This window comes from Larimichthys crocea, chromosome I (genome assembly GCF_000972845.2).
Source record: "Larimichthys crocea isolate SSNF chromosome I, L_crocea_2.0, whole genome shotgun sequence".
In the NCBI taxonomy this organism is placed as follows: Eukaryota; Metazoa; Chordata; class Actinopteri; family Sciaenidae; genus Larimichthys; species Larimichthys crocea.
This window is the reverse complement of record NC_040011.1, coordinates 42,610,151-42,671,487: the sequence shown is the minus strand read 5'-3', so window position 1 is coordinate 42,671,487 and position 61,337 is coordinate 42,610,151. Positions and strand designations below refer to the sequence as shown.

At 41.0% G+C, this 61,337-nt stretch overlaps 1 protein-coding gene across 2 annotated transcripts; it reads right to left on the bottom strand.

Annotated features, from left to right (window-relative positions):
- Window positions 1–850: 850 nt before the first annotated feature.
- si:zfos-2326c3.2 (misshapen-like kinase 1) lies at window positions 851–55,776 on the bottom strand. Of its 2 annotated transcripts, XM_019255937.2 has the most exons (33): window positions 55,527–55,776; window positions 54,613–54,678; window positions 45,237–45,293; window positions 41,216–41,341; window positions 40,928–41,038; window positions 39,212–39,302; window positions 38,887–39,017; window positions 37,131–37,185; window positions 36,907–36,985; window positions 35,685–35,857; window positions 32,361–32,433; window positions 31,851–31,974; window positions 31,047–31,163; window positions 30,319–30,453; window positions 27,386–27,451; window positions 23,868–24,230; window positions 22,528–22,662; window positions 22,222–22,359; window positions 20,650–20,720; window positions 19,138–19,217; window positions 16,429–16,517; window positions 16,160–16,254; window positions 15,527–15,611; window positions 15,119–15,289; window positions 14,578–14,686; window positions 14,265–14,420; window positions 13,811–13,954; window positions 13,524–13,658; window positions 13,300–13,400; window positions 12,088–12,237; window positions 7,211–7,370; window positions 6,717–6,856; window positions 851–6,163 (listed from the first exon to the last, which is right to left on the bottom strand). In XM_019255937.2, the coding sequence occupies exons 1-33, from the start codon at window positions 55,581–55,583 to the stop codon at window positions 6,080–6,082; spliced, it is 3,867 nt and encodes a 1,288-aa protein (XP_019111482.1). In that variant the 5' UTR covers window positions 55,584–55,776; the 3' UTR covers window positions 851–6,079. The 2 variants fall into 2 exon arrangements, with proteins under 2 accessions (XP_019111482.1, XP_010745757.2); XM_010747455.3 differs by lacking the exon at window positions 23,868–24,230.
- Window positions 55,777–61,337: the final 5,561 nt, after the last annotated feature.

Below are 61,337 nucleotides of genomic sequence, written 5' to 3'. Positions count from 1 at the left end.
CATGTGAGATCTGGGAAGTTGGTGACTGTGAAACGTTTGAAAAACTTGTAGGAGGAGACAGGAAGAAAGGAGGAATCACAGATTGAAGATAGAAAGAATATTTACAGTTTTATTTATGTACAGAAACACTCACACCATGTACAACCCTCTTTGTCTGTATTAGAAAACACAGCTGTGAGTAATTGTGCTAACATAATATCATAACTTACTGATGAAAAATCATAAAGACTCTCTGAGGAGGACCGGAGAGAGAGGTCATTCAATATAATCTGGATTATCAGGATTTATTTTACTCCAGATAGACTGAATAAGAAAAATCCAAATATTTTTGTATCTGTGTTAAATATGATGTAACCTGTGGAGTGTTGTATGCTTTGTTTAATGTATTAAAATTGTATTTTGTAAACTCTAAAACTCAATATAAAATAAATATAAAATACAACAAATATAACAACAAATAAAAAATAAAATAAAAGATTGAAAGAAGGGATGTACAAATCCAAGATTGGAACTAGGAAGTAAAGAAAAGGAAAGAACTGTAAACTTGTGTTACCTTTTGGAGTAAAGAAAAGGAAAGAACTGTAAACTTGTGTTACCTTTTGGAACTTTATTTTGAAAATCCAGGATACTCCAGGTCCCTGTTACAGGCTTTTCTCACCATCTGAGGCTTTTATTTTGAAATCCAGCCTAGATTAAGGCCCCCTTAATTGATTGATCATATGACTTAAAAAGACAAAGGTCGATCTTCATCATAAGAAAATGAAAATAACTGGATTAAAAGTTTCTGATGAGTCGGTGTTGAAATAAAGCTGTGGGTAAACAAACAACAACAACAACAACAACACACGTCTTAATTCAACATATTTATTGTCTCACTGTCTTTTTGCCTCGTTACATAGAAACACGAGTGTGTGTTCACCTCAAAGCAGGAGGGGCGTACAGTATATGATGCATCAAACATAGGTCCAGTGCAAAAAAAAATAAAACAAAGGATAAACTTTATAATGGCACAGAAATTAAACGGTTAAGGGGGAATATATATTCTTAAATATATATATATATATATCTATATAATATTTGGTATTTTATAATCTTCTCTTTAGAATTTACATTATTAGAAGAACAACCGTCCCATGTGTCACATCAAAAACTCCACATTGCAAGAGGAAGATAGTCCAAAATTTACTGGCAGTAACTGTAAACGTTTGGCTAAATCTGAACTTTTGGGAAATATTACTCATCAACAGCTGATAACAGTCTAGTATATATCACTATCGGCCTATTGGTGCCTTATACTGAGATTCATTTGGATGAGTAACACAACAAGAGAAGAAATATAACCCTACGAAAAGCTCCTAATTATAATTCTTCTTCATAACCATCCACGTCTATAAATTTCACATGTGCAGTTCGGCGCCCTCTGTTGAAACGCCGGCAAGTTTTCTTCAACTTCTTTTGATACCAACAGTTATTTTACGACTACAGCAAAAAAGCAACATCCACATTCCTTCTATTAGCGGACACTTGACTCGAGCCACCGACTACCTAACCTCTAACTCAATCCTTCCTTCCTTCTTTCCCTGACAGACTGAATTCCTGCTTCCACCTGTTCTCCATCAATCCACATCACACCTTCCTCCCCACGCAAACTTACACTTTCTTTAGGATCGCGTTCGCAGACTTTGACGCCGGCTGGAAAGTAACGAGCTACGCAACTTAAGAAAAGAAAGTAAATCAAAATAAATTAAAGAAAATTGAATTAATAAGCAATAACACACACCCTCAGGTGTTTTGTCTCTTTTGACCTGTGCTGCTGTTACACCAGGTTTTAGCTTTACTTGTAGCAAAGTTTAGTGCTTCAACGGAACATAGCAACGCTTTAAGTCGAGCTGCTGTGCTCGAGCATTTCTCTGCATCGTTCTTCATCCTACTTCAGCAATCGGGCCAATTCTGTGGACTCTAAAATATATAAAAAAGTATTTATTGTGATACACAGTAGATGGGTTATGTTATATTTTTAAAAAGGAGAATCAGATCAGCAGCGGTTCAGGAATATGAAAGAAACATGGAGCGATATGCTTTGATCAGGTTTGTTGTGGAGCTAAACGTTTCTTTGAGTGAGTGCCGTGATGATGTAACTCCATAACTCGCCTTTGATATGACGTAAAGACAAGCAAGGGAGCAAGACGTGTAGATTGGTAGAGGAGGAGGAGTGAGCGAGCAGAGGAGAATGAAAAGGTGAGAAGACACGTGTTGACAAAGTGAGAGGGAAAGAGTCGGTGGGTGAGTTCAGAGACGTGAGTCACGGCGGGCCTGAAACAGAATCTATCATCTTAACCGGTGGAAGGTGTGGGTGGAAGTGCACTGATCTCTCTCTCTCTCGTTAGCGATCCAGCACAAGCAGAAGTTTGTTTCTAATAACCTGCAAAAAAAAATGTCAGCTGTAGCTGTAGCTCTAGATGACAAACGGATCGTCTCATGAAGCAGGACGGAGAACGATGCAGAGAACACACGATGTTAAAATGAACATCGAACGTACAAGATGGGAAATTGGCACATTTAGAGAAAAGATGCTGAACTTGTTACGTATCACTCAAATCAAGACCAGATTACAGCTCATCTGATGAAGTCAGTCACGGTAACGTAACTGCATAACGACGACGAATCAAACATGCATTATTGCTTTAAAAAGTGTGGACATGAAACCAAACTTTAACGACAATCCTACAGATTCTGACACTGTTTCATGAGATAATTCAAATCTAACGGCTGATTAACGAAACTCATTTCTTAACTTGTGCTGAGCGTGTTGGATAGTCGAGTGCAGCAATCACAGGCCAGCTCCTGGATGTTGTCACCGTGCATCGTCCGTGTAAATGTAAGGTTGAAGTTGGAACACGTGCTGGAGCCGCGCTGTGCTAGTTCAGGACTAGTTTAGATCTGGTTTCTTGTCCTGTCTGGACTCTGATGACCAGGGTCTTGCTCAGGAACCTGGCCAAACCTGTACCCGGTGCTGTAACCGGCCTCGATTTAACAGCTGACCAGACCAGACCGAAGCTAACCACAAGCTTGCACAGTTCTGAATACGTTGTGACATCGACTCAAAATGTATTTCGAGTTGCTTAAAATCTATTTTGTGACTTTACTGCTGTTGTTGTCAGCTGCACATAGGAATAATTGTTTTTCCAGTGTCGAAAATGTTAAGCCAATTTTATATATTAACGCACAGTAAGTATGTGAAATCTAGCTGTGCCTTGTTTTCAAGTGACACATTGTGAAGCCTCTCTACTATCTTAGTCGTATCCTAGCCCCGCTTGGTTGTAAAATCTTGAGCACACGTAAGCCAGCAAGTCTACGCCTGTTATAGTTTACAATCCTGTATTTCCATGCACTGCAGCCATGTTAAGAAGCTAACACACATCCCGATGACACACACACACACACACACAAATACTGTAAGAAATCTGGTAGCGTCTTAGCAATGAGACAGTAATTATCGGAAAGTTAAAACTCTCCGCTTTAAAATATTCTCACAGAACCAGCTGCATTATTTCTATCCATTATTTCAAGTCCATAACAAAAAAAACTAAAACTCAAAGTATCACTGAATATAAAACATTTGGCGCAGTTTTTTTTTTTTTTGATAGCCTGAACATTCAAGAGTAAATGTAAATATAGAGGATAACGTATAACACAAAACAGGTCGATCGTGGAAATGGATCAGAAACAGACAAATCGTAAATTCACATTTGAAGGTAGGAACCAATTATTTATGTCTAAAGCATACACGTGAGCTATTAAACACTAGCAACATTAAAAATTGCATATATCTCGTTGCGGTTTCACCAAAACACGTCATGCGTCTGGCATCTTCTGTATAGAATATAATAATATAACTTTTACAAATAGAGATGATTTCTTTTCTTTTTTTTAAATCATCGTTCCAAATCAAAGAGTCAGTTTGTGATCTTACACAGTCAGATTCAAAGAAGCCAATATATCGACGCCTTTGTCTTTGGTTTTCTTGCTTTGAAGCTCATTGTGTGAATGAGAAAAAAACAGAAGAACTATTACACAACAGAGCATTTTTCACTTTTTACAGCCCAGCTCGTTGCATCTCGCGTCCCGCGTTGGGTAGTGTAAGAAATACTGATCTATCCGTCATATCTTCAATACTGACTACTGGATGGCTTTAAATGTTCCCACTTTGAACCATTTCAAAGGAGAATATATTACAGAGAACGTGTACAAGTTGGCCGCTGTGCAAAGATCCTGACTCATACACGTTAAGCAGAAAGTCGACCGCAAAACAGAACTCACGCGACACGTTATTTGATCTCGGACACGGGAGCCTTCAAGTTCGCGGTCAGTCGCTCGTGTTCGCAAACTCGTCAAAGATCGCGTGAAGCAACACGTGTGAACTCTGTTCTGGGATGGAATTTCACATTCATAAGCATTTCATTCTGTACATATACATAAAGATGGCTTGTCAATTATAAAATATTTAGAAAACAGTGCATCTTACAAGATTATATACATCCTAAGCTGTACAAAACAGATGCAGAAGAGCGTTCTTAGCCTGTTACTGTGGAGTTGGTTCATATCTCTACTTGCTGTAATCCCTACAGTAAAGTACAAGGCTCTTAAGGTCCTTACTATGGAATAATGAGACTAAAACTACACCAGGATCTGTGGCGCGGTGAACGCTAAGAGGCAGCAATCATTTGCCTGATTGGCGACTGAGAGCAAAGTTGACTTCAAGCTCATAATTAGGGATAGATCGACCAAACGGGCAGTCTTAAAGTTAATGAACTGTATCTGCGTGGCAGTAATTCGATTCTGACGTTTGGCCTCATTTTAAGGTTCACATAGACAGTACGTGATTAAATCTATGATCTGTAGGGTGTTACGCTGACTTACTTTCACCCTAAAAAAGAAAAACTCTTCGTTCAATAATATATTTGATAGTGCGTAATATAATGCTATATGTAAATCAACAAAATAAAGATTCGGTACAGTAATTCACCAGATTTTCTAGGGGGGTCCTTGATGCGAAAAGCAGTGAGGAAAACAACTAAACAGTACTAAAGGTCTTCATAAATAACACTGCTGAGGTATCGGAGGCAGACAACACTGGTGGTACGTGGATCTGGAGTAAGGAAAGCGATAGAGACAAAATATGGAATGACTGTTGTCTTACTTAGTCCACATTTTGGCCCCAACCCAGTCTTTGAAATGCCCGCATGTTGTCCATGGAGCCAGTGTGCTTTGATGAAGGACTCCTGTTCTTCTAGTTTCACACCTTTAACACGAGGAAGCATCGCTCCCCGAGTCTATAAAGACTTCATTGATCCAGTAAATCGCCGCAGCCAGGCTTCGTTAAAGCAAATATGAGCGAATAACTGATAATTAGCCGAGTAACTGATGCGAGAGAATCCTTTAGAGAGAGACAGAAACAGGTGATCCAGGAGAGACTGATGTGGTCTCCAGCACTGCCAGATGAGACGAGGAACGAGACGTCGAGGCCGGATGTTGACCGATGATCTGGTGTTCGTTAGGAATCACCACACAATCAAGTGAATCAAGCCATCGTATTTTGTTTCCAGGTGGATTTGGATACAACAGGAAGTCTTGATTTCTGCCACACTGCTGCAGTTACACTGGTTTGCAGGGTGAATCCAACTGGTCTCCAGGTAACTATGGAGATCTGACATGAGAAAATGCTTGGTGTGCTTTTCACAGTACAGATGCTGACACTGCTAGTTGTACCTTTTTTTTAACACTTTCATGGACAGGTGAGGGTGGCAGTAAACTAAAGCTGTTTTTTTTTCCAGGTGCAGATGAAGCAGGGATGATTCAGGCGTCAGTATTTAAGGGAGGGAGTGGTGGATTCAAGCTTGTTTGCTGCAGCCGGAGTTACGTAATAGTAATGGATCCAGGAATAACTAGTTGATCTTTGTATGGTGTCCGCTATCCACGAACATGAACGTCAGTCAACACAAAAATCAAAAAGGCAAGTCAGACCCAGAAAGATGAAGGCAGACACCGCCAGCTGATCCCAGAGTAACAGGTCCAGTTGTTACCAGTTGAACAGTGAGTTCTGTCCAAGAGTCATGAAGTAAATCTGACTGCTGCCTCCTGACTGCACCGAGGCAAAGAAGACCTGCGAGAAGAGAGGAACGCATGTTTAGGAATAATAATAAGCTCACAACATCACATAAAGGCAAGTCTATAAACGTGTTTTAAGAAGTGATTTTAAAGATGTCACTGATCCTGCGAGGTCAAGGGCTCCTCACCAGTCACCACCTGAGCACCTGAAGCTGCTTACTGGCTCATAAGGGGTCAACATGTCTGCTATGTAACATGGAGCCAGAGCATGGCGTGCTTTGAAAGTGATAGTGAAAAGTGAAAGCTAAAATCATTTAAGATCATTTAAAAAACAATAAGAAGCCGAGCTGCTGCATTCTGGACTAGTTGGAGGCGAGAGTGACTTTTGGTTCATGCCGGAGAGGACGGAGTGGTCGAGTCTAGAGAAGATGAGAGCATGGATGACTTTTTCCAGGTCAGAGTGTCCGAGGATTGGTTTGATTCAGGAGATGGTTCTAAACTGAAGGAAACGTGACTGAACACGTTTTTAAAAATATGTTTTAAAGTTGAGAGTCCAATATTACATGTTGCAGATTTAAGCAAAGATTCAAAGTAAGTTCGGCTCTTACCTTGTCATTTCTTTCGCACAGGAACTTGAGTTTCTGAGCCTTTTTGTGCATGAACACTCCCTCCAGGTTCCCTGTGTTGGCTGATCTCAGCTCTATGGCCTTTTCTCCCCAACCCATCACCTGGTTCGACTGAAGGTAGGCTGGAAAGAGAGAGAGACACAATGGATGAGGAGACAGAAATAAAATAAAGACTAACTATGTACTGCAGAAAAGAGAAGAACTGTGTGTTTTATTCAGTAAATATATCCCCAACAAACAGTCCTTAAGCTTGAATAATGACCGGACTCAGTGCACACGCATGCACGCACGCACAGAATCACCACCGTCTTATTTTTAGCCAACCCTGTCCCAAATCTGTCGAAGGACAGAATCTGGTTCAGGGTAAGTTCTCAGCACTCGGGATAACCGTAGAGTCAGTGAGTCAGATAGAAAGAGTTTGATCGTATGAATGTGTCATTGTTAAACAGAAATCTGTAAAAAAAAAAACTTCTTACCGACTGATGCCGGCATCTCGCCCCACTGCAGCACTGTATCCTTGGTGATGCGGCCGTAGGTGTCGATGTAGACGCCCTCGTCTTCGTAGCAAACCAGAACCTCTGTTCCAGCGCTGTTCGGCAGAATGATGATGGCATGTGGATGAATGGAACCCTGGATCTATGAAGCAAAAACACAAACCACACTTCATTTGGACAGCTCAGCTCCACTATGAATAACACACAAACTCTGTCTGTCACAACTGTCTGATAGTTAGACCACAGAGAACGTTAGAAACGTCCAGAAAAACACTTCAGAGAAGTTCAGATGGATTAGATTTCTTAGTCGAAAGTGACGTGGGACTTCTTTCACAGATGAGCTTTCACTATAAAAGTCACTGACATTGTACAACAGGTGATTAAAAACCCACAAAAAGTCAAATACTACTTGTTGGTTGTTTTGTACGCATCTATTGCATGTCTGTCAGTCTTGGAGAGAGAAGTTTCTTTCAAAGAGGTTTGAGGTTTCTAAAGGTTTGAGGACAGAGTAAAGCCACCTAAGGCAAATATGATTTGAGCTAACCGTCTTTGATCTAAACAGTTTCACACTTTCCAACCATCTTACCACATCAGAAACATTTTATCTGATCAGCTCAAAAACATTTATCTAACCAGTTCAGAAACATTTATCTAACCAGTTCAGAAACATTTATCTAACCAGTTCAGAAACAATTATCTAACCAGTTCAAAAACATTTATCTAACCAGTTCAGAAACATTTATCTAACCAGTTCAAACACTATTATCTAACCAGTTCAGAAACATTTCTTTAACCAGTTCAGAAACATTTATCTAACTAGTTCAAAAACATTTATCTAACCAGTTCAGAAACAATTTTCTGACCACTTTAAAGACATTAGCTCACCAGATCAGAGTCCTTTCTTACCGACATCAGAAACTATTCTTTAACCAAATCAGACAACATTAAAAAACACTTCTCTACCAAGATCAGAAACATTTATCTAACCAGTTCAGAAACATTTATCTAACCAGTTCAGAAACATTTATTTAACCAGTTCAGAAACAGTTATCTAACCAGTTCAGAAACATTTATCTAACTAGTTCAAAAACATTTATCTAACCAGTTCAGAAACAATTTTCTGACCACTTCAAAGACATTACCTCACCAGATCAGAGTCCTTTCTTACCGACATCAGAAACTATTCTTTAACCACATCTGACAACATTAAAAACACTTCTCTACCAAGATCAGAAACATTTATCTACCGAGACCTCACTTCTAAAGAAACAGAGAGTCTCTCTAGCAACAAATCTAAAAAATCTGCTGTTGTCATACATTACCAGAGGTTGAGCCACCACAATCCTGAGCATCAGAACAGGCATCCACAGACGCAACGCAATCTTAATCCTCTGCCTGGGAATCAACATTGTTACATAGTTCGCAGGCAGCAATGTGAGAAGCTCGTGTGTGTGTGTGTTTCTATAAGTGGGTGTGTAATGCTTGTGCTTGTGAAGAGGTGAACTCGTTTCAACAGTGATGATGAAATTAAAAAATCAGCGCTGTGAGTGACTGTTGATGGAGGTGTGTGTGTGTGTGTGTGAAGAAAGCCCAGGAGTGTGAAGTATCCTCAAGAGCACTCAAAAACAGTGAACTAGAGGATGTCTAAGTGGAAGCGAGTGGGTCTAAAAGCGCTCTGAAGCCGTTTGTGTGTGTGAGAAAGAGTGTTTGAAAAAAAGAAAAGAAAAAGGAAGAACGAGGCTGGAGAGCTGAAATGAAATCGCAGCAGCAGAAGCAGCAGCAGCAGCAGCAGCAGCATAAGGCACCGGTGTAGTAGGCAGCTGTGTGCACACTCGCTTAATATACCAGAGGAGCAGCGAGAAGAAGAAGAAAAAAAACTCTCAACAGGAGCAAGAACAGGTCAGGACGCACAGAGTTAATGATCGCGGGAAAAGGAGGACAGGAAGGATGTATTTTTAGAGCTTATTTCTCTCCGTGTGTCCGTTTCTCTGCCTCTCTCGCTCCCACTCCCCTATGCTGACAGAAAATAGCACAGATTATGGGTTAGATGAGTGAATGAGCGAGAGAGCAGTGTTGAGAACATGAATGGAAGACGGAGACGGGAATAAAACTGTGTATACGACAACTGTACAGAGTAAAAATTTAAAACACACGGGAAAGAAACTTTCTTAGTCTTGACATAAAAAAAAAAAGAACTCCATTACCTCCTTACTTCACTTAAAGTCATAAAAGTCATAAGGTTGACCTGTTTTTGGCAAAGCTACATCGCTGTCGTATCACAACATGACTGAAAGATGAAGAAACTATCTCTATAAATCATGAAAACATAAAATACCGGAGGGAGCCTTGTTCTCTGCTCTAGCCACCCACTCATCACCATATATATATGCACAGTTTGTGAAGGGAGTCTGGTACAGTCCACAGATCAACAAAACAAAAATGCTGGTTCAGGAATGCTGGTTATAAGAAATCAGGCTGTTTTAAATCAGAAATAGTTTGTCCTCTCCCGAGGCCTCAAACCTCTGTAACTCTCGGTGAAAACATATTTAACGAGAAGTGTCAGAATGTGAATGTGGATATGACTCACCGGAGGGCACAGTGTGCTTTACATGCCCACATACAGCAGAGGAGAGGAGAAAAAAAAAAAAAACATGACCTACTGTATCTCTAATTGTACCAGCAGTGGGCGATTTGTTCACATTTAAAACACACAAATTCATTTGCTCATTTGGGAGCTTCAGACTTCTATATTTCATAATAAGTCAAGGAAGTTTGTATCTTAGAAATAAATTTCACCAGCATAACTCACTGCTGTCAGGCACCGGATACAGTCAAGAACTAATTTAAGAGGACATCATGCTATAATTATAAAAATGATGTTTAGCAGCTCTGGTATTAAGCCCATTGGTAATTACTGTGTGTCTCTGCCAGAGATACTGCAGTGATGGTTTAAAACAATTCACCATGCCAGCTGATTGAGTAATTGGTACCTTAGAGTCTGAAAAGACGAGACAACAAGACTTAAGCACAGCAGCGCTGGTGGCATTCAGACGTTAGCGCTAAACACAGAGTACGACTGAGGTTGACGGGGATGTCGTTAGTCATAAGCCAATTAGACAAATTAAAAGTCTGAGCTGATGACAGTGCTGAAGGAAAAGTTAGAGGGTCACCACAGTCACATCCATCTGATAAATGATGAGATGTTTCACTCTGGACTCGACTAAAACGGCCATCTAATCCAGGTCACGTGTTAAGTTGGTTACGTTTTCTGCAGCAGGAAGCAAAATGTCATGAAAATAAACTGAAATTACGCCTGGTATAAAAGCATCATTAAAATTTGATGAAGATTAAAATGTGCACAAAAGCATCATTTGACCCAGACTTGATCAATTTATACAATTGAACCCAAAGTTCAAACGACATAAATGATAAAACAGACAACGTTTGAACAGAAATGTGAATATGAGTCACAACATTCTGCTATCGGCTCTACCTGCCCACGGACTGAACAGAGAGCGACGGAGAGACGGAGAGAAAGAGCAACGATAGTTTTGGGAAATGTAGCGAAAGAGAAGATAAAAAAAAAGAGGAGAAAATGAGCAAATGAACAATGCCACATTGGACTGTAGTGGGAGGAGGGAAAAGGAGAGAAGGAAGAGAAAAGAGGAAGAGAAAAGTGTTTGACAGCTATAGACTGAGTGGGAGGAGAGAGTGGAGGGAGGTGGAGAGAGGAAAACAGGAGAAATAAAGGAGAGCAATGACTGACATCTGCAGACTACGAGTGGGTGGAGGAGGAGGAGAGGGTGGAGGAGGAGAGGTGTAATAAAGAGCTTCAGCTACAGCGAGAACAATATTTAATATCGCGTACAACCTCAGAGAAGTCTTTATTTAAAGAAGACAATCCAACCCTCTTGATTTTGACACACTGTCTGTCAAAGAAGTGTAAAATTAGATCAAAATAACTAATAATTAAAAATGTCTCGTCCAATAAAAGTCAACACAAAGAGGTTTCAATAAACTTTGTTATCTCTTAGAAATTTTAGGATCTCATACTTATATGAAAATGACAAATGTAAATATCGTATATATATTTATATATACATACAGCTCTGGTATCAAGCCCGTTTTTAATAATGGAAATGGAAAATGGACTATACTTATATAGAGCCTTTCTTTAAGGCACTTACACACATTATATCAGTTTTAGGCTGATGCAGTCACACCCCAAACTTGGAGTTCAGTATCTTGCTCGAGACGTGCAGACTGAAGGATCGGACCAGCCGATCATTTCATTAGTGGACGACGCATTCTGCCGCATGAGCTAACGCTGCCCTCAATGTCTGACCCACATAATATCACATGATATGACAGAAGTTAGTGAAGAGTCTCAGTCATCAGGAGTCATCTTGCCTTGAGACGGGTTGAATCTGGGGCAACTGGACTTCACGGACGGTGAAAATGTCTTGACGGAGTTACAACTATGTCCAGTTGTATATTTAGCAGCATAATGAGACTTTTTAAAGACATTTTTTAGAATTTTTAAATCTTGAGTATTATATAAAGTTACATGAACATCTTGGTGGTTGTATGCCCACTTCGTTAAGTGACACAGATGGTTTGCGGGGGCACAAAAGCTATCCAAAGATGAGGACCAGACTAGTCCTGTTGGTGATGTTTCCCCCTGATTTCATCAGTGTCGCCTTTTCTCCCATAAACATGAAATTCCAGGACTTTGCCACTTGCATTGGCCTTTTTGGAAAATAACCTAAAAACCTATTCTAGAGGATATTTTTAACAGACAAGCAGAGAAACAAGCCAGCATATAGAAGACAAGAATGTGAAGTCACATGAGGTCTTACATGTGTAGGCAGGTAGAGGTCGTACGGTGTCCCAGAGTCGACATCAATGGCGTGGAAGCCAGACAAGGAGCCGTAGATGACCTTTAACCTCTGACCTTCCTCCACTGTCAGGTCGACGGAGAGTGGTTTTTGAGGCAGAGACCTGAATGACTGTGTGGACACAAACAAGAAAACACACGCACATTACCTTTAATGACACATTTTCAAACTAAACCATGACACCAGTGATCTAACTGGAACTACTCCATTGATAATGAATCAGCAACTGACTTTGACAAGTTGAAGAGCGGTTGCATAAAAATGGACGTCCTAAAATAAGCATGCTATTACTTGTGTGTATTTTTGGCTTTTTTCAGAGGAGAGAGGGTTAAACTACGTAATGTGGAAAAGAAAAAAGTAGCTCAGGCCACGAAGGACGCAAAGAAATGGGACACAGCTCTGCCGAGAATCTGTGTGCAGGACTCTCATAGCCTGGATGTGTCTGGCTGTGAAAGTGACCCTATTAGATTTCTTTTGTCCACGTCTGTCAATGATATGTTCTAGATATGGAAACATGCGGTCAGATCAGAGAAGATGACGGAGGTCCCAGTCAAGGAATTTATGATAGGGTTGGGTTAGCTTGTTAGTATGTGTTAGAAAAGTGGACAGTTTGACCTGCTGGTGGAACGAAACTCCACAAAAGTCTGTAACAAATATTATGGCAATCCATCTAGCACTATATTTCACTGGTGATTGGTTAAGAGCTAATGTGGATAAAATATGTTGCTTACATTGTCTTTACAGCCAAAGCCTGACTCTTATTATTTCATGCTGTCGTGGAAAAATTCTATTGCATTACCAAAGACCACGGAGAAATACTGAAATAAAGAGTTGGATACCGACAACTGTCTTTTGACATTTATTTTCACAGGCAGTCTGTCAGTGCGGACAAGACAAAATATGTGCAGGGGATAGTTAAACCAGAGTACAAAGTGTTGCAGAAAGAAGTTTCTGTGCAGGCATGCTTTCCACTAGTTGGGATGCATAAGTCGCAAGTGCAAAAGTTCAACAGTGGAAGTTCTTCTCCATTTCAGACGTATAAGGGGAGAATATATAGATATATAGTTGCGTGGTACATGTTTTCCGCTTCTGTCTACGTGGTCAAAAGGTCACAGCAGGAAGATACTTTGTGTACATCGTACAGTATGTATATAGTACATTTTATTTACCAACCTTGAAGGCCATGAATTTGTGGTATGGTTTCGGGGCCCAGGCATACACCTCCACAGCATTCTTCAAAGCGATCACCAAGAACTTGATCTTCTCGTAACGCACTGAAGACACAAGATGGACAAATAGTTTGGATTACTTTGACTGTGTACATGTAGCTCTAAAAGCAAAACTTAAATTACATTATCTTTTAGTTCTTATCACTTTAATGTGCAGTGTGTACTTACCAACTTTATAGTGTACACATCCCTCCAGGTCACCTACTGAGGTCCAACCCTGTCTCTTCTCCACCTCTGGGTCGTTGTGCAGGATTTTATTCCTTAACCACGACAGGTAGTACAGACGGAGCTTGTTCTTTTTACCTGCAGGCACAGTTCATCCAGTTACATGAAGCTGAATAATATTTGGAGTGCTGAAATTTTTTACTCAAGGGCACGTCAACAAGAAGTGATGGTGAAAGGAAGGGTCGTCTGTGTCAATGAGTTTTGTGCACTTGAAGCAGCAGCGCATGTACCTGAAATAGTGATGAGGACATTGAGTCCCTCTAACACATCCATCTGCTGAAACCTCCGCCTGCTGATGAGGGAGTAGACCTTCCCCTGACCACTCCGATCCAGCAGCCACAAGCCATTCTCCGTCCCCACCAACAGATTCACGCCTGCCGGACAGAACAGACACAAATCTTACACTTCACATGTAACACAACACGCTGACTGAGTCATACATCGATCTGTCTGTCATTTCCATTATCGATTCATCTTTAAAGTGACGTCTTTCATAGATGACGACTAATCAATCGATCAATCGCTGCAGCTCTACTCCAAAATAAACAAGATGTACACTGTGCAAACTGTCAAAAATAGCCTAACATCTACCACGATACGCATGACATACACACTTACAGGGAACAACACTCGCCCGGCTGCATACTTTAAAGTAAAAAAAGAAGCAATAAAAAAACTACAAACCCCACAGTCCAGCACAGAGAACCTCCGTGTTGAATTTCTTCTTGTACTTGCGGATCTCCGGGGTGTCGCTCTGCGGTCGAATGTTGGTTGGGTTCACGTTCACCACAGAGCCCTTCCTGTGGTTCTCTCTCTTGATTTGCTCACCCTTACCACCGGCTGCACAACGGACAGAAAAATGTTAACAATGCACGGCGTAGTTAAATGACTAAACTACTTTACTTTTCTCATGAAGATACGCACACAGTACTGTAAGTTTACTGTATGCACAGTCTTTGTACCGCATGTGTTTATGTGTGCGTGGGCATGAACTCACTCGGGCTCTGTGGTGGCGATGACACGGGGATCAATCTTGGATCGATGAAGGACAGGAAGGAGGAAGAGGAAGACGTGGAAGTGTTTTTACCAATAGGACTGCTGACAGCCTGATGACGAACAACAACAACAACAACAACATGAAAAACAGTTATTACACTTTACTTTAGTTTGGTTTTGGCCGCATGAAGCAACTCTCTCAAGCTTTATTGCAGAACTATGAAGACAGATCATATCTCCACTGATGCCTCTGCACCTAAACTATGACAGTACCTCCCCCTGCTGGACAGTTTTAATTAATGCAACTAGAAACATGAACAGTGGTCATAAGCTTGCACCATCAATGTTTGTTTCTCTATTATCTATTTAGATTACTCTGCTCATGAATGTGTATGACGTCAAGTCAAAATTATCTTTAAAAAATTAGATTAGTTTCAAAGAAGTAATCTAAATTTAAACAGACAGAGATTTGCTTCTACTCTTTCAACCTTTTGTCAATACATCACTTTTCTGTGTCGATGGAATCCTCCGAATAAACTCACATGTAGTTCCTGGAGTGTCGGGGATCGAGGGGTCGTGGGCGACTGCGAGTAGCTGAGTTCACATGTTCGCTGCTGCTGGCCCAGTGCATTATGGGTAGGACTGGAGGAGGAGGAGGTTTTCTGCAGGAGGTCCGGTAGCAGGTAGGTGTCATCTGAACCTATCCGCGATATCTGTAGGACACACAAAGAGGCAAAGTAAGAGGCTGGGGGCTGCATTTGAGTTGTGGGGTCGGCACACGTTGGACTGCCGCAGTCATTAAGGTGGTTCGAGTGTCTGTGACTCTCTAGCAGTCAGAACTGCGAGGATATGTGGAGCTCTCAGATATTGCACCCTCTAGCTGTTAAACATGAAAATGCAGAAAGGACAGTGGGTGGGTGTGTGTGTGTGTGTGCATGTGTGCAGCGTACCTGGTTAAGATTGTGGTGTGGCTGCAGTACGATGCCATCAGGTATTCCTCTGTAGTATTTCCCCTTTCCATTGGACAGGCCAGACCTTGAAACACAGAGACTGGTCAAGATTTCAGACACATACTGCATTTATTAGCCGGAAACAAAATCAATACATCCTCAAGGTTGATGGCGATGGAGACGAGGCTGATTAACTTCCTGGGATCAAAAAGTGGAACCACATGATGTATAATTTCTGTCAAAAATAATAAGGACTTTAATCTATTTACGCTCGCCGTAAGCAAACACAAAAACACAACTGTCATAATATAATTCACTTTCATTCCAACTTTGTGGAAATCAATGATAAAGTTTAAGTTTAACTCGGTCTAATGAGCAGAAATATTTCCACAGAGTTCTGAGTGAGTCAGAGGAATGAAATGAGTAAAAACTATTTCTTTTCACTCACTTTATTTCTCTGATTCATTCACATATCGCTTTCACAATTGGCACCTCACATCTTTCAACGAGAATCATCAAGAATGACTCATTTCTCCAGTCAGTAGGCCTGATATTCAGTTTTTTTTAAAACTCAAATGGAAGGCATAACTAAATGATATAATGCAATTATCATACCAATGCCGAAGATCTCACCTGTTCCCCTCTTCATCATCGCTGCTGCCGACCTCGTCGCTGGAAGAGGAGTATTCTGTGGCCTTGTTGAGCCGACCGAGGGCAGATCTTACGGCCTGCATGATGGAGGTGAGGAGCAATATGAGTAAATAAGTATACATTTAATATAGAGTAATCCTGATATTTCCTATAAAGTTACTGTTGTGTCTACATGTGTGCAATGTGTGGCAGAACAGCAGAATCTGGTCAAAGCTGTGAAAACTCTCGAGAAAAACATCTCCTATCTTTACCTGTGTGTGTCCGCTAGGTACGTTTTCTTGCGTCCTCCTGTGCTGCTGGACACGGTGCTGAAGAAGAGGACTCTCCAGCTTGAAGTAACCTACAACACACGCACAACATACTCACATTAACAGCTGTAGTGTGAAAACAGAAGCAGGGTGGAACTGAGCAAACCACTGAACCCCTAATAGATGAATATTAGAGGTGAGAGGTTTAATAACCAGGGACAAACATGGCCTTTGCTCGCCTCTACATGGGATCTAACATTGTGTAGCACCAGGCTGGACGGCTTTAGGCCTGTAACTAATGATTATTTTAATTATAGATTAATATTCTGAATGTTTCCTAGGTCCTTGTCTTTAAATGTCTTATGTCAGTCCAATATCCAAAGATATTCAGTTAAATATGATATAAAACAGAGAAAAACAGAAATTATCTATATTTGAGAGGCTGAAGACTGAAAATTACTTAATTAATTAATGATTACGGAAACAATTATCATTTTTCTGTCCGACTAATCACTGCAGCTCTACTTTACAGCCATAAACTGCTAATGCTAACCAAAAACACACATGCCCTACACTGCACAGCTATTTTTGTCATAAGAAAACACATTGGAAAAAAAGGAAATAAGATGCTGAAACAAATGTTTGTATATAGCTGATATGGAAAACTGTGTTAGCATAAAGTCGCATATTTACAGACATGGAGCAACATTAATTTGGAGCTGTCTGCCTGTCTGCCAGATGAATGTACGTCTTTGCTGTTCTTTGCTCTCCATGGACTCCGTCGGGAATATCAGCCTCTTTAGCTGCTAAATGTTCCACGAAAAGCTAGAAGACTCAGATCTATTGTTAATGGAATAATAAATATTAAACCAGCTTAAATGTGTGGACAAATAGTGGATAAATTAACAAATCTATGTTGGATATAAAGTTGTTTGAGAGGCTGCTACACGGTACCAGAATTACTGCATCTGTTGGTGCTACGACACTGGCTTCAAAACTCTACACCTGCGACAGTTTGAAGCACAAAAATGATTTGTTTTATGCCACAGGAAAAAAACTAATGTTTCTGACAATGTCAGAGTGTGAAGAATAATTTAAAACAAGCAACACCTTCCCTTGGTGCATGTATCAAAGGAAATGCACTCTTAATTTTGAGAAACACGAGTTCTACAGTGCTACAAACCTCCCATCAACAGTGTTATCAGGTAGGTAATAATCCAGTTGTAAATTAAATATATCATGTGACAAATACTCTTTCCAACAACAATAGTTCAAAGTGGAAAACAGCATTTTCTCAGCTACTTCATGAGCAGATAAAAAGCTTTTTTGCTAACACAATAAAGCTGAATGATTCTCGAAGAGAATCTCTGATCTGTGGCTCCAAACAAAAAGGGCTGAGGGCCAGCAGTCATACTGAGTGGGAGGCATCAAAAGTACGACGCACAGAGGAAAACTCTGAAATACTAAACAGACCCCCTCCTCCCATCGTCTTCATCTCTTCTCCCGCTACAGCAGCAGCTTCCCTGCTGCCACATACAGGCGACACACAGAGCAGAGGAGTAGATGACTTGTTTCTTTCACACAGACACAGGTGCAGAGGGCAAGCTTTGAACTCAGTACTGTATGATGAGCTCTCTCGCCACTTTATAGTGTACGTATAGGTGTGATCTGCTATGTGTTGAGTCTGTGGTGGGCTTGGCGTATCTGTTTATGAGCATATTGTTTAGGGCGTGGGGTGTGTGAGCATGTGTGCTGGCTTGGCATATGTGCATCTGGCCCGAGATGAGAAACCGATGACTTAATGTTTGTCGGCGCATGTCAGTGGTACAGAATGAGTTCCCACCAGGGCCACATCTTGTGTGAAAACAACGGCTGTGCTTAAACAAACCAACAACAACAACAAAACAAACCAATACATAACTGATCGGCACAGAAATAACATTAACTGTGCAGGACTTTCCGTGCCCTATTCCCTCAAATTTAAGACTCAACACAGCATCGTTTGAGTCACAGATGAAGGTTAATTACTGCTACAACATTTGATGAGAACTAGCAAACTAAACAGGGTCTCACAGACAGGGAGACAGTGAACATAGTCTAAATTCCAGCGTTTTCAATGACACATGTCCGGCGTTTCCTGCTAGGCCAATGGGAACCCCCCGCAGGCCATAAAACTATTTTTAAATACCAACATTAACCATTTCTTCACAGATCAATGCATTAGTGGGTGCATCTGTGCATGGCTGCTGTAAAATGTAAGTCAAACTCTATGTTGTTGCCTGGAAAACTCTTGGATTTGAGTGCCACAGCTATCAGGGTACCTTTACTGTCACTACATAACTATGTGGCATGAGCTCAAAGATATGGGATGCAGGTTAGCTAACATGACCATGGTGCCTAGGGGAGTAATGGGGAGGAACAACCTAATATATTCATGTTTTTTTCCCCCAAAACACCAGAGCCAAGTTTCACTTTGATTCTGTGCACTGCTGAAGAGAGGCAAGCAAACACAAACTTTCAAGGATTTCAATGACCTGTGGGAACCATGTTCATTGAGAGATAATCCCCAAATCGAAGAGCCATCTCATTGATAAAAACAAAATGAATATGTCACTACCCACTTTATCTCTATGGCCAGAGTTTAAGAACATGTGTGTTTGGGGGCCGATGTGTCTAATCTTGATGATGGGCTGAAGTTAAGGTGGCACAAACCTGAGTGGTTGCTGCTGCTGGAGGAAACTCCATGAGACACAGATCGTCCGCCCTTATCTGCTACAGTCATTGGGCTGCCACTAGATGGAGAAAGAGACACACATACAGAGTGACACAGATTAATAGAGTGGTTTCTGATCAACATCATACACTTCTATAAGTTCTAATCTTGAGTGTATCCTTCACGCCGCCTGCTGCAATGACCCGATTTCCTCGCCATTAGTTTCATCTAATCGAAAATAATCATCCAAGCTCAACTGATGTGATCCACCCGTGACCGATTGTTCTCTGATAGTGCGTGCTGAACTGTAGTGTGACAGTAAATAACGTTCACTCCAGCTGGAAGCTGTGGTAAAGAACTACTTCTCATAGCGTGGGTTCAACAGCTTACAAATAAAGATTCTATTTAAGACTAATGTTATGTGGGGCTATATGGGCTTGTCTTGTTTCCAATTTTAGGACAGACAGATGCATTGTATCCGCGCTGCTGAGAAATGTCTACATAGTTGCTGCTTAAGGCAACCAGCTCAGCTGATACTTGTGACAAACTAGCTTGTGAGTTAAAAATCAAGAACCATGTCCTTGTTAAAACTCTACTTTGAAGTCATAAATAGCTGGATCAGTGAAACAACAACCAAATAGAACACTGACATATTATCACCACAGTAACACATGGAGCGACACGTGCGTTCATTTGGGGTCGTGTTTTAGGCCACCTGATTAATCTTTCACTCTTATTTTAGGTCAGCCTGGCCCTTCACCAATCATTAAGGGAATATGTCTACTCTATAGCTGCCAAACTCCTCTCTGTTCACCAGATAGTTGGCAACTCTGTCTGTGTCTTGCACATAAGAAGTGCACACAGGGTTCATCTCAGTTTTTTTGTTGTTGCTGTTGTTGCTGAAAACAGCTGCCTTCTGCTGCTGGAAACAAGGCTGTAAAACCAAAACAATGACCTGAAAGATGCTAAAACGGTCTGCAGTGTGACTACAGGCTGTAAAACCAAAACAATGACCTGAAAAGATGTAAAAACTGTAGAGTGGCTACAGAGTCGGTGATAAAAAGGATAAAAGGATGCTCTAGGGAGCAGCCCCCTTTCACATTACAAAACAGTGAACACACACAGTTTCATCCAGTGTCAATATAAAATATTGTTTAGTGCAGCTTTGAGGAAAAAAATAGAACTTCTCAAGTTGACATTAAAGGACCAGCGTGTAGGACTAAGTGGCATCTCATAGTATAGTTAACTGCAACCTCCTCGTGTCACCCTTTCCTTCCTAGTGTGAAGAAGAAACTACTACTTTAAGAGGCCAGTGTTTGGTTTGTCCTCTCTAGGCTGCTGTAGAAACATGGCAGTTCCACACTAATGAATGAAAAGTTACAGTATGCATATTACATTCTGTTAATAGAGCCTCATTTGTTAATGACAAAACATAGTCCAGCCGCTCATGAACAACACAAATCCGTGTGTTATTTGCATATTTAGTGTGCATATATTGTGTAGTCGTCTACCTTGAAACTGTCCTCTTGTGCCCCATCACCAGTTCTCGACAGTAAAACTTCGAGGTTGTGCGTTCTGGGACCTGGAAAATTTACAGAAGACGAAGAGGGAGAAGAAGTGTCAATTTAGCAGACTTGACAGAAACACGTGGTTAGTGAATAACACAAAGACAGCAGTCTCCTGGGGGTTCAGGTTGCTTGTTTCACTTTTCATAAGTTTGAGAGGGTTCTTTACAAGGATCTCACGTCTAGCCGTGCAGAGTTCCAGTTAATTATTGGAAGCTTTTTGCGGTTATGAAACCTTTATGTACAGCGCCTTAAAGGGTGTAGCGCCGAGTGCAATAAAACATTTAATAACCCACCAGGAGATATTTATTACAGAGGAGCTAATGAGACCGTTTGGCTTTGTTATTTCTCAACATTTAAATGTTGCTCCTTCAAACTCCCTGTAGCCATGTCAAAACCGTACATATGGTGTGGAAATAAAATCCGAGTCACGGATATTTCTTAACTTTTTTCCACATTGCTGCATTCACGATGTGACAGAGTTGCGAAACGCCGTCTTTTCTCAACACTTTGTTCTTCTCAAACTCTCAGTCCTACCAACCAGCTGGTGACTTTTTGACCTCTCATCTCCTGGGTCACATGACCCAGTTACAGAGAGGAAGACACACCCAGCAGAGCAGGAAGTGAGCTGTGGGAATACCTATCATCCTTCTGACAAGTTGCCCACATCCCACATCTGGCTCCTCACGCACAGACACACACACACTTGCAGAGCTTGCCGTTTCCTGTCTACTACTGCGGCACACGCATGAAATTAAAAACCTTCGGTCTACTAAGCTGAGCTCTCGAATCGGGTTTAAGACTATTTAAAAGCATGTAAAATGATGTGAGTTCAGTTGTAGAAATGATCAAATGCCTGGCTTTGCTACAGCGCATTCCTGTCACACTGTGTTGTGGTAAAGGAATCCCAAAAGTGGACAGTTTTAAAGCTGCTCCAGTGTTTTAAAGCTGCTCCAGTCACCGCACTGCAATCACAGGAGAGAGTTGGAGTGAGTTATTAACTGCTCTGCTGGCTCCATATGGCCTCCTGTTAGTTCAACAACAGAACATAGCAAACAGACAGCTTTATTGGGCTCCCCCTCTCTCTGTAGTAGTTATTAGTTGTTCTATTAACTCCATATGGTGTTCTGTTAGTAAATACACTTCACAGTATATTCTGTTTGTAAATCACCTAGCGTGGGGGCAGTGATATTGGGATGGAAAGCAGCAGAGAGAGTGAAGTGTGTGTTTATTACAGAGTGATGATTTTTAGTTAGGGCCAAAGCACACACACACACACTTTCCCCCCAATACACAAACACACAACCGCAGTGTACCAACCACGTGCTGTGAAAACGACTTCCTTAGCTCGGTATGACCCGAATACAGGACGCACGTCATGCCAGCCTCATGTGATGAAAGCGACACCCCGTGCCTGGCATGACAATAAACTTCCTCTTTCAGTGGCAGCCGAGAAAGAAAACCCCAAAACAAACAACAATGTGCTGTCCAGCAGCACAGAGGACAGCTGCTGCTCACCTTTGGTGGCATCTCGACGGGGCCCCAGAAGACATCATCAGTCGGGGACATCGGGGAAAACGGAGACAAAGGGGAGATGGCCATATCTGACATCGAGCTGCTGTGAGGGGCTTCTCGACTAGAGCGCAGATTGGCATTCTGGGAAAACGAAAAGGTTCACACGTGGTTATTTGTGTTTGGAAACTGAACTTACACAAGTGTGTCTGTGTGTGAAAAAGACATCATCGAAGATGATGATTTAAGCAGAAATACAACACATTCAAAAGTAAACAGTGAGCTTGTGTGATGTGACAGAATTATGTATACCTGGTTGAGGTGAGCTCTCTGCATGGCTGGAGTACAAGGACTAGAGCTGCTCCCAGAGCCCAGCCTAGACTGCACCTGGTTGGGAAAACCGGCGGCCAAAAACAGCTTGGCGAGGTTCGATTCTTGGATGTCCATCTAAAACATGAAACACATGTCAGACTCTGTGTGTGTGTGTGTGTGTGTCTGGAATCATAGAAAGATTGATCAGTCCTCTGTGTAATGACGTTGTCTCGCTAAGATCAGACGTTTCTTTTTTCACACATACAAGCTGCTGTACATATGCACAGACATGCACTTCATAATGTATAAAAACAAACTTGCTTGCTGTCATGAAGAGCTGTGCATGAAACTGGCAAGTGATGTGATGCAGCCATGACTCATCGCTTGTGGAGGCCTGCTACAGGCTGATACAGTGCTTTTAGGGAAGGCATTGTGGGTAGACATGATTGCAGTCCATGTACAGAACTCACTGCAGTCAGCACTTAACGATCACACGCAAAAAAAAGTTACTCCTTACAAAGTTTCTTAGTTTGACTTTTGGCTACGACCTTTTAGACTTCGAAGTCAAAGTTTCAGGAAACGCTCTGAAGATAATTTCTGAGAAATTTTATACAAACTGGTCCAGACACGAGAAAAGTGCCACTAATCTGTCAGCATCACATAAACAAACATACTGTTCTGTGTTTTTCCTAGAAGTTCCCAGTTCCAGATGTGCTGCTGCTTTGTCAGGCATCAACATCCTCAACATTAAAAATACTTTTCTGTGATTTTAAGCACTTTGATGATGATGGATCTGAAAGGAGGAGAAGATATGAAAGATGGGAAATAAGCTGGCATAATCTAATTTGTCGAACTTAAAGTAAATTAATGAATTAATAAAAAAAAAAAACATGATTTGTTTGAAACCCGTGGTCAGCCTTTCCACCCTTTGGTGTTTGAAAACTTTGTCTTATAGAATTTGCACCTTCGGTCTATTTCCTGTTCAAGTTCCTTTTGTGGTTTAGCTATTACGCTAAGAATAGAGGGTACGAACCACATGTCAGTTGGGTAAAAGTTTTCCACTTAACTCAACCACATTCTATTTATCCATCATCCATCTATCTAACATTTGGCCTACTTGCTGTAGAACTGTGTTACTTTTAGGTGAAAGAAGTCTGTCAACTGAGATAAGGATGAAGGGATCGACCAAAAGTTGAGAAAAAATGACTGGGAGAGAAATAAATCATTAAAGTCTATGAGAGAGGGAAGGGTGCAAGTGAGACAAGAGTGAGACGGACTGAAAGATGTGGGCTGTAGACATGATAAAAGGTGCCAGACAGCTGAGGAAGGCAGGATTTTACCGCTGAGTGCTGGCTGTTTGCAGGGCGGCTGGGGGAGGAAGCAACAGCAGCAGCAGCAGCAGCGGCGGCAGCGGCGGCGGCGGCGGCAGCTGTGCTCCCACTATTAGCTGTTAGCTTCTGGACAGCTGCCACAGACTTTTCTCTCTGCCTCTGCCTCTCTCTCTCCCGCTCTCGCTCCCTGTGTCTGTGGTCGTGCTGCAGTGACAGGAGCTGTGTTTGGTCCTTGGGCAGGGTGCGGTGGGATCTCCTTCCCGCCGAGGGCTGCTGATGCTGAGCCAGAGGCTGGGGCTTGGCTTGCGGCTGTAGCTGGGGTTGGGAGAGCTGGGCCTTGTGCTGAAGCAGCTGGTTTGAAGCCACGGCTCTCTATGTAGCAAACATGAAAAGCACACATAGGAACTGACAGAGCCTGGGAGTGTCTATATGAAGTAACATACATGTGTACTATAAGTAGAGTATTATTAGTCTGGACTTTTGATCATTTAGAGTTTTCCTTCACTGCATTTCCCCCCCTCGATCTTATTAGCCAGTTTTGCATGAACAAATCAACAACACATGCCCAGTTATAAAAATGATTCTCAACTGATTTCAACATGTTCATGCCAAGATTAGCTGAATCCTCTTGATTAGATTTAATTCAATTTTCCATATTTGTTGTTGAATAACAACAAGCTTCTTCCTAAATAGCACACTTCATTTTGATATGCTCGAATGGCCTAAATGTCTGCTAATCAAATTTCACTTCAGAAGGTAAAAATCACTTCAGATTCAGGGAATCAGCCAAGATGTTCTAATTAAAGACCAATTGACAGATTAATCAGAGCTCATACTTTAAGGCTGTTCTGTGATTAATACGCAGACTGGGCTAATGATACCGATTGATATTTATGACCTAGTCTTGATGTAAAATTATTAGGTGTGCATGAAACTGTTTGTTCAATGTGAATTATGCTCGTTCCAAACATAATGGACACTCCCAGATTCTGTAAAAAAACTGACAAGACAAGCCACCGCTGTTGCATGAAGACCTCATAAAGCACCTACCTGATCGCACATTCAAAGAAGCACATAAGAATGAAGCTGATTTGATTCACATCTTTGGTGTAAAACTTAGACCAACAAAGAAAAAAAAACATTCATGAAATCGCATTCAGTCTCGCGCTGGCAAAGAAGCTCAGACATATGACGGCAGCTGGTTCCCTGGCACGAGAATCTGATTTGCAAGCACAACTTTCTCCAGAGGAAATGCAATAAAAGCACAAATAAAGAACCACTACTGTCAAACTACATCTCACAACTCAGATTTTCTTTGGGTTACAGCTGTCTTAAAATCTCTTCCTTTAACAGAACTGACCGCCATTTTATATTGCGAGGATGGAGGATGAATTTCAACGACAGGACTTTGAAATTGATTTTTTTTATGACATTAGTCATGAAATTATTTCACTTTTGTACAGATCAGCACCTACACTGAGCTTCAGCCTTGCCTAAACAGCTCAGAGAAGATGAATATGAAGTCACACGCTTGTGCTTTTGGTTTGATTTGTGATGAGGCTAACCACATTAAACAAAAAATGTACTGCAGTGCAAATTCAGAGAGTACAAACACTTTCAGTCATCCAGTAAGTGCACAAACATTTCTGCTATAATGACCCTTAAAGGAACTTTGAGGGTTATGACAATGAGCTAGGTAGTTTCCCCTTCACCACCAGAACATATGCCATCGTTCTGTTCCACATGCCAACTAGATGAGATGAAATTTATGTGAATGTTGCTATAGAGGGTAAACTGCTGATACACAGTTAAGATACGAACATACCTCACTGACTAACAACAACACTTTACTCATGGTAACACATCAGCTTCCTGGGAACAAGGCCTGTCTTCACATCGATATCACAAAACACTGCGTGGCAGCTATCTGCAACATACCACACGAATTACCACGAAAGAATGGTGGCTTGAGTAAGAATGCCTAGCTGCTCAATTTGAAAGTGAAACTGTGAAATATGAAGATAAGCATGAGCTAATACACAAATCATTCCATCTGATGTTCAGTTTCAGGTTAAATTCTGTAATTTACATGTGACACGCACTGACTGTAAAGCTGTTAAATCTTTATTCTTTAAAATGTATCTGTTATGTATTATTTCTATCTTTTTTCCTCACCAGCTTATGTGTGCAAACCCTCTGCATCTACTATCTAGTTTACTATAATTGTATATCACAGATCATTTTTACGGCCAAATGAAGAGTAATCTTAAAATAAATTCCTGCTAGGTGGTTTAGGATTTTAACAGTTACATAAATATATGCATGTATCCGTCTGAGCAGTGTTAAATGTCCAAGATAAATCTTCCTCCACCTTTTAACGATATTCCCTTTCTTTAATTTCATGATTCTACAGGTTATAAAGTAAAAAGACAGAGTCATAACAGTGTGACAGGTAAGACAGAGGAGAAGAACAGAGAAATGAGAGGCTGCACGAGAAGAAGAGAAAGTGCAAAGAGTGGTGAGAAATAGAGAAGCGACATTGAAAACCAAAAGTTGAATTTGGATGTCTGAAACCCCGACTGAGATTCGATAGTAACATTTTGGAAGGGGGAAAGGTTGAAACAGAGATGCTAGAAATGAAAGTGGTCACATGCTGTAAATGACGGAGGGAGGATGAAGAGGAAACAAGTGGAAGAGGAGAGAGAGAGAGAGAGGGCACGCTGGGATCGACAGAGGCAGAAGGAGAGAGTGAAAAAAAAAGTGATGGCATGCTGTGATAAGCTTGTCAAGATCTGACACTACTGGTGGAGTTCAGTATGTCCTTACTCAAGGAGTACACAAATACAGATTTGAAAACCTCTAATCTCTGAATGTCTCATTGAATAAGAAAAAAAAAAAACACTTCCTCAGCTCCACTATCAGGCATCCAGAGCATGATCGAAACGCGCTTCTTCCTCTATTTTAATACATATACAGTGTAAAGGCACTGAGAGACAGTATATACCTTAGACACAGATAACTCCATTAAAGTCAGCTCTCTCTTACAGAAGCACTTGTATTCAGTCTTTGATAAAAGGTCTGGAAAATGACAGGAGATGTCTTGTTTTGTCTGACCAGCGGTCGAAAAACACAAACATATCGAGTTTACTTAATAAAAGACAAAGAAAAGCTATGAAGCAAAATAAAATTGCTTTTTAATTAACTTAATTGTTAAAAAAAAAAGTTGCAATCGACCAATCATCTTACTTCTACATCTTATCATCGCATTCATCCCGTCCATGCAGACGATGGAACCATATATCATTTAGTTGTCAGCATTAGCATGATGTTGTTACACACAGACACACACTGTTTCTTGTTAAGTTAACCTTAAAAGATAAAACAGGCAACAGATAACATACAGAAATAAACACTGTAATACATTGTGACAACCCCATAAAAGTAAGCCAGAGAAACTCCACCTGCCTGTGCTCAAATGAAAAAACGGAGGAATTAAAGTGGAAAGATAAAGAGTGAAGGTTCGTTACCTGCTCTCCGGTGGAGTCCAGAGGCCTTACTGACACATCGGCACTCCGCTGTCTGCCTGCATGGTCCTGTTCAACACACACACACACACACACACACACACACACACACACACACACACACACACACACACACACACACACACACACACACGGTTGAATTCAGATATTTGTCAGTATAATTTTGATCACTTTTACTTTAAACCCTGACCTCGACATCATCTTACGTTCACGTATTTCAAACCTTAAAATTATTCTATTTATTCATTATTGTATATCTGTACGGTCCTCACAAGACACACACACACACACACTCTTTAATTAGAGTATACTTGAGCAGATTTCTGACAGGTGGGGACTGAAATATTCAGAGTGTGCAAGACGGCAGGAGCTTTTAGCCAACGCCCTCAAATCTAAATATTTCATCATGACCTCTTTTTGAATTTCTCCGGCAAAATCCTTGTATGTCCAAACTGGATTTTTTTTTTTTTCCCCCACATCAACAACATTTAATTAAATCTACTCGTTTTAAATATTTGCAGTGGTGGCACTGTTGCCTTTAGGCTGTGTTTATTGGCTTGGATCTGAAGGGCGACATTCAACAGAGCTTGAGCTCAAACAGCAGCTTAACTGGATGAGAAAGCTTCGGTGATAAAGGTTTGTTACATTTGATGAGAGACTTACGGTCAGGTTAGCATTCACACAGAAGTTCAATGTAGTATCGACAGGGACAGTATGACATGACATGACAAGTTAAGTGAGTCAGTTCGCTTTTCATGGCAATTTATATTTGTTTGAGAGGTTTCACTTAAAATTACAAATGTTAACCTCATGGTACCACGCTTGCTCGAAGAATAGTCTGGCAATCACCAGAGTCTGTAGGATACATCCTCTGGCAACCATGAATGTAGAATCGAAGGTTAATAGGCATTTAAGAGCTGTTGAGATATTACAGTCTGGACTAAAGCTACTTTGCTACCAGCATGGTTAAAGTTGATGGATGTAAGATCTGGCTTTCTATGATTAGGAACAAGTAGCATTTTTGCATTTGACAAGTTCTAACCAGTCAGCGTTGGGTAGTTTAACAAGTACCACTGTGCTGCCATGCAATGCAAACCATGTAACCATGAAACTATGCAGATGACGCAGAGTTGCCTGTAAACAGCAATAGCACCTTTAAAGTTCTGCAATTAAAAGCAGCTGCAGTGCAAGTCACGTAACCAAACCATCTATTTTTTCTTCCCACTTATCTTAATCAGGGTCACAGGGGGCGGGATCGTCTCCCATCATGCACTGAGGAAAGGTAGATCATACACTGTTGTGTAATTGCACCCTTGACGCTTCACTTTCCCCCGTTCAAACAAGTGCGCTGCTGCTCTGAGCCAACGCCACTGAACACTGAAATACATGATGTGAAGCTTGCCAAATCAATCAATGTGTGAAACGTTTGGAACCGCTGCGAGTTCTTCATCTGACAAAAATACAAGACATCGCATCACACACTCACTGAACCCGTCGCATAATTAAATGCAGATGCATTAAAACTTAACGAAGCATCGGATAGATCCATTAAGCATGCTGAACTTAATGACTTTGAGGCAATCTGTGTAATCAGAATCTAATACATACAGATAGCTCCCTGCCACACACACACAAGCACACCAAATATAGTATATAATATAACTAGACAGATATTAATAGCATTGAAATACAGAGTCTTCTACATGGAGAACTCACAGTCGCTAAAGCTGCTCCTTGGTGTTAATAGACACCTACTGAAACTCACTGGTGTGTGGGATAGATTCATTAAGCATGTATTAAAATTAATGACTAAAAAATGAATCTGAAATAGTAAAAAGAGCTATGTGTCTTTGTTTAAAATGACTGGAATTGGCAGAGACACTGTCACACACACACGCACACACCTTGTGGGCACACAACTGTTGCTTTGTAACACTTCCTCACGGCGGAGGTGATTTTTCATGTCCTGCAGATTTGTGTGATGTTATGAATGAAGTTTTAACGAGGTAAAAGATTTCAGGAAACTGCGGAACAGAGGCAAAACAAAGGATTTCTGAAACCTATTCAATCTCCAACTAATTTACTAACCCGTTTGAACGTGCCGCGGCATGATCATTTCTTTTATATACAGTATTATGGACCACTTCACTTATATAAATTGATTTCCCCCAAGAATCAATTCAAGCAGCACCTGCATACCGTTAAGTCCTGTTTGATGTAAAATGTATTAAAAAATGAGAAGACGGCTCCCATTCATGTATTATGATGAGATTAAAGTTGATGGAAATGTGCCCGAAAGGTCACTTTTTATGAGAAAGTTTTGCCTTTCACAGTTCATAATTATAAAAAAAACTCTCTTCTGGCCCGCCACGCCAAGGAGGGAATGTTTTTATCACCTGGCTAAAGAAGACAAGAGCAACCGTTACATCAGCTCAGCGTGCATCAATCGCACCTCGAACTTAAAGAGGAAAACAAGTTCATGCGTTGACTCCCTGCAGCGTCAAATATTCATAGAGACACACACAGACACACAGCCCAAGTGCTTCACACACTTACCTGCCATACTATTATTTAGTATTACATTAACTACACGTCTACACAATCTAGACGTGGGACAGTCTGTGTGACTTTGCGGCACAAAGATCAGATTATAATACATTTATATAAACTTCTTGACAAACTGGTTTAATTCTTATATCAGCTTGAAACAAAGTTAAAGGTTAAAGGCTAAAATCAATCAATTTTTGGACATTAGCTGCGTTTAACCATTTTCTTACATTCATATTATGTTTAGCGTGCTTTCATTTGGTCACACATTTGAAGTGTTCTCATTGATGGTGCCAAAATAAGGCCAGGCGACACTAAAAGTCAATAAGGATTGTCCTCGAAGTGTGAAGCCAGAAGTTCATCTTTACCTGTCTCCTGTCACTCCTCTTGTTCCTCTCATCCAGAAAGATTCGGTTGTCGTGGTGATCAGTCTCCTCCCCGAGCAGGAACTCTTGAAGCTCCGCCCACTGAATGGCGCAGTCTGTCAGCTGCCGCCTCTGCTGCTGCAAACCCCAACAAAATATGTACACAGACAACAGTCAACATCATTCACATCATGACGTGATGCATCCTATCGTCAATATCATCATTATCACATCGTATATTGTATATATATGTAAAATTCATCTTTAACTTTTATTGTTGGTTCTTTTTTGGTAAATTAATTCCACTCAATAGACATGTGTGCATGAGTGTGAACCACAACCAAAATGATTTAAGACTTACTGGATTATTTACACAATATTATTATATGTGAATTATTAACAATATTAAATATGAGGGTTAACATTAATACTGATATATCATGACCAAAAATACAAAAAATAAATACAGATCTTGTCACTGCGGAGTCAAGTAACATCATACAAATAAATAAAAACTTCTCTGTGAGAGCAGTTAGGGTGGGCAGAGTAAGGATGTGACTCAGCATGTGGAAGACGACACAGAAGTGTTTTCTTGTAAAGACGGTCTTGATAAAAGCTGTGGGATGTCAACTGATCTCCTCTTCCCCTGAAATGTTTTATTTCCAGCAGCACTCTTACCTACGCACTGATCTATAAATGCTGAAGGAAATACAGAGGCGAAATGTTCTTACATCCTCTAACTTTTGCCGCTGCTCATGTTGCTGTTGGATCCTCTTCTGTCTGTCGGCCAGTAACTGCTGCTTGTAACGTTCCTGCTCCGCCAACTGCTGCCTATGCTGCTGTATTGCCTAGACATGAATCATCATATGATTATTGTTCAGATAAAAGTTTGACAATGACACAATGCTTCAGTATATGAATGAAAGGTTAAATATATTGGAGGGTTTTCTTGGCTCTAAACTCTGCATGAGCGAAACTCAAACTGAATTATGTTTGACTGGTCCAGGGTCAAATGTCCTGCTGTGATATGATGCAGTTAGACCTGCAATTTTAAAAAGACTAAAGGCTAACTGTTAGTGTGAAATAGGATTAGAGCCCAGAATGGACATTTTGGTAGTGTATATGACGATTTTTCCCATTTAAATTAAGCTGATTTTCTTGTAGGATAAAAGTCTAAACTAAAAGAATGAACCCAGAGATGCTGTGCTGAAACCACATCCTGTAACTAGTACTAAGACCTCTATTACTACCAATAATAATTATTTGGGCTGAAAAACAACAATTGTTATTATCATTACTGATTAATCTGCTAGATATTTTCTTCAATTAATCATTTAGCCTATGAAATCTTAAAAATAATGAGGTGATGTTTTTGATCTTATTTTGTCCGAGCAACAGGCCAAAAACCCAAAAGATTCAAATTACTACAAAGAAAAACAGCAGTCCACAAATGAACGATGCATAGATGTAATTCAGTGTGTATAACTACAATATGAATGAATGTGTAAAAGGTTAGGAATGATGTCCAAACCTACCTGTTGTCTTTGTTGAGCCCCACCTCCTCTGTGACCTCCCTCTTTGCCTCCTTCACGATCTTCCGTCTGCAAACGGAGAAACTCCCGTCTTAATGTCCACTCGCCGGGAACGTTCACGATGGAGCTGAAAGACAGTCTAAGTGTTGATAACAGCGACTGTTATGGACTGAACTACACATGACGATGAGGAGAAAGTGCTCAGTTCTTAGTGCCATCTGCTGTTTGACATCCGGGGACAGCAACAGAGAGGCTAGTGCATCTGTCCATGGACGTACTAACACATGGATGCCCCATAGTGATTCATTAGCTATGTATTGTATGCAAGGAGCACTTAAGCAGAGAGTTCACAATGACCTGAGTGTTATGACAGCGATGATATGAACCTTTGAGACACTGATGGAAATCTGCAGCACTACTATGGCTCTGAACGACTTCTCTCAGTCTTTCACTGCACACCTCAGTGATCGATTCCTCAAACAATACGGGCGCCTAGTGTGAAAAGGATTTTACCTGGGTTCTCCTTCCTCCTCTGTCACCTCGTCCTCCTCTTCTTCACTGCCACTGTACTCATATTCTGGACCCTCTGAAAGAGAGAGAGAGACAAAAAGGAATAATGTGTTGGTTCATATTAGGTCATTAAAATAAAAAAAAAATATACAATATCTCGTGACAAGGTTTGATGAAAATGGAAATTTGATTGAGGTATTGATTAGAGCTGAAATGATTCATCCTTATTTATTCAAACAAAACCACCATGTGAGTATTTTCTGCTTTTCTTTATCTCTTATTGTTGTAAATGAAACATCTTTTGTACTGTGAGACAGAGCAAGATACTTGACATTTGTTTTGACAGGCATTCTACACTATTTTCCAGTGTCATTGAGAAATTGGTTAATCATGGAAATAAACCACAGATTAACTGTTAGTTACAGTCCTGATAGCTGTATCAGAGTGGATCTAAATATGTGAATGTGAAACAATATACGTCCACCAGCTGCGAAGCACTCGTGGAATGCGTCCCACTTCACTCTGGTGTCCATGTTAACACCGGTCTGAGTGAGAATCCAGCAGGTTCTCTTCTGTAAAATTAGACATGTTTCTGGGGAGGTGCTCGGACTGGGAGCTTCTGATGTGTTTGCATTAGTGTGGGTATTCTTCTCTGGCGCACACTGCTGTGTCTTCTCTCTGGGTTTTTTGGGCCAGCCACCGTTTCATTAAAAATTCCTCCATGCCTGCTGTCTCGCTCCTTCATCGTCTACTGCCAGTAGCAATTTTGTCATTATCAAAGCCACACAAAAGTATAGTGTGGGCAGATTTGGGCAACAAGAAAGTAAATGAGAGTCTTGTTTAGAGGAAGACATTAGGGACAGAGTTGTTATACCATGGCATTGCAATGCTGAATCATCATTTCTCTTCCGTGGGACCCATAACACGTGAATTAAGTGTCTGTCTCTGCCTTAGCTGACTGACTGCTCACACACATTGATGTTATTATGCATCCCCTCGGTTCAAGTGTTTTTAAACACATATTAGACCTAAAAAGTTTGAATTGTGGATTGGAATATTGTCATGACCACTACAGCAAATTCACTGCACAGCCCACAACACTGTTCCAGGGGGCTTATTTGTCCACAGGCCAGGAAGATGGGTCAGCCAGCTAAGCATAACAACATTTGGCCGACATATGGTGTGAAACTAGCTCAGGCAAACTCGAACATTTACTTGACGCGCCATATGTTGCCGTTAACACGCCTGAAAGGTAACACAATACAGGTGTAGAAAAAAGGAGGACTGCTAACAAATTCCACTTTTGCAATGGACGGATGAAATATCTGCTGCCGTGATGTCATGTTTGAAAGTTTTGGCTCTTATCGCGTCTTTTTGGGGCCAAAGCAGCAGGAGAAAAGAGCACTTTGAGGGTTAATGCCAACTTTTGCCGACCGTGTGGGACATTTTTTTTTTGGAGTGAATCATCTTCTAAAACATAGGCCATCTTTGTCCAAACTACACTCTTGGGCATGCTGAAAATGACACATCCCTTTTTGCATCATGTCCGGAGCATTGATTTCTCTTTTTCCCCCCCTGAAGCAGTGACTTTTTCCCACACGCCCTTAGACTACTGGCATTTCATTTCTCTGGAGGGGCATAGGGGCACAAACGCACACACATACAAATCTGGCCTTAAACACTTAACATGCACGCACACACACAACACATGCAGCATGCAGAAAGTCCACCAGTCATTAGTGTGTTTTTATAAGCTAACAGAAGATTAGAACCAGATGGCCATTCTGTTTCCTCCTTCCTTCCCCTTTCAGCTTCTCTCTCTCTCTCTCTCTCTCTCTCTCTCTCTCTCTCTCTGTTGTTATCACTGTCTCTTTCTGTCACTCGTTTCTCTGTCTCCTAATTTGCCTGTCTTTCACTTTTCCAAATTAAAACGAATAAACCTGATGAACAACACGAGGACTGAACCCTGCTTGAACATCAACATGAGTCCAAAAGAAAAGCAGAGTCATAAATATCTGTCTTCTCCTTTCTTCTCTTCTCCTCCCTGAACTCTTTTTCTCTCACAGTTTGACTGCCATCACATATTCAGCACGTGCAACTCTTCCAGAGTATAATTCATTTTTAAAACAGGATGAGGATGAAGCCCCCCACCCCCCAGCCCCCTCTCACATTCCTAATTTGTCTCTCATTTCTTTGTCTCTACATCCCTCTTCCTCTTTCTCTCATCCTCCTTCTCCATTTCTGTATCTGTCTGTTGTGTAAAGCGCTGTCCCAAGTGAACGCCATAGAAAGGTCAGCTGTGTACAGCTTTTTGGCCCCGACCCTACACTCTCTCCCTCTTTCGCTCTCTCGTTTATTCCGTCTGGCCGTCTCGCTGTCGCCCTTCCTCACTTCCATCCTTATTCAGCTCAATTAAAATATTTGGCATAGCGGGTACAGTTTCAACTTCAAATTCAAAAAGCTTCACAGTTGTCGTCTATGAAGTGCATTTTTAGAGCAGTGATCGTATGCATGCATCAACAGCGCTTCCATCCCTGTATGGTTTCAGTGCATAACAGTAACAGTGCACAGATTTAGGTGTTGTAACATGTGGGTTTTTTTTTTTTTGAAGAGACAGCAAAGTGAATCATATGCAAAAGAAGCTGTGTGTAAATTGTGGGTAACACTAGCAGCCTAATGAAACATTGCCATAAATGAGCAAGTGTTTTTAAAAAAAATTTTTATAGCAGCTGCTGCGCTATCAGTGCAGCTGGTGCACTCTCTCTCTCAGCTAAAGTGTGCTGATCTACTCCAACACAAGTGGTCTGAAGCCCTCCTAATGCAGCGAATCTGTGTAACATAGTGGAAAATCTGTTCTGTGGAGCGGCTTATCTGTAAAACCAAGAATTGATCAAATCCCTTGGTTGTCCCTGAATAATTCTGACAACATAGGACAGAGATGATAGAGACCTCAATTTAGAATAAGCCCAGGTGGTCGACCTGTGTGCTCTGTGGGTTTTTGTTTCATGATTTGTGTTTGCATCTAGGCTTAGCATCTGCCAAATACAAAAGCAAACGTTGTCTGGTCACCTACACCCATGGCGGACAGGTCATCATCAAAATTCGTAAATTAAGAAATGTCAGGGGTCAAGGTGACATGATGACATGAAATAATCTATTTTTCAGGAACCAGTGACTCAGAAATGGCTGGTAGAAATGTTACCTGCCACAGTGATGAAGAAAAGAGAATGGCATTGTTTGTATTCCTGGAGTATGGTAGCAAAAATAATTCCCCCCTGGGATTATTAAAGTATTTCTGATTATGATTATGATGCTACCACTTCTCACCTTTCTCTCTCTTCTTCCTGGTTCTGTCCAGGTGATCTTTGAGCATGATGCGAACTTGTCTCTCATTAGCCAGATCTTTGATGAACGCGTGTCTCAGCAGGGCGTCGGTAGCCGGTCGATGCAGATGGTTCTTGACAAGACATCGATCAACAAACGACAAGAAACGCTTCGACCTGTGAGAGACGGAGAGAGACGGAGAAGAGCGGCGGAGAGGAGGGGAAAACAAAACATGTTAGCCTGAAGATCGAACAAGAATGTTGTAACAACCTTCATCTATTTAATGAGACGTATCCTCGATTGAAGGCTTTTTAATGAATTCAGGTCACAAGCCTCCAGTCAGTCAATCAATATGCAGTCAAAATCACATAAAAAGGGAGAATAATTAATTAATAAAACAAACCAACTTGAAAACCAGCAAAAGATGTTTAAATCAATAAATCACAGAAATGCCACAACATTCTGAAATATGTATTTAAACTCACCTAAAGTCTGCAAGCTAGTATTCACTTGCTGGATTATTACAAAGCAAAATCCTGGCAAAAATGTTGATTTGAATGTTTTACTCGGGCAATGTCTTTGTACAGAATTGCTCCTAAAATTTGCGGGCTGTTGTCTGTGCTCTGAACTGGGGAGGAATATGTATTGCTGCTTAGTTTCTTGTGTGCTTGCTGCCTTCGGGAGGCCCTGAGGTAAAAAAGGACTGGAGAGCACTGCACACCCCGGACGGTTGGAGCTATTAAAAGCTGTCCTGTGAACTAGTGTTTCTGATGACATTAATACTGAATGAAAGACAGCATGAGTTCAACCGCCGGTTCAATCTCAAGAGCTTATCCATTATATATAAAAAGGAAGGAGACAGGATGACAGGAGGGGAGAAGAGATGAGAGTGAAAGAGACAGGGGAGTTCATAATTAAACTCTGATTAAGATTAAAAATGCCAGCAGCAACATTTTCACATAACGTTTTGTGTCCATCTGAATAAAGGCCAAATGTATTTCGATTTTATCTCGCCGCCTGCGGAACGTGCCAGAGCTTTCAGCGTCTGTGTGTGAGAAGAGAGTGTCGGGATATCTCTTGTCTGACTGTCTGGTGCATGAAACCCACAACAAAGATCACTTTCAAGCCCAGATTTCAGAGAAGAAAAAACCTAAACACTGCCCTCTACATCCTGTTGTGGGTGTGTATATATATGCGTGTGTTGTGAGTGTGTTCCCAGGCTTACCATTTCTTTGATTTAAGTTTGGGTGGAGGGTTGCGTGGAATCAAAAACAGTGCTCTCATTGGATGCATGTCACACAGAGCTACAAACAAAGATAGAGAGTGAGACAGAAGAACAGATGGGGGGAGGAACGGTAAAAGAAAAATGGACATAAAAAAATACATGCACACAAACAAACAGTTCAGTGACATCAGTCAACAATGTGTGTATGAGTACATCTAACTTACGAGGGGCTCCTTCGGCCATCTCTAAAGCGGTGATGCCTAAAGACCAGAGGTCACTCTGAGAACGAGAGAGACGGGAAAAGGTTAAAAACGGTGCGGCAACAAAGCTGAACTCGACTTCTGTTCATTTCCTGTACACCTTGGATGTCCTCTTCATGTTCAAATTGTAAAATCAGGTTGTGCATAGTGTGAGAGTACAGCATAAATCCAAGAATTACAGTAACTATTTCCAAGACATCAAGCCAATCTTCTGACATTTCACAAAAGAACCACAGAATCGGTGTACTCCTTTCTATGATGTCAGCGTCTAATTACTTCCAGAAAAACGTACTATTTGCTGAGATTGCATTTAATTATGTTTCTGTGAACTGACACATCTGATCAGGAAGTGTAAAAAAATGTGGATGAAGTTATTTTTCAGGTTTACAGGCCATTAACAATAGTCACTTGCATCTTGGGCTAAAATCCAATAATCATTTCAGACAGATTTAAATTCAATTACATATGTAAGCTTTCCTCCACCCACGTGTAACTATGTCAGTAAGAGGTCAGTGTAGCCCTACTCGGCGTCTATCCCGTCATAACATAAGCTGAGGTTACACTTAAATCAGCGTTCATTCTCTCTGCCTTCCTGAAAACCGCCCCAGTGATTTCAACCCATACAATCATACAGAAGGCGCACTGAGCTGCTATGGCGTTTATCGGATCCATGATCAGTACAACCACTGAATAAATCGTGTGGGTGAGTGGGCACTGATCTGTATGGGTGACAGATGTGAGTAAGAGAGCCTGTGAAGACGGACAACACTTTTATTTTGCTCCTAGGATAACTAACTTTCACACAGCTTTAGGTGGTACCACCACTGAGTCTGGCAAAACCAAGCCAGATCTGTGGTCTGGTCAACAGGGACACATGTGGCTTCTCTACACAGGGGGATTTTCAGTCCTCAATCTAACGCCTGTCTGACAGAGCAGATACGCGTCTATTTTAATCAATACAGCTGTCTACAAAGTCTGATGCCCTTCCTGCTTCTTGGAGGCTGTCCAGCACCTGCAGGCTGCCTTTAAACGCCTCCACAGCACACATGACTCACATGACTCGCGTTGCTGATATTGCCAATCGACACCCCTTTTTGCACATGTTGTTGTGCGATAATAAATGAGTAGATTGTTTGGAGAAAATGTCTAGCGGGCCATTTCTTTAGCCAGCTTGTGACAATTGGACGCTCGACAGCTTTGCATGCTTATAACCGCCTTCCTGTTTTCTGTGGGTAGCTACAGTGATCGTGTAGGATCCACAGTCAATACTGCAGCTGTATACGTCCTGTGTAAACACTTATGGAAGATGCTGTTGCTGCTCTTTTACTTTTACTTTACTTTTTTAAGTATGAGACACTTGAAATGACTCGTTAATGGGGCCTTACGGGGGTTCAGTACAATTGCGTTCATCCCAATCTTTGCTGCCTCTTCCTCGTATGTGTTCTGTTTGCAATTGATTAATTGCTACGTTCAAATATTTCAATCTATATTTTCAGACAACCTCACATATGGCCTGCGTTAGCTGACACAAAAGGGTTCACAGCGCTTGTGAATGTTTGATTTCGTATTGGATGCCTCACATATGAAAAAGATGACATCACCCTTGTTAGTGGGAGTTAACCTAACTCTCTGGATTGTTTTTGGCGACATCTTAGAAAAGACGACTATAAATGTACTTAAAGTTGGCCGGACACATGACCATTTCTGTGTAATTAATTACCCTGTAGTCATATGTGGCCTCGGGGTTCTCATCACAGGCGATGACCTCCGGAGCCATCCAATAGGGAGTGCCAATGAAGGTGTTCCTTCGACCAATCGTCTTATCCAGCTGTGCCGACACTCCAAAGTCAACTGGGAAATAAAAAACATTTAAAAAAATGTAGGACACATCTGAAAACACCGGTGATCTTTGAATGTTTATGAGCCGTTTTTGCGGTCGTGTGATTTATGTATGTATGTGTGACTGTTGGACGGCTCTACAGTTGCAGCCTGGAGGCGTGCACATGTGCGCGAGAGACCGCAGTGCATGTGTTGATGTGTCATACCCAGTTTGACTTCGGCGTTCTCCGTGAGCAAAACATTTTGTCCCTTGATGTCTCTGTGGATCACATGATGGGAGTGAAGATGGGAAAGACCCTGGAAGACATATATACACACACACATAAACAGATATAGCACACAGTCAGATGACCGCCATCGACATAAACATGAAACGCTCCTTTAAAGGAATAACAGCATCATGTGTTTATTGTGAAGGGATACTGAATAAAAAGTAGAATTCAGTTCTAATAACTGAGAATAACTTTGCTTTAGGTAGCAGAGTGACCTAGTGACACAGGCTACCAATCAGAGGCACTATTTGACGTGTGTCAGTGTGTGTGTGTGTGTGTTTGTACTCTCGCTTCTTCAAAGGAGGTTAAACAAACACAGGAAGTAAGTCTTATTTCAGACAATGACTTCACCGCGCTATGCTCGGTGTCTGTGCGTGTTTGTCTGTGTGTATTCCGCGTTGCCGAAACAATGAGGAGACAGCATGGCTGACAGCAGAAGGGAAAACACTGGCCACAGTCCAAAGCCCTTTGTTTCAAGTTTCTTACCACTAAAACATCATCTCGCTTAAAAAAATTTGTCCTTGATAACGTCAGTCTCAAGGACTGATATGTTGGAACTGGGTTGATATACTTGTCTGTGTGTCTGTCTGTGTGTACAAACACCAACGCAGAAAGCAGCGCAAACATCCCAGAGACTTTCTCAGGACCTTGTGATCTCTTATAATGATAACCATAACAGTCCTACAGACATGTGTTTTAAACTGGCCTTCAAAGTATATAAATGAAAAAATAAATCAATTATGTCCCTCGTGTCACAGGCGGGGGAAAACACTGATCCGTGGACATAAAGGAGGATCAGTGTCAGTTTGGCTTCTTCTCTTTGATGTTTTGGGATCCAACACAAAAAGCAGCATCGTGTTTCATATACAACAGCAGCAGCAGCTTCGTCCAGCCTTTAGTTTGCATCCACATGCAAATTACTACCTCGGTTTTTTAAACCAGCACTAAAAAAGGGCCTCCAGCCACAACAACACCTCTGGAACAAAGCTCACTTTGGGGATTCTTTGTTTACGTCGCTCTGTGTGTTTGTGAGAGTTGACTGAGGACTGAGGGTTCAGCTGCTCGGTCACATGAGCAACAGAGGTTTGTGCCGGTATTTAGGATGAACACAGCATACGGGAGCAGATACACCTTCACATCCTGTATGCACTCTTATGCTTTAGAGTTGCACAGTGGGAATATTAGGTGTTTTGTAGTTTATATCTGGTCCTTTTAGAATTTAATAAAAATGAAAAACATCAGAAAAAATATTGATCGTGGATGGAAACACACATTAAATGGTGGCTGAGGCTTATGGGTATTGTAGTATTTGGAGTCTTACACTACACCAAACTGATGGACAAAACTTCAGTTTCTTAGAAATAAAGTTAAAATAATCAAATCGGAGGGATGAAACTATGACAACACATATCAAGGAGGCTAAAGACTCAGCTCAGTTTGGTTCCCACACCTTCAACGTCAAATTCAAGGACTTTCAAGGCCTGTTTCGCTCAGATTCAAGGAGCCGACACAGCATAATTTGAGAGACAAATTCATGAAATGTTTGACACAGACCTAAAAATGTATTGTTAGGTCTACTACACAAGTACAGTTGTATAGTGCATATGTATTTTGAAGTGAGTGTATTCGTGTTTTTCACATCAGACTTACCCTGAGCACCTCTCGGCAGATGTAAGCTATCCAGTCCTCTTTCAAACAGTTCCCCTTTGTCTTCTTCACCAAGTCTGTCACAGAGCCGGCTCCACAGTATTCCATCACCAACTAGATGGACACATACAGGCGCACATGTATGAGCCAAAAACAACTGTGACTATTATGAGAGTGAATACACATAAACATCTAGCAGATATTTAATCAAACAATGAGTCATTTCTTCTTTTTTTTTTTTTTTAAATCACTCAATAGTGTGAAAATAGGCAGATCGAGTAGTTTACAAACCCAGAGCTGGTGGTCCTGTCCAGCAGGGCCTTTCTTAATAAAAGCTCCATAATATGTAGCGATGTTTCTATGGTGGGAATAACTCTTCAACATGTTGATCTCCAGTTTTATCTCCTCTTCTTCCTCCTAAAAACAACAACACATACAGCAAAAATGCAGAAATCAAACAACTTGTGCATGTTCTGTATATTTGAATGACAAAATGTTGGAGTGATTAATGGTTTTCTGTGTTGGGATAACTCCCAGAAAGAGCTTCACTATAACTCACAACAAGTATGTTACACAGTACAACATATAGATGGTTTGGGAGGCTGAAGGGTGGAACGTTTCCTTTTTATTTCATACAACACGCTGACGTCCAGACAGATAGCATCTCCCCTCTGTCATGTAGCCTCTTGATGATCTTTCACCCGGCTGTTTGACCTTATTTCAACTACTGCTATTTCTCAACAAAACAACTAAGGTTGGTCAGTGTTATGAGACACAAAGACAGAAAGAGAGTAGAGGGAACGTTTCTTTGTTTTCTCGCTATAAATCCCGGAAACGACATGTGACTTCTCAGATTCACTGAACCCCTAAATTTTACGTGGGACTTGGAGGAGAGGTGGAGGAAGGAGAGTGGAGCTGGAGATATGGCTGTTAATCAGAAAAGAGGAAACAACGGAGAGCTTCTCTCAGTCACTGACCTCCTTTAAATCTCCACAGGACAGGAGGGGAGAAAATGACAAGACAGAGTTTGAACTTTCACCTCCATCTGAAGCACAAAGCCTCCTGCCTGTGTCTGTAGCCTCTCTCTCTCGGCTGGTGTGTGCGTGTGTGTGTGTGTGTGTGTGTCCAAGTGAGAAGGGAGATAATAGCAGAGTATTTCCTGCCAAAGAGTTTGTCTGAAACACAGAAGACGCAGACCTACAAGTTCCATCAACAGGAAAGAAACCAGTGTGTCCAGTGGAAAGGAGTCTGACCAGTCTGTGTAACACTTTCTGACACAACAGAAACTGCACAGATGTAATTCATTATTTAATTAATGATTATTTGTTCTAAAAATGTAAGAAGAATCGCTGTCTAACAAACAAAACTGAAATATGTTGTGATTCCTCTCACATAAAACAAAAGCAGGCTATCCTGCAAACTGGGAAGCGCAGCAATGTTTGGCATTTTTTACTTAAACAACACTGAGAACTATGTGAACTCAGTGCTCCGAGCTAAACACTAACATCAGCAGCATCCTAACAATGGCAAACATGCTGATTTTTAGAATGTTTATCGTGTTCACCATTTAAGTTTACCATTTCTGTGTGCTGATGTGTGCTAATTAGATACAGTACGGCTGACATTGTTGGACTTGACATGACGAAGGTTCTAGATGAAAAGTAACAGTTCATCCTGAAGGGGAACAAGAATGTTTTTTTCAAAATTACATGGTAATATATCCAATAGCTGCTGAGATATCTCACTTAAAAACACAAATGTAGTGGCAATATTCAAGGAAAAGTCATGGGATCACCAGAGTCAGTGGAGTTTGTTGTTCTGAGGCCAAATTTCCTGGAAATCCAACCAATACATTTCAGCGCGGACTAAAATTGTGGATTGAAGTGTGTCCTGCAGACACCGCCTTCCCTAGAGCTGTGCTGATAGCCTAGAAATGATTTAGACAATTAGTTGATTGTTTAACTAACTGAACATTTGCAGTATCTGTTAGAGTATTCCTCTGAGACAGAACCTCCCAGAGAAGGCTTCAGCCTGACCACATTAAAAATAATGTGATTAAACACTGCGTTGCTACATTATGGCCAGCATGCGCCACGACCTGCGGCAACGGGCTATTATTAGCTCACATTTCTGCTTGCACTCTTGCTCTACATCTGCAAACCACAAGCAACGTTCAATGAAACCTCCACACCTCTCTTTGTTTGTCCCCCTTGTGCAGCTGTAAGACCACAAGGCAGAGCACAGAGAGTCGAATCACCCCCTATGTTAAGAGTTAATGGTGAAATCTGTAATCCATATACAGTAAAGATAATCCCACCACTGAAATTCAAAAATACAGCAGCAGAGATTTTTTTTTTCATCCTCAAATTGATTTACAGTGTAGTTTTATTGTGTTTTTATTGAGTTTTATTAATATTTTATATCACAAAAAACTATCCAAGATTGTGGCTTTACAACTCTAAAGTGAACACAACTTTAATATCACAGAAATTCACCTGGAATCTAATAAAAAACTACTTCTGGGTCAAAACAGAAATATTGGTGGGACTCGGAGAACTGTAAGAAAGAAGAAGACTATTGCATGCAATTTAATTTTGCCAGGCTAGCGGTGTATTAAAGTAGATTTTTTTGTGATCTTCGTTGCGTATCTATGCTTTGGGGAGGGAGTTAGGAGAGGCTGTCAAATGCGTTGTAAAAGTTCCATCGCTTCAATTACCCGCATGAGCGGAGAGAGAATTCAATTGGGAAAAGACAAAAGAGAGACAAACTGCAAGAACAAATCATTTAGTCCAATTATGGGATAAGGAATCTTTTCACAAGTGCAAACATCTGCAAATGCTGAGAGATTGTTTCGTTTGTTTACCCCTCCCAAATCATTTCTTGTGTACGTCACTGCAACACAACAGGAGCAGAACTACAGCGAAAGGCCTTAAACGAGTCTGTAAAGCTCGGTGCCTTAACGCCGACTAATTAAACTTATTCCTGTTTGGATCACGACACTCGTATATCACCGCTGGCCTCTGGCCTGTCTATCTCTCCTGATATTTTATGCCTTTATCGATTCCCCTCTCTTTGTTTCTCTGAATGCTTGCGACTCGTTCCCTCGTCACCCTAAATTTTAAACTGAAATGTTAAGTGCCCGAACGTACTGCAGTATCGAGCCAGCAAGAGCCAACAAAAACAGAAATATTGTCTCGTGAACGACTTAACAAGTGCTGGAAATTCATCTGTGTCATGCCCATTATGTGATAATCCTTTAGTGGACTCTCTTTTTTCTCCAGTTTTGTGTGCTTGTATTTTTTCAAGATTAAGATCAGATCTATACTCCATACTAAATAAAATGCATTAATGCATTATAAAAGGAGCACTGCTGCGTTGTAGTATTGCACTTCCATGACGTTTGGGCACTCAGGGGATATTAAAAAGAATAGCCAGAATTGTTGCAGCAGCACTTTCAGTCACGATTGTGCATCTATCTGCTTCCAGAATGCCCAAACTACCTCACATCTCTCATCTTGTTTAAATTTATTAAATATGGTACGATCCAGTAACTACCCAACTTTCCTTTCCTTGTGTGCGCACTCATGTTGGCACAAGCAGTTTCAGGTACTGTACACATTTTAAATGGAATAAACTGCAAACTTGCCTCAAACTAGAGTCTTGTCTCCCCCTTGGAGATTTGAAATCTTTATTATCTGATGTTTTGTTTTTAGGGGGGGGATTCTTGGAACTGTTTTTATTAACTCTGTTATGTTGTTTCTATCTATGGGTTGTGTTTTGTGAATGTTTCTCGTTCTCTCTTGAAAAAGAGATTTTAATATGATTAAATAAAGATCGAATTAAAGTTAAAAATGCTTCTTTCAAACACATCCCCAGTCCATAATGGTCCAAAGTTTTTTGTTTTTTTCCCCCCCTCAGACTTTGGAACGCTCCCTCCGGACACAAGACATTTTACAACTATTTTCACATGCTCGGTTATACTCTTCGTGACGAGTAAACTGAACTTCAAGAGTAAAATCACATTTGAGGACTGTATGAACTTTAAAGCCAACGAGAAATGCCCGTGTACGAGGATCTGTGCTTCCTCCTACAAAGGGTAAAACCAGGTCAGCTCGCTGTGCTGCCGTTCTCATGTGCATAAAAAGGCTATACAATGTATAATTTACATTGACAGCATGTTTATCTGACAGTTCTGGTACTGTTGAGATTACTTACACATGATGTTTTACATTTAATATTAAAAATTATACAACGTAGGGTAGAGATAGAGAGAAAAAAAGTGAGTATGAGATTAAATGTACTGCACATTTACCTCTGTAACTTCCATGACTTTGATAGCTGCCAGTTGGCCTGTCTTGACATGACGGCCCTGAAAAAAAAAGAGACATGAGGAAAAAGTTAGGATCGCAACAAGACTAAACACACGGTGTACTATAGACTGCGATAAGAGCCGTGTTTCCAACAGCCGCAAATCTGCAAGTTCTCACACATGACTGCACCGAAACTAAACGTCTAGCAAAAATATTTTCCTCTATGAGCTCATGCTACAGTTTGCACGCAAAATGCAAAATCATCAGGATTCATGCACAGGATTCACAGTATCACGACCCCACGTGTTGCCAGAAAAACTGAGTAATGCGGTGATAAAAACAAAAGGGAGGCTCATGTCAGTATTCTTCAAAGATTTATACTTATTACATCACAGATCCACATGTGTGCGAACAGGTGTTTAAAGTCATCTTGATGGGAAAAACGGGCAGATCCAAAGGTTATAATTCAAAAAAACAGGTGGCCCAGATTGTCTAACATTTTGTCTTATCACTATTGAGAAGTTCGAATCCCAACTATAATGATCCCAACAACTGTGATGTGTTCCTATTACTTTAGTAACACATATTACAACACATCTTTTGAACAAATACTTGAATTATGATCTTATTTTTTCGATACTGGACACAGCTATGTCTACATAATTTCATTTTCTCATGAGAGGCACAGTAAGAAAGAACAAGACATGACGCAAGACGAGGGAGAGAGAGAGAGAGGGGGAGCCAACAAAGAGAGCCAGAGCTGTAAAGTGCAGTCAGGTGAAAAGGGGGAAAATTGAAAACCTTGTCATGAGTAAGGAAGCTGACAAGATACTAGAGTAGCGACTCTATAAGCCTTTAAGCTGTGATGTATGACAGGCCTCGGAGTGTGCGTGTGTCTATGAAATAGACCAGAGGGCATGACAAATCCTGCTATACTCAATCAGTCAGCTAATATTCAGGTACAAAACACAGAGACGAAGAGAATCAGGGAAAAAACTGTGAAACAAAGAAGGATGGACAGCGTGAAAATAAACACTACATTTTTAAAACTTTGTTGTTTTCAATTTTCTCTGCAGTCTCTTTCCAAGAAAGTATTACTCACAGGACCGAGCTCCCCATTATATAGCGGGCCAAGTAGGATAGCGGGGTGTTGAAACTTGGTGCGTCTAAATAACACATTTCCACATCAGAGAAGTCTTCAGGATTTTCCAGGAATTAAACCGAGCAGTTCAAACACATCCGTCATAGCCCAGCTGAATGGATGCAGTGTGAGGATAAGCTACTGTTGCCGAGCTGCTTAACTTTCTCCCAACACTTTTTTTTTCTTTTTTCGATTAAATCAGTTACTATCAATTCACTCTCTGTGGGAGCCGGGTCTCCAATTTATTTTTGTTTTGTCTGTGCACCAGCTCAGCAATAACCAGCATACGGTTATGGCAGAGAGATCGGGGAGAAGGAGATGATTGAAAGTAGAAGAATATTGTAAATATGTAAAAGAAGGAAAGCGGGAACTTTCCTACAATGTGTATGTAAATGTGCCTTAATCTCTACAAGATCTCTACATACAAATATCTGCTTAGAAATGCAGAATCTGTAGGCAACAGACCAAGTTTTTTGGCATCTGAAACGTTCTGGTTTCTGTTTGTAGTCTGAGTAGTATTGACCAATCATGTTTAAATGGGCTTTGGGTCCATGCAGGTAAACAGTCCATGTAAAGAGCAGCAGACTGGAACGCGTTGGCCAAAACACAATGTTGGAAACCAATCGGCCATCGTCTGACGAAGATTCGGCTCTCTATAATCTTTTCTCTGCATTCATATGCAGATATCAGTTTATAGAGATTAACTGATGTGTCCTGGCCTGGATATTCGTTATCCTTTTTTCCGCGTATACCGGCTACATCGGAAGCCAAGAAACGTCGCCCACCGCACAGTAGAGAGGGTATCCAATGAGCCTAAACTAAAATGTATCTTCCACTGACTTATTTAATTCCTCAACTGCTTCCTTTCCCTATTTTAATCATTTATTTATCCCATATTTCATTTCATTTTCCTCAACGCATTTCCACCATTTCTTATGCTTCTGTGATAATGACATAGGTGTAGCAGTGATTGGTTCTGGGTTTGTGCATGTAGAAAAACCAATTTGGTTTACTCATTATAAAACACGGTTCATTTTTCAGAAAAACTGATGAAACGAAAGGTTACAAGAGGATACATCGAGTCACGAAAGCCTGTGGAACAGACAGTACCCTGGTTGTGGAGTCACGACTTCAGCTCATTATACTGACCTGCATACTGTTTCATCACTGTAACAATAGATTAAGCATTTTAGGCAGCAAGCTCATGCTAACAAAGTTATCTGACTAATCAGAGATGACGGATTAAACAAAGTCTTACACATTAAAACTCTGCAATAATATGCAGAATGACTTGAGGGACCTTTATGGCCGCGTTATGCATAGATTGATTCATCCTGATTTAGCATGTGTATACATTAAAGGGTAGGAAGAGTTCATAAAAGCGGCGGCATTCTGCAACATGCCTCACAATAAAGTTTATTAAAAAATGTTGCTGAACCAGCAGCCGCCTCGTCAGATAACAACCTAGTTGATATTCATCTCACATATGTTACGCTTTTATATTGGATGTGAGATGTGCCGTGTCAGGCTCGCTGACCCCCATTCATCCTGGCCTTGATTGTGTCCCCAAAGTAGAGGACATTGTCTCCGTAATTGCAAAGAATTGTGGCATGCCTGGCAAGCCAGCAGCCTGAATGTGATAAATAAGGAAATGGCCTTCCTGTCCCTTCAGGCTCGATGGTGTCTGCTGCCTGCGCTGCCACCGCAACTTAGAAATGTGAAATGTTCTAATCTCAGCTGGGCTACTTATTAACAATATGCAGCACTGACACACGCTCAAACACTCAAAGGGCTCTCTGCTCTCCAGCAGAAAATTAATTGGAGAAAACTTGTACACTTTTTGACATTGAAGTCCAATGAATCACACACACAGGTTCGTCCACACACACACACACGTACATAATGACGGCGTGAGGAGCTAGGAATCAAACACAAATAAATCCTGATACAAATTCCTTCTCCATTTCTGTCTGTCGCTTGTTCTCTGACACACACACACACACACACACACACACACACACACACACACACACACACACACACACACACACACACACACACACACACACTCAACACAATGAGGGAACACTACAAATATTGTGTCAGTGAAAAGGTTACTATAATATATCCATACATATGCTAATTAGATAGAAGAGAGGCATTTATAATGCTGACAGCAAGGAGACAAATGAGAGAAACACTTTTAATGCGTCTCTCTGCAGCTTTCTGTCTCACCCCCTCCCTCTGTGTAATAGCCTCCCTGTCTGTCTCTCGCCCGTCTCCCTCTTCTATCTGTCCCCTACAGTCTGTTAGTTACATGTGTGTACTTTGTGCTTGGATGGACTGCATCGCTGATCAGCTCTCCTATCCAAAGTGCATGTAGGAATGGTGCTATTTAAAGGCTGTATCCGTGTGTGTGTGTGTGTGTGTGTGTGTGTGTGTGTGTATTTCGCTAGAGAAACAACCCAGTTTGTCCCATTCAGTTCACATGGAACCTTCACTGGGTGGCACTATGGGGTCAAAAGGCCTGCTCTGACATTATGTTGAGTACAATGCTGCAATGGAAACCCATTCTGTCTTACTGTCATATGAAAAGAACTGAGAAACTGAAGTGCCTCCAGACTTTGTTTCTGTGTGTGTGTGTGTGTGTGGACTGTCAGCCAACGAGGCTGTATTGTATTTACGAGTATGGCTCAGAGAGGAACCAGCGAATAAAATGAGTTTCATGAAAGATATTTGAGGTGGGCTGATTGAGAAGATACCACACTTAAAAAAAACAGATTTAACTCGTATCAAACTGAAGATCTTATAGATAATTAAGGTTATGGCTGCCGTCAATGTGCCTGGGTGTAACTTTTGTTTGTAGCAGCAAAGCTAGGTGTGTGGTCGCCTGGCCCTGATTGGTCCCAGCTGGAGGAGGTGTGGCCAACATGGTCAAGCACACCTTACATAAGTTTAAACCGTCCGACAGTCGCGGAGGGTTGTTTTTTTTGTGTTGGGTAGCTTTTGTATTATACTCGTGAATGTTAAACTCATTCTGATGTTCTCTTCTGATGTCGTTCAGGTTCAGTACACGTTTGGTTCTATTTACTTTGTTGGTTTGAGCAGCATCACTTCACTTGTTTTCTTTGAAGATACCTCACCTCCTTATGTTGTATTTTACATAATCCTGGCAATAAATAACTTTTTGGTTTTTAACCAAATGCAGCTGGTTTTATGTTACCTCCTTTTCCCTATACGAGCTGGGTCGAAGATTTACTTTTTTATTTTATGATGGTTTCACAGTTCCCCCAACCTTAGGTTCAATGCTAACTCTCTGGTGTACTTTTAATTACAGTTTTGGCATTTAGAAAGTACAGTAAGGCGGCCGGTCACTTCTGAGCATATACCAACTAGTGGACTTTCCCCTTATTCTCATTGCTCTGTGACACAGAGCCGCACAAACACACATGGGTAATCAGCGCAGACCATAGCTCTAAGCCTCATGGGGGGGGTTACTTTCCTCTTCTCTCTCTCTAGTTTTCATCTGTCCCTCTCCCTCTTCCTTCCTCCCCTCCTCTCTGTCTCTCTGCCTTTCACCTCAGCCTTCCTTCCTTCCTTTCGCCCTCTCTCGCTCTCTCACTTTCCTCCCCCCCTACCCTTTTGTCTCCCTCCCGCTGTCTTTTCCTTTTTACCTCTAACAAGCACAAACACAGCGACTCCACACTGTTGGAGGATGTTTCCTGTCTCCCTCTCTCTCTCTCTCTCTCTCTCCCTTTTTCTTTTGCTTCTCTTCTTTTTCCTCTCAGCTCTCAAACTCCCACACACACACCAATGCTTAGCTCGAGAACAAAGACTTTTATTTCTAAAAAAGACATTTTTCATTTCTATCTTTCAAATAACGCATAATATTGTAACTGGATTGTTTTTTGCAGAAGTGAGCTGTCCGTGTCTTTCAAGATGGAAAAGAAACTGAATATTTGTGGACACAAAGAACCCCTTTTGTTAAGCTAAAGTTGGGGTGTATTTTTTTTAAAAACACAACCCTTCCAGAGGCTTGTGCTGTGCAGCAGCTGCAGGGTGGGTTGTACTATAGTCACAAATGAGAAGGGGTTAGTTTAGTTACAACTGTAAGTAGCAGTTGGTCCAAATGGAGTTTTTTTTTTTTTTTACACTCTTGTCAGCAGTTCAGTTGACACGAGTAAGATGAGAATGATGATATGTGTGCTACAGAAAAGGGGAAGTGACGCTATCGAAACCAGAAAGATTTGAGGAAGTGTTGGTGACTGAGTTCAGGAATTGCATTACAGCCAGCTGTTTCATGCACAGTCCATGATGTTTCACCGTGGAGTCACCGCAGGAGGTTTACTGTGGAAGATATCCTCGAGAGCACATTTGGGTGGCATTCAAAAACTTGAAACGTCTGACTGTTAAAAAATATGTTTGTTTTGTTTTAATGCATGCTCTTGACATAATTTAACCGAGTTACATGGTATGATCTGACAAAAACAACTCGTCGTGGTGTCCTGGAACTCATTTCGGTTGTACTCGGCACAGTGTTGCATCAGTAGTGATCGTGGCACTGAACTCTAGTGGAGTTTGACATTTTCTCACACACACACACACACACACACACACACACACACACACACACACACAGGGCGTTTCCCTGTTTGCAATAGGAACTTCCCTTCCCTGCAAGCCACTGCTGTAGAGTCATCTGTTATGTGTGTGTGTGTGTGTGTGTGAGTGTGAGTGTGAGTGTGATGAGGAGGAGCATGCACAGTGCCTCAGTGATGCAGTGCTAAGACTGTCTAATAAAGCAACTTTTATTGGACTTTAACAGGTAAAATAACTCCTGTGTGTGTCAGCTGCTGTGCTGTGCAGGATCCAAGAGCCACTTTTTTTTGCTGTTTAGTTGCAAAGAAACATCTGAATGAGCGCTCTTTAAATATGGACGGGGGAAACTATCAGTAATTCATGGCCAAACAAATAAACCCGAGACATTCCTTTTTCGAAAAAAGCCAACAAACCTCTCACATTGTCGGGGATGGACTTCTTTGTCCTGGGGCCACAAAACTGCAGGCATACTACAACCATGTGATCACTACTGCACATAATACACTCTTTAATACAAATGTGCGTGTGGGTGTGTGACACAACTGATTTTATGTTTGTGTGTCTTGTGGGACACCAAACGGAAAGCGGAAAGCGAAATCAGTGCCGTGAACGATGTTTGAAGAAAGGGAAGAAGACAAACAATGAAGACGACAAGAAGAGAAGAAGAATTGTGTTTTGGTCGCCGAAGTACAAACTCAGAGGAGAAAAAGGGTGATTGTGTTTGTCTTGTTGAGCCCAGACAACTTCCTTTTTTGACCGCAGATAATTTCAGAGGGACTAAAGAACTTTATTTGCTTTATTTAAACTGTCCGTATCAGCTCTTATCCTCAAACTCTCCTATAGCACTGCTATAGTAGTCTGCAAAACCTATAAGGGTGGGGTTTCCAGCACTGAATGTCATGCAGCGGTCACACACAGGTTTCATTACTGATACGTCCTATAGCACACAAAGAAAAAAAAACTCTTATTACATCCTCTCTACTTTTGACTTTTGTTTTCAGGTGTTAAAAACGTCCCTGCACTTCTTCTTTCCTGACATTTATTCAAACATCTCTTACATGTTGTCTTCATGCAGAAAATCTTATTTCAATCTACGCGGCAGCATATTTATCTGCTGTCACTCCAATTTCTCTAATTATCAGAGCTCCTAAAATGAAATGTAAGTGCGCTGAAGTTTCTTCAGTTCCTTGGTAGTTTGACTTTTCAGTTCGTGAGGCAATTTGGGCGACTGTACTCTCTTTTAATTGTCTCTTTCTTAGTAAGCCAGAAAAGCCTGTCTGTTGACCACAAGACTGTTCCAGTTAAAATGAAAATGAGGATAATGGGGCTCAACTTTTCCCCAGTGTCACTGGTATGATTGACATTATATCACGCTAATAACTAACTGGCAATTAGCAGATTAAAAAATCCGACCACACTGCTGTGCAACACGAGTCAATGGTAAGATTTAGCAATTACTGCAAACTCCTGATGCTAGACAAAGGTCAGCTGTGGGGCTTCAATTTAGAGCAGGACTAATTGGCAACATAACCTAAGCTGAATTACAAACTATTTCAGAAGAAATGCATAGTGTAGTTTGCACTGCACATTACTGTGCACATACAAACATTAGCATGGCGACTCCCCGCTCCATCTCCCTCCCTCAAAACTCTTTTTCCGAATTCCCCGGGTGTGTTCTTGAATTTTCCACTTGCTGGCTTGTCCAACCTGGCCTGTGTCCTTATTGAGTTTCCCCTCCTGTAGAGATCACCTGCCTGTTTTTCCTCAGCAGTAATACATAGAGGACGACTTTTCACTACAAATCTGTCAGAGAGTCCCTGTTGCTAAGCCATTCCCTCCTCACCTATGATTTTTCTATTTAGGTGGTTTATAAATGCTTTGACCTGCTGCCTTCCACATGCGTCTGTTTGCCTGACTTGAGTGACCTTAGCAAACCCCCCGGCCTGTGGCTGACTGCAAGACTGGAAATCGATTTGAGACCTTACTAAAACTGCTTTTGGCAAAAACCGGACATTTCTCTACAGGTTTTGGCTTTTGGGCCCTGTGTTCAAACGGTAAAAAGAAAATAAATAATAAATACAATTAGCTGCAATTGTGTGGTGTTCCACAGTATTTTGCCACTGCTGTTTGATTTCCTCTTTGTGTTACGTGACTAAAGGCTTAAAATGCAATGTAATGAAAATGCATCACGTATAAATAAACAGAGGAAAAGCCCAGATGCTTTGTCAGCATCTCCTACACTCATGTCAGTCCACAACTGAGTGTTTTCTTAAGGGGCCCTGTGTGTGTGCAGCATAAGTCATTGTTCTATAGGCCTTATTCCTGTTCTGCTTTCCCATGATGATACTCCCCGTGTGACGCACACACACCGCAGATCTGCACAGTCCTCATTAAGGTGTAATTGATCGCCTGTTAGCATTACACACCATCATTAGGCTATTACTTTGCCGGTGGCAACTCTCCTAAGACATAACGTAGTACTGATGGACTATATGAGCGCATCGTGAGTTTTACAACCAGTGTGTTAAATGCACATAATGGCCAGAAAAACTGCTTGTAAGTTTATCCTAATGTGGTGCCTACTTTAAGTCAGTGAGGCCTAAATTGCCTAAATTTACCCCCAATAAAACAGCTGACCATTCATCCATATTTGGATGTTTCCTCTTTTAAAAACATCAATGAACGTGAGTCATACGATGAAATCTGTGATTTTATGCCCTTGGGTAAGAGCATAAAGGCCGACGCAGGCCTCAGCGTCCTGTGTGTCTTTTGCAATATATTTCCTCTTCCTGGAAATCGAGTGGCAATCGAGGCACACACCCACCATCTGCCTCAGACAAATGTACAAACGCATTCGTGAGAAACCATCCATGTACCCCGTTCCAACCTAACCCTGACAGTAAATCGTACCATCGCCTTTTTTAAGCGTGCATGTTTTCAGGAGACCATGCCAAATTCACATCAATCGTCAACCTTTCTTAACCCTCCGTCGCACCACCCAGCAGGATCTACTTTTTAAAAAAATGTTCAGAACCGAAACTGCTCCACATAGATGTAGTAACGCACACCGTTTGTGGTATTGCAGTAGGCGTGTGAACACGGTTTGCACTGAGGAAACAACCAGCTGCACAGACTTATATTCGACTGAAAACCTGCTCTAACCACAAACCACTCATACACACAAACAAACAGAAATTGTGATAAGGAAGTGAGCCCCACCCAGGCCCTTTAAAAGATGCTACAGATGATGGTGTGCATGTGTGTGTGTGTGCTGTTTTTGTAAGAGATACAGGAAATTTCAGTAAACTGAGAATTTCTTTTTTTTCCTCTTAGTTAACTGGAAGTAGCAGTCTTTTTTTTTTTTTTTTTTTTTTACCAGAAGTGACGTGTCAGATCCTGTAAGATGTGTTAAGGCTGCTGGAGGTTTAAGGTGTGCAGCTTTTTTTTAAATACAGGTGGAAACTTTTATGAACTTACTGCCACGCGAATGGCGTTTAGATGCAAATATGATAATGCATGCATGTGGTCGTTTGCATCAGTATCATCAGAGTTTGCTTCATGTGCTTTTATGTGCGTGCACGCAAACACCAAGGAAAAAAAGGTGGAAATGGACAAAAAGCATCATGTCAGGCGCTCACCTTGTACACCTGACCGTAGGTTCCATTGCCGACCACCTCCACCAACTCAAAGATACCCGCTGGATCCTAGAAATAAGAAATAAAAAAATCAAATAGGATGTTGTGCAACAAGTGAGTCAAATACGGACAACAAAGCTGACCAGACAGTACAGAAAACAGTACATTTCCACAAATTCACAATGTGTCACGCCAAGAAAAACTATGATTAACAGCTTTTTTTTTTACCGTATATACTCTATATACTGTGGGTGAATGGAGAAGAACAATGCAGTGTTATGCAGGGATGGGGGGACTGAAAAAAGGAAGCGGGGCTGCGAATGTGGATAACATTGTGAGGCTCAGAGGAATGAAAATACAGCTTGGAAAGCTATTTATATTCCACTTGATTGTTTTATAGGCCAGTGACTAAACAAATCTAATTAACTAAAGAGACATAAAGTGCTGTTACATGACTAAAACCACAGAAATGTTGCACAATAAAAAGCTGATTTAGACCCATATAGACCAGCTATTAAGTGTTGGCATTGAAACCACATTGTTTTTGTTTTTTTTTTTACAGTTTTTAGTGTGCTCTCAACTTGTTGCATGTCAACTTTTTCAGTGTGAAACAGTGTGAGAGGACACAGTGCAGACACAAAAAGGCTGTTTACATGTTACACACTAATGTTTAAGAGACGTTTAAAAAAAAAAAAACGTTTGTTTGAGTAAGAGGCGACCGTTAGTCGGTTTAAATCGACCGTTAGTCGGTTTAAATCGACCGTTAGTCGATTTAAATCAAAGCGCTCGACTCAGAGTTGACCGTTAAAGTTTCAAACTGACACCCACCGCACACATCCTCCAATGTTTACTCCAACGTTTCATTAAAACAAACAAAAAACAACAACAACAACAACACACAGTTAAGTTGGACTTACTCTCAAAGCAGCGAGGTCTATGCTGTCCAGACTCCGAGTGGTGTTTTCTCTCGACATCGCTTGTCTCAGTTAGTGTGTTGATATTTGTGGACAAGACATGGACGGTGTCTCTTGTCTCTCCTTTCACAAACTAACTAACTAACTGACTGACTAACTAACTAACTAACGGGCTTTCCTCTCGTCGGGTCCATTCTGAAGTTTTTAGCCAGCGGCGTCAAGTCAAGTGAGTCAGCGTAAAAGACACACGGCACTTCCGCCACGCCTTTTCAAAATAAAAGCGACTAACTGCTGATTTTTTTTTTTTTTTTTTTTTTTTTTTACAGATTTGTGGTTTATTGCTATTTTTCTAAAGACACGATAAAAAAACTTTAGAGACACGATATAATTCATATATTTAGCGGAAAGTCACACAAAGGGGGGAAGTTAGGACAATTCCAAGGGCCCACGACTGACAAGGGCCCTTAAAAAAATTGGTAAACACCAATAGAAAATTATTAAACCATCATCATTGAGTACACTGGTCCCTCGTTTAATTATTAAACCATCATCATTGAGTACACTGGTCCCTCGTTTATCGCAGGGGAAACGTTCTAAAAATAACCTGCAATAAACGAAATCCGCGAAGTAAGTTTTACAATTATTATACATGTTTTAAGGCCATAAAACCCCTAACCACACACTTTTATACACCTTTTTACACGCATTTTGTACAGTACTCCCTTAATTAATCAGGACGTAGAACACATGTGCGGTTCTCACTTAGCCAATCAGGACTCAGAACACATGTGCGGTTCTCACTTAGCCAATCAGGATGTAGAACACAATGCGCGTTCATACTGTACAGTACACTGTAAAAAAAAAAGCATGCAAAATTACACTAAAAAAATCTGCGAAACAGTGAGTCAGAGAAAAGTGAACCGCGATATAGCGAGGGACGATTGTATATATATTTCAAATATAATAATGAAATTAATTCCCACATAGCAAATATTTTGGCTGTATTATGGCATAAAATTGGCATTTTTGGCTTACTTTTGGCATTAAGAAAGCGTTTTGGCTTAACTGTGGTATGATTAGGGTTATCCACAATAGATAAGGAGGCCTCAGCAATATACAGTATGGCTGAGTTAAGGCATGTTTATGTAATGCCAGAAGATTGGGCGCGAGCGGGAACAGCTGATTTGGGGCTCTTCTGGGACATTTATGGCTATATTTTGGAAGTCCACAATTTGTTTTGGGTGAATTTTGGCCCCCTTTTGGTATGATTTTGGCTTTCCTAAATTTGGGCCATTTATGGCCCAGACATCCACCCATAACCTTGCCAAAATGCAAGCCAGATTTGGGCCAAAGCGAAGCCAAAAGATTTTTGCTATCTGGGTTATGTCTTTGTTTTTACGTGTTTGGGCACTTTACGTTAAATAAAAAATGGCCTTTAGCACATTTTTATGGTGGCTTTTAATCTTGCAACACTGCATACTGTATGCAGACTTGCATGCATGTACAAATCACCAGCAGTAAATATTGTACTAGTACTAGTATTGAACTACAAGACGCAAAACAGTTGCAAGCCTTTTAATTAGAATTATGTAAAGCTTTTGATGGGATAGTTAGGTTCTAGAGATGTGGTGACAACAGCTGCACAGAGGGGGGAGGGGCCCAATTAGATTTTTTTGTCATGGGGCCCAAAATTCCTGGCGGCGCCCCTGGTCACACGTCACATCAGAACCTATTCAAGTGACTTTAAATCTATCTAGAAGCGTCACTATGGGAGTTGCCATAGCCTTTTGAGACAGTATCAATGTATTTTTATTGTAAAATTTCCAAATGGAAAATTCTCTTAACATTAATGAACAATTTAAAAAAAGAAAAGTGAACAAACTTAAAGATATATTAACTTTTCAGTCATAATAAATTAACATCATCCTCTCAAAACAATGAAAACTGCAGATTTTTTAACTTAGCTGCACATATGTCAACAATATTTTTTGGGGCCCCTGTCAGTCGTGGGCCCTTGGAATTGTCCTAACTTTTCCGCCCTATACGGCGCCCCTGTTTTGAGCCATTCACTTCCACATCGCTACATGTTAATTAATTAATTACTTTAATTTTCTCTTCTTTTTTTTTACTAGTCTCAGGCCTAAATATTACACTAACAACATCTAAGCTTTATTGTGAAATCAGCATCACCCTGTTTCCAGTTGCATTAACCGCCGTTAAACTTGACGCCAGTTTTACTCAAGTTTTTTTTTTTTTTTGCCCTTAAAGTGACTCAATAAGTTGACACCCATTAAACCTCAGCAGAAAGAGCAGTCTTTGCTTTACTAACTGCATGTTTGTACTGTATTTGACTTCATATGGAGCTGAGTGAAAGAAGCTGAAACAAGTAGTACACAATCTTTCCACGTGTGTCCGTGTTCGTGAGCGTGAATGTGTGTGTGTGTGTGCTTGTGGGGAAAAGTTCACAGTCCTCATGTTATTCTCTGTGAACCCCTCAGTCATCGCCATCCACTTTTCAAATACCTTTACAAAATAAGTGATAAAAGCATTTCACTACACCTAACAACTCTCCTCTCTTTAGCAGGAAGTATAGTTACTTGCTTTTATTTCATATTTTCCTTAAACCTGAAGGCTCACCAAGTGAAGGTAGTAGTTTCAAGCTGGGCTAGACCTTTTTCCACAGTGTACATGTATACCAATGATAGTAGAATTAATATCTAAGACAGTTATTGCTGGATTCAAGTAATGGCCATATTTGTAATGCAATCCATGATGACTTGACTGAATGAAGATGCTGTTCAACCTGCTCAATGTGGGTTCTCCAGTAGGAAGTCCACACCCTAATATCTGAGCAACACTATCCATCCATTATCAGTGTCATGGTGGGGCTGGAGCCTATTCCAGCTGACTTTTGGACTCATCACAAGGCTCATAGAGAGAAACAAAAATTCAAACAATTCACATTCACACCTACCACCAAATTAGAGTCATCAGTTAACCTTGAGTACCCAGAGAGAACCCATGAAGACACAGGGAGAACATGCAAACTCTGAGGCCGAGGTTCAAACCAGGAACCTTCTTGCTGTGAGGTGACAGTGCAGAACCTATAACCTTATATTGTCAGTGGTAAAGGCTGTGTGGGATGCCAACCGACAACCTCCATAGCTGTAAAGCAAAGACACCGCTAAAGTGCCAAAAACCACAGTTCCTCAAACGTCCACTTGTGGCTGGCTGCAGAAGTGAGTGAGTCTCCATAAGTCCCCATGTTCAAATGTCCAACTTCACAGCAGAAATAAACATGTTTACAGCCTGGTACAAAAAACAGTTTTGGTCTCTGTAGCTAATTTCCCCGTTCATGACAACTGTACTGAGGGTGAATTTCTATTTAACTCACCTATTCAAATTATATTAAGGCTTAAATTTATGAATTAACACTACAGCAGGAGAGGACAGGGCAGGTTCAGGCAGGGACAGGAGAGGCATGAAAGGGAAGAGAAGTAAGAAGGAGGTCGGACATCAGTCAGTGCTTACCCTGGGACACCTGAGTGGGGGTTACATCAGGGTACCGTGGGTGCCATGAGCCAAACCTGGCAAGAAAAAACACCTCAGGATATTCCCTGCTGTCAAACTGGTCTCCATCAGTATTGAAGGCTGTGTTCAGTCCTGGTCTGGCTGTGTTTACTGGCAGCCTGATGTACTCAGTACTGATTCTGGGCCATTTCATGCCAGCATTTCCCACTGGGTTCTGCCCAGCCCAGGCCTGAAAACCTACTCCTCCCGGTGGTCCACAGCTCCTGTGCTAAACCAACCAACACTCTCCTGGTGTGCCGAGCTCCCAGGCTGGGCAGAGTCAACTAATATGAACCCTAGCTGCATGGTTAATTGAGCTAACTATCTATAAAGGCAGCTACAGCCAACGGCAGTTGGCAGTTATGTCCCGACAAGTGATATTTTTTTTATGTTTTGTGAGATTTTGTGAGAAACTTGTGGCTTGAAACTTCAGACAAATTGCAAAATTGTTCTACAGCAACAAAAAGGTTTATACATAGACCCGCCCTAACCCTCAAAAACTGTCTCACATGCACAAAATATTTCTACAGCTGTGAAACATTTTTACACATCGACAGACATGTGAGAACTTTTTTTTTTTTGCACAATTTCACACTTTCAGATACACGTATGCAATGATAGTATATATAATATAATACAACTGCAGGGGGGTGGAGCCTATTCCAGGCACATTACATTACATTACACTGGGCGAGAGGCGTGGTACCCTGGACCAAGTACAAAATGTTCAATTAAAATTTAATTTTTGCTTCCATACATGTTTTCAAAACACACTTGTAGGATAAAGACTGCCAAATATCAAAGGTGGATGTTGGTGGTTTGATGATATTTCTTTATTAGATGAGAAATATAGAATTATTCAGACATAGAAAATTGAAAATAAAAGTTTATTTATTAGTTTAGTCCCAGCCTTACCTATTTCATTTACATTTTTTTTTTTTTTTTTTTTTTTTTGCTATATCTATGTATTTGTGTTTTTAAGTCTGAAATATATTGAAGAAACGGAGTTTGCATTCCTGTCATCTGACCGAACCAGTGAGTCACAGTCAGCATGGTGAAATAAGCGTCATTATGTGGTGGGACACAGTCACTGTGTGTGTGTGTGTGTGTGTGTGTGTGTGTGTGTGTGTGTGTGTGTGTGTGTGTGTTAGTGTGAGTGTAGGAGAATGAGAGAACGATGGCAAGTGGCTCTCTTGCACCCTCTGTATGTGTGTTTGTGTGTGTAAGTGAATGTGACAAATTAAGAGCGAGAGAGGGGAGGGGAGAGTGTGTGATGTGTGTGTGAGAGAGTGTTTGTGGCTCAGTGAAGAATGGTCTCTCTGTGGTCTCACACAGTGGTCCTGTTCACACCAGGGTCAGCTGCCTGCACACACACACACACACACACACACACACACACACACACACATATAAACACTCAAACACACATTTCTGGACTCAAATCCAACCTAAACAAGACAACATTCGAAGTAACAATTGAATCATGAAATTCCAGAGTGATAGAGGCCGTTTGTCTGCCCGTCTTTCTCCACATCTCCATCATTTCTTTCTCTCTCTGTGTCTGTGTGTTTGTGTAGTGTTTCAAACATCGAAGGTATTCTGTGTTGAGAGGAAGTTGACATTCATCTTATCTAAACCATTTCCTGAGGGCAGTTGCATTCATGCATGCTCAACCGTGAAAGAATAAACATGTATACAGCAGTGATAAAAATGTCACATCAGATGCTCAGAATGAATTTGCAAGGCGAGACGAACTTTATCTTATTCTTTGTTCAAACGTCATTTAAACTTCCAGAATAGTTCATATACAAGAAAATAAAATCATAAAGACCAGTTCATAATTATCATGCAAAAAGATAAAAAAAAATAAACAATATGTGCATTATACAGACACAAAACTCTGACGTCTGTAATTCAATGCACCGCTGTGTATTTATAGTGTTTAAAATATGCTCGTGACCAGCTGGTCAATGAGTAGAGTTACTTTACTTTTAGAGCTACATTAGCTGAAGTGCCCTTGTCCGAGTGCTTTTAACCTCCAACTGCTCCAGTGAGGCTGCTCAGCAGCCAACAGATAAAAACGGAGTGCTGGACAGCGTCCAAGTGTGAATGTGTCTCGTCAGTGTGAAGCAAAGTGTTGTTGAAAAAGAGCATTTACGCTCAGCGGGTAAAGAAATTGCCAGCCTAGTCAGCTGGCTAATTATATTTGATTATATAACATAAAAAAAAATGTGTCTTAGTGAG

Bases quoted from the DNA above. Each gene is read 5' to 3' on its own strand.
- si:zfos-2326c3.2 (XM_019255937.2), bottom strand. From the start codon at position 55,583: ATGTCGAGAGAAAACACCACTCGGAGTCTGGACAGCATAGACCTCGCT. The intron at 41,039-41,215 runs GTTTGTAAACTA...GTGTCCATCTAG, and splicing joins GACAGGACCACCAGCTCTGG to TTGGTGATGGAATACTGTGG. The intron at 31,164-31,850 runs GTAGGTTTGGAC...ATTCATGTCTAG, and splicing joins GGGCTCAACAAAGACAACAG to GCAATACAGCAGCATAGGCA.